General features: G+C 37.8%; 2 long non-coding RNA genes across 2 annotated transcripts; one reads left to right on the forward strand and one right to left on the reverse strand.

The window, feature by feature from the left end:
* The first annotated feature begins 29,049 nt into the window (after positions 1–29,049).
* LOC139177555 (uncharacterized) lies at positions 29,050–57,366 on the forward strand. The gene is made up of 4 exons (XR_011562025.1): positions 29,050–29,259; positions 31,319–31,411; positions 46,620–46,724; positions 55,835–57,366. It is a non-coding gene; the product is annotated as an uncharacterized lncRNA (long non-coding RNA).
* Positions 33,138–59,505, reverse strand: LOC109571346 (uncharacterized). The gene is made up of 4 exons (XR_011562024.1): positions 59,333–59,505; positions 51,786–51,866; positions 41,969–42,065; positions 33,138–37,065 (listed from the first exon to the last, which is right to left on the reverse strand). It is a non-coding gene; the product is annotated as an uncharacterized lncRNA (long non-coding RNA).
* Positions 59,506–72,089: the final 12,584 nt, after the last annotated feature.

A 72,089-nucleotide genomic window follows, 5' to 3' on the forward strand; every position in this document is an offset into this window, starting at 1 on the left:
AGAAATCACACTTCCTGGTTTCCAACTATACTACAAAGCTACAGTAATCAAAACAGTGTGAATCTACTTGAAAACAAACATACAGATCAATAGAACAGAAAAGATTGCCCAGAAATAAACCCACACCTTTGGGCAATTAATCTACAACAAAGGAGGCAAGAATATATAATGGAAAAGGGACAGTTTCTTCAATATGTTGTGCTATGAAAACCACACAGTTCCAAGTAAAAGAATCAAATTAGAACATTCTTTAATACAATATAAAAAAATAAATTCAAGATAGATTAAAGAACTAAATGTAAGTTTGGATACCATAAAACTTATAGAGGAAAACATAGGTGGAATACTCTTTCCCATAAATCATAGAAATATGTTTTTGTATCTGTCTTGTAAAGAAAAGAAAAGCAAAAATAAGCAGATGGGATCTAATTAAACTTAAAAACCTTTGCATAGCAAAAGAAACCATCTACATAATGAAAACACATGCTACTGAATGGGAGAAAAGATTTGCAAATGATATGACTGAGAAGGGATTAATATGTTTAAGATATATAAACAGCTCATGCAACTCAACATCAAAGAAACAAACTGATTTAAAAATGGGCAGAGAAATTTAATAGATTTTTTTTTTCTCTAAAGGACATGCAGATAACCAATAGGAACATGAAAAGATGCTCAACATCACTAATCATCAGAGAAATGATTCAAAAAGATAAATGCTATAATATTCATAGCAGTATAATTTACACTTGTCAAGATATGTATGCAACCTAACTGTCCATCAAAAGATGAAAGGATAAAGAAGGTATGGCATATACATGTAGAATAGGATACTACTCAGCAATAAAAAGAAAAAGATTTTGCTCTTTGCAACCATGTGGAAGGACTTGGAGGGCATTGTGCTAAGTGAAAAAAGTCAGACAGAGAAATCAAATACTGTATGATGTCACTTATCTGTGGAGTCTAAAAAATACAACAAACTAGTCAACATCACAAGAAAAGTAGACCCACAGACACAGAACAAACCAATGATTAACGGCTGAGGGGGTGGGGGACATAGGACTGGAGGAGTGAGAGCACAAACCATGGCGTATAAGACAGGCTCAAGGATGATGTATTGTGCACCATGGAAAGTACAGACAAGATTTTGTAATAACTGTAAATGGAAAGTAGCTTTTGAGAATTAAAGAAAAAAAAAAAAAAAACATTTTTGCTGAATTTTTTACCAGAAAAGCTATTCCCAATCATATCTGTATATACAGAACATAAATCTGAACATGTTATTTGCTTATATGTAAATATTCTAGGAGCCTGCTTTAAAGAGATCTCAGGTTTTATTTAAAACACGTAAAAAAAAAAAAAAAAAAAAAAACACGTAAAAAGTGGGAGGCAACAGAAAGATGTCTCAAGGGTCTTGTGTATTTTAGAGAGGAATGTCAAGAATGTGGGCTTCCCAGCTTGTAAAACAATAACTTCTTTGATTGGATATTCAGTTGTGCTTTGCCTGCATTTTCTGTTTTTAAATCCAAAGGTAAATTTAACCTAGGAAAAAGATATTTCTGTTTGTCGGTTTCAAAAGCTACTTTTTTTCATTTTGTTCTTTTTTTTAAAACCAGAGATCTTTTGAAATTTGAACTCTACCCTTGTTTACCATTGTGGTTTTTGCTTTAGAGGTTAAGTTTGTAACAGTTGCTTCTCTATCCCTGAAAAGCAAAAGATGGGAAAGATTATTAGGGAAATGCTGTTGGTAAAATTATTCCCAATGATCCTATTTAAGGCAGATTATGCTTAGTAACTAAAACAACAACATGCTTTTCAAAATTGTATTTTAGGGATGTTGTAATAAAAGTAGCTGTGGCCCGTAAAATATTCCCTTGCCATTTGATCAAACATCTACCCCCTAAAAAGTTCCATTTTTGAACTCACACAAGAAGTATTTCTGTGGTTTTGTGCCTTGCTCAGATGCTTAGCAACCAACACTAGTAATTAATATCCTCTTGACATTTCCCCTAGTTTTGCACATTTTTTTCAACACAACTTTCAATATTTGGGTTAATTCTCTTCTGAGTCATGGTTCTAAAGCAGTGAAAAACAACTAAGAATTCCTGATATCCATCATATAAGTTGATTCTAATGTTATATGTCTGACAATAACTAACATTCCTTCCAATTTATAAGGCTCAGTGATCTGTACTTCTCTCTTATTTTCTTGTGGTAAAATTAAAAATGAAAATTAAAAAGTCAACTTTGAGTCAGCAAAAATATAGACTTGTAAGCTAAATTTAAATTTTAATACTATAAATAAACTAGTTTCAAATGAGTCACTGATTAACAAAAAAATAAAAATCAGATATAAAAAAACAGTCATGACTTTTTGGTCTACTGGGAGACCAAGAACCATCTATACACTGGACATGCCTTTAAAGCCATGGGGTGGACAAACCATAACTCATGGGCCAAAGAGGCCCACCCTCCGTTTTTATATGTGAGCTAAGGATATTTTCTTCATTTTTAGAGTTTGAAAAAAATCAAAAGAATAATAGTATTTAATTAAACGTGGAAAATAAACTCTCAGGGGTCATAAACAGTTTTTCTGGAACACAGCCATGCTCATTTACATATCATCTATATTTACATATTGTCTATCCTCATTTATTTACACATTGTCATTTGCATATTGTCTGTGGCCACATTCATGCACAATTATCATAGGTTAAATCTTGAAATATCACCTGTTTATTCTTCTAGGAATGAATTTAATAGCTCTGGCACAATTGTTGGCATTTCTCTTAATTTTTTTATTTCATTTCCCTTTGACCAAGCACATATTTATTTTCAAAACAGATAGCTAGATTTAAATTGACCTCAGTTCAGTTCAGTTCAGTCCCTCAGTTATGTCCGACTCTGCGATCCCATGAATCACAGCACGCCAGGCCTCCCTGAACATCACCAACTCCAGGGGTTCACTCAAACTCATGTCCATCGAGTCGGTGATGCCAACAAGCCATCTCATCCTCTGTCATCCCCATCTCCTCTTTCCCCCAATCCCTCCCAGCATCAGAGTCTTTTCCAATGAGTCAACTCTTCGCATGAGGTGGCCAAAGTATTGGAGTTTTAGCTTCAGCATCAGTCCTTCCAGTGAACACCCAGGACTGATCTCCTTTAGAATGGACTGCCATTCTAAAGGAGATCTTAGCAGTTGGATCTCTTAGCAGTCCAAGGGACTCTGAAGAGCCTTCTCCAACACCACAGTTCAAAAGCATCAATTCTTCGGCGCTCAGCTTTCTTTAGAGTCCAACTCTCACATCCATACATGACCACTGGAAAAACCATAGCCTTGACTAGACGGACCTTTGTTGGCAAAGTAATGTCTCTGCTTTTCAATATGCTATCTAGGTTGGTCATAACTTTTCTTCCAATGAGGAAGCGTCTTTTAATTTCATGGCTGCAGTCACCATCTGCAGTGATTTTGGAGCCCAGAAAAATAAAGTCAGCCACAGTTTCCACTGTTTCCCCAACTATTTCCCATGAAGTGATGGGACCAGATGCCATGATCTTCATTTTCTGAATGTTGAGCTTTAAGCCAACTTTTTCACTCTCCACTTTCACTTTCATTAAAAGGTTTTTTAGTTCCTCTTCACTTTCTGCCATACGGGTGGTGTCATCTGCATATCTGAGGGTATTGATATTTCTCCTGGCAATCTTGATTCCAGCTTGTGATTCTTCCAGCCTAGCATTTCTCATGATGTACTGTGCATATAAGGTAAATAAGCAGGGTGATAATATACAGCCTTGACATACTCCTTTCCCGATTTGGAACCAGTCTGTTGTTCCATGTCCAATTCTAACTATTGCTTCCTGACCTGCATATAGGTTTCTCAAGAACCAGGTCAGGTGGTCTGGTATTCACATCTCTTTCAGAATTTTCTACAGTTTATTGTGATCCCCACAGTCAAAGGCTTTGGCATAGTCTATAAAGCAGAAATAGATGTTTTTCTGGAAATCTGCTTTTTTGATGATCCAGTGGATGTTGGCAATTTGATCTCTGGTTCCTCTGCCTTTTCTAAAACCAGCTTGAACATCTGGAAGTTCACAGTTCATGTATTGCTGAAGCCTGGCTTGGAGATTTGAGCATTACTTTACTAGCGTGTGAGATGAGTGCAATTGTGCGGTAGTTGAGCATTCTTTGGCATTCCCTTTCTTTGGGATTGGAATGAAAACTGACCCTTCCAGTCCTGTGGCCACTACTGAGTTTTCCAAATTTGCTGGCATATTGAGTGCAGCACTTTCACAGCATCATCTTCCAGGATTTGAAATAGCTCCACTGGAATTTCATCACCTCCACTAGCTTTGTTTGTGGCTAGTGAGAAAACAACAGAAAGGAAAGACTAGAGATCTCTTCAAGAAAATTAGAGATACCAAGGGAACATTTCATGCAAAGATGTGCTCGATAAAGGACAGAAATGGTATAGACCTAACAGAAGCAGAAGATATTAAGAAAAGGTGGAAAGAATACACAGAAGAGCTGTACAAAAAAAGAGCTTCATGACCCAGATAACCATGATGGTGTGATCACTCACCTAGAGCCAGACATCCTGGAATGTGGAGTCAAGTGGGCCTTAGAAAGCATATTAGCAATCATCTCTGGCTTTGAAATTACAGTAATACTTTCAAGAACAAAAATATCTTGTATTCTCTTGATGTTGACTGAAAGCTGTGAGTTGATGGTTAAGACCATCAGAAGTGTGACTTATCAGTAGCAGCTCCTGCTCTGAACTACAGTGGAGCTTGCAGGTCTCTAGCTGGCTGTAGTAATGACTGCTGGTACCTGAGCCAGTCACTTGATTCTCTAATAAATCATTTACAGTAATCAATTCTATCACACAGTGGGAATAGTAATGATTCTGTATCAGTTTTGTTTCTGAATAGATAGATACAACTTGAACCATTCAACTTCCATATATCTGCTGTCTCTACCTGTTCCTTGTACAGTATGAATTTGAAAGCATCAGATAGATGATAGATAGATAGAAAGACAGATAGGTAGATATAGATAGATAGATAAGGCAACTTATGTAGTGAAGTAAAAACTGGAGACTTAAGACAAAAATCCACACTTTACAAAAAATATTTTCAACTCCTTCTATTTGTTTGTTTGTTTGTTTTCTTTCCCCTGGGAAGAATTTGCCAGGATTAGAGATCATATAAGCAATGAAATTTTATAATATACCCAGTGTTACTATGTGGAATTGTGGAATGTGTATTGGTGTGGTTACCCTGCTCTTGTCTAACTAGTTTACTGTTAAAACATGCTAATCAAATATTTCTCAGTAAATACTGAGAGGCATATTCTATTGGTAAAATGATTATTCAAAATATTAAATGGTATCATCTATGATAGTGTAAGAATAAGTTTGGAACTTGAACTAAAAGCACTACAAAAGAAATTGATGTTTCAAATAATCTCTAGTTTTTTTGTATACATTGGTAGAATTCAACTTCAGAAAAATAACTACTCTGAACACTTGGAGATCAGGCTTGGTGCATAAAATTATCTGCTTGAAAAATGGTAACACAGCAATGTTCACAATAAAAGCACAAATTTTGCCAGCCATAACACGAGACTTGCAGAAGCCTACCTTGTTTTAGCAAAATGAATTGCTCAGTTTTTTTGTATTGTCTTATATTGGGTACTAAATTTAAAGATGTAGGTACAGCACATTTTATTTATCTTCTTAACTTACTTCTAATTTACTTTCTTAAAAATTATTAATTTCAAAACAATTTCTTTGGTACTCAATTTTAAAACTTCTTATAACATGTAACTTATGTTAAAAAAAAATGTACAAGGGAATGTGTAAAAGAAAAGTATAGTGCTTAAGATCACAGATGCACTTGCCAGATGACCTGGCAAAACCTCACTCTGAGTTGCCAGCTAAGCCGCAGCAGGCAGATTACTTTTCTGCACCTTAATTTCATAATATATAATATAAGAACAGTATTAGTAGTTACTCCTATCACCAGTAAGTGATAGGAGAATTAAAGGAAACCAACTATATAAAATACTGAGTATGATGCCTGGAAAGAAGTAAGTCCTTGATAAACACTAACATTTAATATTTTTTGTCAAATTATCATTCGAAAAAGCAAATCCAAAGATAATTCCAAAGTGATCCAGTGATGCTCAGTGTCTGATAAGGCATACTTAAACAAGTTCTTCATGGTAGACTCACACTAAAACCCTGTTCACATCCTTCTGATCTACTTATGGAATATTCTTCAGAAAAAAAAATGTGGAAGACATGAAATTCATGTCTTTTTGAGTTATCTTCCAAGTCCTGAATACTTACTAATGAGTCTATTTAAATATTCCAAAAGTAAGAGAAACACAAGGTTTTAGACAAAGTCCAAAATGATTGATACATTTTTGGTTTAAATTTTCCACATAGTCCTTTCAGTCTTTAACCCACTGAAATGTTTCCATATGGACCACAACTTTAAAAGATTGGTCAATAAGACACCAAGTGACAGCCAATGTGCTAAATGGACATTTCTAAACTCATATCTAATTTGATCCTTTTGGTCTTTCTATCCCACTTTACATCACCAAATCAACTGAACTTAATTAATACTTGTTGACCACAAACTCTGTCAGTTACACTGGGCCTTAAACTTCATCAACTCAATGGACATGAGTTTGAGTAAACTGTGGGGGATAGGTGAAGGACAGGGAAGCCTGGTGCACTGCAGTCCATGGGGTTGCAAAGAGTCAGACACAACTTAGCAATTGAACAACATTAAATTTAATAATACTTATCTTTCTTTGTACTTCTCTGATCATAGAATTCCAGTCTTCCTTATAAGTGCCTCTTCCTTTGACTATCTTCAAATAAATCTCTCATAAAAATCTAATATACGCTTCTCTTTTCAGTTTAGATGACTTTTCTAAGATACCATGAGTTATTCCAAGACCCTTTACCAAGGAATCTCTGACATCCATATCCTCCACTCCAGCTCTCTCTATTGATTTCCTTCCCTACACTTCCTTGAATAGTTACCTGAAAACTTCTTTTGAACCACAATTTTATCATATATCAACTTGAATTATTTTTCTTCCAATTTAGCTCTTTTGTTATTTCTTACTTTGATTAATGGTAGCATCAGAAACCCCATCACTCAAGTTGAAAGCATGGAAGTCCTCTAAGCATCTTCCTCCTTGTCACTTTCTATCTCCGATCCATCAAATGCTAATATTGATTTTTATTCTAAAATATTTGTTCACTTCAATCTTCACTCTTCTTAATACCATTGACCTAGTTCATTATTTTTCACTTATATCACTACAAAAGCCTTGCTGCTACTGCTGCTAAGTCACTTCAGTCGTGTCCGACTCTGTGCGACCCCACAGTCGACAGCCCACCAGGCTCCTCTGTCCCTGGGATTCTCCAGGCAAGAACACTGGAGTGGGTTGCCATTTCCTTCTCCAATGCATAAAAGTGAAAGTGGAGTCACTCAGTCGTGCCTGACTCCTAGCGACCCCATGGACTGCAGCCCACCAGGCTCCTCCGTCCATGGGGTTTTCCAGGCAAGAGTACTGGAGTGGGGTGCCATTGCCTTCTCCAAGGTGCCAAGCCTTAGAAAACTAATTAGAGCTGGGTTTTGCATTCTATTTGTGTTTAGCTAATCCAAGTGCCATGACACTCCATAGTGTTGGGTCAACTCTTTAAAGTTGTTCTCCAAGGCTTCTTCATTGATCATCAAGCATCATTCCTAGCCTACTGTTTTTCAAGTATGTTGGAAGCCCAGCACACTCAGTACCCCAACATGCAGCAGTAATATTATATTTGCAAAGCTAACTTAGGGGAGGGTGATATGTCTACTTTGAAATGTTCCCCCTGGTGATTTTAACATGTCATCCTTCTTTGGTCAGGGTTTTTACTCCTTAGGGGTGACTTTATGATTAGCATTTATTGAAGGCTCTCACATGTTTACCACCAGTACTTAACTACTTCCTCAGTTCCAACTCCATATATCTAACTGCTTCTTGTTGCCTCAAACTATAAATCCCACCAGCATTTTTAAATCAAATTCTTCAAGTTTAATTTATTATGTTATTCTTTCTAAACTGCTTATCATTCAATATTCATATGTCCATAATTATCCAAGCAAAATCCTGGGGTTCATTTTACCTTCTTTTTCCTCCATTATTCACCATGTCAAATAAAACCTTTAGATTCATCACTTCTCCTTACTCAGTCACTTTCACTGCTTCCCACTTCTTTCTCCTCTCGCAGATATTGGCATTGTTTAGCCTTCTGTCTAGGTTATTATCATCATCACCAAACTAGTTACCATGCCTCCAGCTTTGCTTTCTGCAATCTATCTTCTGTTTTGCTCCAGAGTGAATTTTTAAAATGCAGTTCTTATCATGTCACTCCCTGGATTATAACTCTTTTGAACTCCTACCATCCACAGGATAAAGTCCAAATTCCTCAGCCTGATGTCAGATCTCCACTGTCAGCTGAGTAGGAACAAAGTTCACTGACTTAGTTTCATTTATTTACTCAACAAATGTTTATTGTGTATCACCAGACAGTGTTCTACACACCAGGGATACTGAAAGGTAAAGACAGGAAAGCTTGTAATAGTGAAGGAGTTAGCATTCTAGGTCAAGGAGAAAACAAATCAACAAACACACACATTCACACCCTTAAGTGGTAAATTCTATGTGAAAATTAAAATAGAGTAATGAAATTGAGATTAACTAGATGGCTTTCTGTAAGAGAGTTGGAGTCAGGAAAGACATCAAATAGAAGGTTACTTTTAATTTGATTCCTGAGTAAATGGAGGGAGACAAGAGTCTTAGGAAGAGTGTCCTTGGGGGATGGCGGGGGGAATAGCATTGTGAAGATCCTAAAGCAGAGACAAACTTGGCATGCTTGAGGAACAGAGGGAAAGGCACCACAGGCGGAATGTGGAGATTGAATTAAACACTAACATGTCAGAGAGGAAAGCAGAGAAAAGACAGCTGTTGTTCAGTTGCTAAGTCTTTGCCACCCTGTGGACTGCAGCATGCTGGGTTTCCCTGTCCTTCACTATCTCCTGGATCTTATTCAAACTCATGTCCATTGAGTTAGTGATGCCATCCCACCATCTCCTCCTCTGTTACCCTCTTCTCCTCCTGCCCTCAAAGACCACAACTTTGAGACTTTACAAATTTCACTCAGGAATGTGAACAGTATCTTAAATTGAAGAGGAATTCACTGAGTTTTGAGTAGGAAATGACAGGACAATTTATATTCTGAAATGAACATTGTGGCAATTCTGATGCAAAATAGTGGCAAGAAGATGACTTGGATGGGTTAGTATGATAGTAATCATTGAGATGGAGAGAGATGTTCAGACTTGAAATGTATTTTTAAGATGGAATAGATAAATCTTGTTAATCACTAGATGTGGGTAACAAAAAAATGAGAAGAATCAAGCAAAACACTTAGATTTAGGAGATATTAAATGAATATATAAGTTTGAGCTTGTGGGAAATTGGAGTGGTATCTATTGATTACGGACTGGTGGTTTGGTTCAGTCGCTAAGTCATGTCCAACTGTAACCCACCAGGCTCCTCTGTCCATAGGATTTCCCAGGCAATAACAGTGGAGTGGGTTGCCGTATCCTTCTCCAGGAGACAGTCGTAACCCAGGGATTAAACTGACATCTCCTGCATTGCAGAGCAGATGCTTTACCACTGAGCCACCAGGGAAGCCCCGCATTACACACTAATAAGTATTTAGATGCCATTCAAAACAAAAGGAATAAATGAGATCACCTAGAATAAATAAATATAGTAAAGGATCCACCACTGAGACTAATAATAGATGGTACAATCTAAGTTGGCTTACTAAGGAAGTGAGAGAGGTGGTTGATAATGAGAAAAGGTAACACGGAACATAAGATTTTAATGAAGATGATGAATTGCTGAGGTCAAAGCATTTGAGTAAGTGAGCTGGAGGGATAGAAGGTGATGATCAGAAAGTCAATGGTTTGCTGCAGAGAATCTACAAATGGCACCTTGCTTGAGAGAAGTTTGACGTGAAAGTGAAAGTGAAGTTGCTAAGTCGTGTCCAACTCTTTGCGACCCCATGGACTGTAGCCTACCAGGCTCTTCAGTCCATGGAATTTTCCAGGCAGGAGTACTGGGATATGGAAATGTTTGGCTGAGATAACATGAAAGATAAGCTGATGAGAAATAAGAAAATCAAGGAACTAAGAGACCAAAATCTCCCTGCTGCTTCTACCACTATTTGCACTTTAATCTGTAGCCATACAAAGAGATTTTCCATCTCTGAAAAATGCCTTCACATTTCACATCTCCATCCTATACCTTTGTTCATATCCTCCCCTACATTTGGAAAGCTCCAAGTGCCAAATTTCCAAAAACACATGCACATTCTTCCCCACCTGAGTCGAATATTTCATATTCTCTGCAGCTTTCTCAGACCCCAACTCATGATGCTTTCTCAAGAAAGCTAATCAGTGTCTCATTCATTGCCTTGTATGTATCTTAATTATAGCACATAGAGTTAGTAGTTTATTTAAATATTTGTATTCTCAAAGTAGATTCTCAATGGCTCAAGGCAGAGAAGAGATCTTTTTAGTTTTGCACTCTCAGCACTTAGCAGTGCCAGCAACTTAGACAGCTTTCAGCAATGCTAGTTGGGTGTACTCACTTAGAAGCATTTGCACATGTCAGTGTTGCCTGGGTTTAGAATTGATAAGATATTAGCTGAGGTGGTGGAGAGAGAAAAGAGAGAAGAGAATGGGGCATTTCACTATGCAATTCCACTAAATATATCAGGACACAGTAGCAGATTTTCAACAACAAAGTGTACTTCCCTAATATTATCATTTAGGGAACAAATTAAAAAATGAAAAAATGATGTAGTGCATTTTTGCCAGGAGCATCTGTGTATCAGCAAAAAGTGAGCTTGATCTTTCAGGTGCTTCTTGGTCTTTCTAGCATTCTGCTTATCTTTGACTATGTGATTCTTATTTTATATACTTATTAGTGAAAGTATGTAAGATTAGAAATTTTAGTATCAGCTCAGCTCAGTTCAGTAGCTCAGTCGTGTCCGACTCTTTGCGACCCCATGAATCACAGCACACCAGGCCTCCTTGTCCATCACCAACTCCCGGAGTTTACTCAAGCTCATGTCCATCGAGTCAGTGATGCCATTCAGCCATCTCATCCTCTGTTGTCCCCTTCTCCTTCTTCCCTCAATCCCTCCATCAGAGTCTTTTCCAATGAGTCAACTCTTCGCATGAGGTGGCCAAAGTACTGGAGTTTCAGCTTTAGCATCAGTCCTTCCAATGAACACCCAGGACTGATCTCCTTTAGAATGAACTGGTTGGATCTCCTTGCAGTCCAAGGGACTCTCAAGAGTCTTCTCCAACACCACAGTTCAAAAACATCAATTCCTCGCCTCTCGGCTTTCTTCACAGTCCAACTCTCACATCCATACAAGACTACTGGAGAAACCATAGCCTTGACTATATGGACCTTTGTTGGCAAAGTAATATCTCTGCTTTTTAATATGATGTCCAGGTTTGTCATAGCTTTCTTTCCGAGGAGCAAGCATCTTTGAATTTCATAGCTGTAGCCACAATCCACAGTGATTTTGAAGCTCAAGAAAAGAAAATCTGTAACCACTCCCAAGTTTTCCCTTCTATTTGACATGAAATGATTGGACCAGATGCCATGATATTAGTTTTTTGCATGTTAAGTTTCAAGCCTGTCTTTTCACTCTCATCAAGAGGCTCTTTATTTCTTCTTCACTTTCTGCTTTTAGAGTTGTGTCATATGCATATCTGAGGTTATTGATATTTCTCCCTACAATCTTAATTCCAGCCTGTGATTCATCAATATATAGCCTTGTTGTTCCATGTCCACTTTTAACTGTTGCTTCTTGACCCATATACAGGTTTCTCAGGAGACAGGTAAGGTGATCTCGCATTTGCATCTGTTTAAGAATTTTACACAGTCTGTTGTGATCCACACAAAGTGTTTGGCGTAATCAATAAAGCAGAAGAGGCAAAAGCTTTTCAGACAAGCAAAAGCTGAGAGAATTCTGCACCACCAAACCAGCTCTCCAACAAATACTAAAGGATATTCTCTAGACAGGAAACACAAAACCCGTGTATAAACTCGAACCCAAAACAATAAAGTAAATGGCAACGGGATCATACTTATCAGTAATTACCTTAAAAGTAAATGGGTTGAATGCCCCAACCAAAAGACAAAGACTGGCTGAATGGATACAAAAACAAGACCCCTACATATGTTGTCTACCAGAGACCCACCTCAAAACAGGGGACACATACAGACTGAAAGTGAAGGGCTGGAAAAAGATTTTCCATGCAAATAGGGACCAAAAGAAAGCAGGAGTAGCAATACTCATATCAGATAAAATAGACTTTAAAACAAAGGCTGTGAAAAGAGACAAAGAAGGTCACTACATAATGATCAAAGGATCAATCCAAGAAGAAGATATAACAATTATAAATATATATGCACCCAACACGGGAGCACCACAGTACGTAAGACAAATGCTAACAAGTATGAAAGGAGAAATTAACAATAACACAATAATAGTGGGAGACTTTAATACCCCACTTACACCTATGGATAGATCAACTAAACAGAAAATTAACAAGGAAACACAAACTTTAAACGATGCAATAGACCAGTTAGACCTAACTGATATCTATAGGACATTTCATCCCAAAACAATGAATTTCACCTTTTTCTCAAGCGCACATGGAACCTTCTCCAGGATAGATCACATCCTGGGCCATAAAGCTAGCCTTGGTAAATTCAAAAAATAGAAATCATTCCAAGCATTTTTTCTGACCACAATGCAGTAAGATTAGATCTCAATTACAGGAGAAAAACTATTAAAAATTCCAACATTTGGAGGCTGAACAACACACTGCTGAATAACCAACAAATCACAGAAGAAATCAAAAAAGAAATCAAAATTTGCATAGAAATGAATGAAAATGAAAACACAACAACCCAAAACCTGTGGGACACGGTAAAAGCAGTCCTAAGGGGAAAGTTCATAGCAATACAGGCACACCTCAAGAAACAAGAAAAAAGTCAAATAAATAACCTAACTCTACACCTAAAGCAACTAGAAAAGGAAGAAATGAAGAACCCCAGGGTTAGTAGAAGGAAAGAAATCTTAAAAATTAGAGCAGAAATAAATGCAAAAGAAACAAAAGAGACCATAGCAAAAATCAACAAAGCCAAAAGCTGGTTCTTTGAAAGGATAAATAAAATTGACAAACCATTAGTCAGACTCATCAAGAAACAAAGGGAGAAAAATCAAATCAACAAAATTAGAAACGAAAATGGAGAGATCACAACAGACAACACAGAAATACAAAGGATCATAAGAGACTACTATCAACAATTATATGCCAATAAAATGGACAACGTGGAAGAAATGGACAAATTCTTAGAAAAGTACAACTTTCCAAAACTGGACCAGGAAGAAATAGAAAATCTTAACAGACCCGTCACAAGCATGGAAATTGAAACTGTAATCAAAAATCTTCCAGCAAACAAAAGCCCCGGTCCAGACGGCTTCACAGCTGAATTCTACCAAAAATTTAGACAAGAGCTAACACCTATCCTGCTCAAACTCTTCCAGAAAATTGCAGAGGAAGGTAAACTTCCAAACTCATTCTATGAGGCCACCATCACCCTAATACCAAAACCTGACAAAGATGCCACAAAAAAAGAAAACTACAGGCCAATATCACTGATGAACATAGATGCAAAAATTCTTAACAAAATTCTAGCAATCAGAATCCAACAACACATTAAAAAGATCATACACCATGATCAAGTGGGCTTTATCCCAGAGATGCAAGGATTCTTCAATATCCGCAAATCAATCAATGTAACACACCACATTAACAAATTGAAAAATAAAAACCATATGATTATCTCAATAGATGCAGAGAAAGCCTTTGACAAAATTCAACATCCATTTATGATAAAAACTCTCCAGAAAGCAGGAATAGAAGGAACATACCTCAACATAATAAAAGCTATATATGACAACCCCACAGCAAACATTATCCTCAATGGTGAAAAATTGAAAGCATTTCCTCTAAAGTCAGGAACAAGACAAGGGTGCCCACTTTCACCATTACTATTCAACATAGTTTTGGAAGTTTTGGCCACAGCAATCAGAGCAGAAAAAGAAATAAAAGGAATCCAAATTGGAAAAGAAGAAGTAAAACTCTCACTATTTGCAGATGACATGATCCTCTACATAGAAAACCCTAAAGATTCCACCAGAAAATTACTAGAAATAATCAATGACTGTAGTAAAGTTGCAGGATATAAAATCAACACACAGAAATCCCTTGCATTCCTATACACTAATAATGAGAAAACAGAAAGAGAAATTAAGGAAACAATTCCATTCACCATTGCAACGGAAAGAATAAAATACTTAGGAATATATCTACCTAAAGAAACTAAAGACCTATATATAGAAAACTATAAAACACTGGTGAAAGAAATCAAAGAGGACACTAACAGATGGAGAAATATACCATGTTCATGGATTGGAAGAATCAATATAGTGAAAATGAATATACCACCCAAAGCAATTTATAGATTCAACGCAATCCCTATCAAGCTACCAACAGTATTCTTCACAGAGCTAGAACAAATCATTTCACAATTTGTATGGAAATACAAAAAACCTCGAATAGCCAAAGCGATCTTGAGAAAGAAGAATGGAACTGGAGGAATCAACCTACCTGACTTCAGGCTCTACTACAAAGCCACAGTTATCAAGACAGTATGGTACTGGCACAAAGACAGAAATATTGATCAATGGAATAAAATAGAAAGCCCAGAGATAAATCCACGCACATATGGACACCTTATCTTTGACAAAGGAGGCAAGAATATACAATGGATTAAAGACAATCTCTTTAACAAGTGGTGCTGGGAAATCTGGTCAACCACTTGTAAAAGAATGAAACTGGACCACTTTCTAACACCATACACAAAAATAAACTCAAAATGGATTAAAGATCTAAACGTAAGACCAGAAACTATAAAAATCCTAGAGGAGAACATAGGCAAAACACTCTCCGACATACATCACAGCAGGATCCTCTATGACCCACCTCCCAGAATATTGGAAATAAAAGCAAAAATAAACAAATGGGACCTAATTAACCTTAAAAGCTTCTGCACATCAAAGGAAACTATTAGCAAGGTGAAAAGACAGCCTTCAGAATGGGAGAAAATAATAGCAAATGAAGCAACCGACAAACAACTAATCTCAAAAATATACAAGCAACTCCTACAGCTCAACTCCAGAAAAATAAACGACCCAATCAAAAAATGGGCCAAAGAACTAAATAGACATTTCTCCAAAGAAGACATACAGATAGCTAACAAACACATGAAAAGATGCTCAACATCACTCATTATCAGAGAAATGCAAATCAAAACCACTATGAGGTACCATTTCACACCAGTCAGAATGGCTGCGATCCAAAAGTCTACAAATAGTAAATGCTGGAGAGGGTGTGGAGAAAAGGGAACCCTCTTACACTGTTGGTGGGAATGCAAACTAGTACAGCCACTATGGAGAACAGTGTGGAGATTCCTTAAAAAACTGGAAATAGAACTGCCTTATGATCCAGCAATCCCACTGCTGGGCATACACACTGAGGAAACCAGAAGGGAAAGAGACACGTGTACCCCAATGTTCATCGCAGCACTGTTTATAATAGCCAAGACATGGAAGCAACCTAGATGTCCATCAGCAGATGAATGGATAAGAAAGCAGTGGTACATATACACAATGGAGTATTACTCAGCCATTAAAAAGAATACATTTGAATCAGTTCTAATGAGGTGGATGAAACTGGAGCCTATTATACAGAGTGAAGTAAGCCAGAAGGAAGAACATAAATACAGTATACTAATGCATATATATGGAATTTAGAAAGATGGTAACAATAACCCGGTGTACGAGACAGCAAAAGAGACACTGATGTATAGAACAGTCTTATGGACTCTGTGGGAGAGGGAGAGGGTGGGAAGATTTGGGAGAATGGCAATGAAACATGTAAAATATCATGTAGGAAACGAGTTGCCAGTCCAGGTTCAATGCACGATGCTGGATGCTTGGGGCTGGTGCACTGGGACGGCCCAGAGGGATGGTATGGGGAGGGAGGAGGGAGGAGGGTTCGGGATGGGGAACACATGTATACCTGTGGTGGATTCATTTTGATATTTGGCAAAACTAATACAATTATGTAAAGTTTAAAAATAAAATAAAATTAGAAAAAAAAATAAAGCAGAAGAGGATGTTTCTCTGGAATTACTTTGCTTTCTCCGTGATCCAGCATATTTTGACAATTTGATGTCTGGTTCCTCTTCCATTTCAAAACCCAACTTGCATGTCTGGAAGTTATTGGTTCAAAGTTCACATACTGCTGAATCCTAGTTTGAAGGATTTTGAGCATAAACTAAGAATTGAGAAGAAAGGAATGATAATTTCTTGCATATTAGCTACACATAAGGTGCCATTTAGCATCAAATGTTAAGGCACTCAATCCTGGGAGATTTATGAGATGGTGAATTAGTTTATCCATCCACTAGATCATGTGAATTATATCCATGAGGCTGATTTCCAGCACACTGATTATACCATGGTAAGACCTAGGACTGCTGAAACTGTATGATGAGCCCATGGAATTAGATTGGAAAGAAGTTCTTCCACATGACACTCATGTTGGGCCCAATCTCTGATCATGTAAGGAGAGAGGTGGGTGCTTAAAACTCGACAGCCCCAAATTTGACAGGCTACTTTTGAAAGAACCATCTGATTCTGTTTCTACCAGTTTCAAGATTGCAACAGAAGACCTACACTCATTATGCTCCTGTTTCTTTTACTTTATCCTAATGAACACTGAACACTGACCTGCTAAATGCCATCTAGGCTTTTGTCTTTGTTTACCCAACAGTGACATTCTCTTCCACAATATTTATGGTTAATTCTAAGACTACCGTCTAGTTTCTGGCTAAAGCTGCCTTTCTGTATGTCTCTGTCTAGATTTGCTCAACCTACACTTTTTTCTCAGAGTCAGGCTACAACCAGCTTCATACAGACCCTGTATGGTCTTACTAGAATATTAGATACTTACCCCACTGCACCTCATTCCTTTCCATCCAAAGAGACACCAAGGTTTCAAATTTAACTTGCGAGATTTTGCGTAAACCAGTCACCTAATTTAATGGGATTATCAATTCATGAATGTTAATAGTATATAATTTGTGATTATATTTTTCAAACTGAAAGACTTAAATGTCTGATAGTTGAAAATAATTTAAAAGAGGCACTGTATCATTGGCCCTGGAATGTATTAACTACATATCAGCATTATTAAAAATAAACTATGTCACATATTTGCTAGTTTGGCCATCTTCTCATTTATTTAGCAAATATTTATTGTGTATTTATAGTAAGTACACCAGGCACTGAGAAAGCATTCAGGATACAGACATAAATTGCAGAGAAAAATCTTTGGCCGAATAGATTCTCTAGTAGGAGAGTTAGAATCTAAATCTCTTTGTAAAGTTAAATTAGAAATATTATTAAGGAAAAGCCTTTGACTGTGTGGATCACAAAAACTAGAAAATTTTTAGAGATGAGAAAACCATACCACCTTACCTGTCTCCTTAGAAACTTGTATGTGAGTCAAGAAGCAACAGTTAGAACCAGACATGGAACAATGGATTGGTTCAAAATTGGAAAAGCAGTACACCAAGGCTGTAAATTTTCACACTGCTTATTTAAATTATACACAGAGTACATAAAGCAAAATACCAGACTGGATGAATCACAGTCTGGAATCAAGATTGTGGGGAGAAATATCAACAGTCTCAGATGAGCAGATAATACCACTCTGATGGCAGAAAGTGAAGAGGAGTTAAGAGCCTCTTGAGGGTGAAAGAGGATTGTGAAAAAATTAGCTTGAACATTCAAAATACTAAGGTCATGGGATCCCGTCCCATCACTTCATGACAAAAAGAAAGGGGAAACTTGGAAGCAGTGACAGATTTTTTTTTCTTTGTCTCCAAAATCACTGCAGATAATGACTGCACCCATGAAATTAAAAGATGCTTGTTTCTTGAAAGGAAAGCTATGACAAACCTAGAAAACATATTAAAAAGCATAGATATCAATTTCCAAAAGGTCTGCATAGTCAAAGCTATGTTTTTTCCCAGTAATCATGTATGGATGTGAGAACTGAACCATAAAGAAGGCTGAGGTCTGAAGAATTGATGCCTTCAAATTATGGTTCTGGAGAAGACCCTTGACAGTGCCTTGGACTGCAAGATCAAACCAGTCAATCTTAAAGGAAATCAACCCTGAATATTTATTGGAAGGACTGATACTAAAGCTAAGGCTCCAATACTTTGGCCACCTGATTGGAAGAGCCAACTCATTGGAAAAGACCCCAATGCTGGGAAAGATTGAAGGTAGGAGGAAAAGGGGACAGCTGAAGATGAGATGGTTGGATAATATCACTTATTCAATGGATATGAATTAGCAAACTCTGGGAGATAGTGAAGGACAGAGGAGCCTGGAGTGTTGCAGTCAATGGGGTTGCAGAACCAGACATGATTTAGCAACCAAACAGCAACAACATTAATGGAAAATTCAAGATATTTTGTAAGACAATGATGCAATATGACAGTTTAAATGGGTTGGCTAATGATCACCTACTTTTGTTGCATCACATAGATGTAGGAAATTTCTGTTTCCATTTTTATTATTTTGAGTTATTTTGAGAAATAACATAAATAACTTTATTTCTCCAAGCAAGAAAAGCTATGACCAACCTAGATAGCATATTAAAAAACAGAGACATTACTTTGACAACAAAGGTCCATCAGGTCAAAGCTATGGTTTTTCCAGTAGTCATGTATGGATGTGAGAATTGGACTATAAAGAAAGCTGAGTGCTAAAGAATTGATGCTTTTGAACTGTGGTATTGGAGAAGACTCTTGAGAGTCCCTTGGACTGCAAGGAGATTCAACCAGTCCATCCTAAAGAAAATCAATCCTGACTATTCATTGGAAGGACTGAGGTTGAAGCTGAAACTTCAATACTTTGGCTACCTGACATGAAGAGCCGACTCATTGGAAAAAACCCTGATTTCAGGCAAGATTGAAGGAGGAGGAGAAGGGACTGAACTGAACTGAACTAAGTTATTGTCTGTTATTTCCTCTTTTATTTCTTCATAGACTCATTAGTTTTTAATAGCATGCTGTTTCAGTTCAGTTCAGTTCAGTTCAGTCGCTTAGTCATGTCCGACTCTTTGTGACCCCATGAATCACAGCACGCCAGGCCTCCCTGTCCATCACTAACTCCTGGAGTTCATTCAAACTCATGTCCATCGAGTTGGTGATGCCACCCAGCCATCTCATCCTCTGTCCTCCCCTTCTCCTCCTGTCCCCAATCCCTCCCAGCATCAGGGTCTTTTCCAATGAGTCAACTCATTGCATGAAGTGACCAAAGTATTGGAGTTTCATCTTTAGCATCAGTCCTTCCAATGAACACCCAGGACTGATCTCCTTTAGGATGGACTGGTTGGATCTCCTTACAGTCCAAGGGACTCTCAAGAGTCTTCTCCAACAAAAGCATCAATTCTTCTGTGCTCAGCTTCTTTATAGTCCAACTATCACATCCATATATGACCACTGGAAAAACCATAGCCTTAACTAGACGGACATTTGTTTGCAAATTAGTTTTTACTTATTTGTGCTTTTCCCGTTTTTCTTTCTGTTACTGATTTCTACTGTTTCATACTGTTGTCACTGATGTGAAAGACACAATTAGAAATAAATGTAAACCATTGCCATGAAAATGATTTTATTAGACACATATATAAGTCTCTGTGGCCCTACATAGGTTGCAACATAATCACTTTTTACTATTGCTGTCCGTCTTATTTAGAATTGTTAATTTCTTTTATTTATAAGAATGTTTTATCAAGAAAACTAAAAAAAAAAACACCATTTCAAAAACTCTACAAATTAATATTGTTAAATCTGATAACAATGATACATACTGAATGGATCTCTCAGAATGGTTTGTTCTAAATGATTTCATGACATGAAAATGTCATGGTTGAGACTGTGAATGTTTGGTTCATTTCAGTTCAGTCGTTCAGTTGTGTCTGACTCTTTGCAACCCCATGGACTGCAGCATGCCAGGCTTTCCTGTCCATCACCAACACCTGGAGCTTGCTCAAACTCATGTCCATGAGTCAGTGATGCCATCCAACTATCTCATCCTCTGTCATCACCTTCTCTTCCCGTCTTCAATCTTTCCCCACATCAGGGTCTTTTCCAATGAGTCAGTTCTTCGCATCAGGTGGCCAAAGTATTGGAGTTTCAGCTTCAGCATCAGTTCTTCCAATGAATATTCAGGACTGATTTTATTTAAGATGGACTGGTTGGGTCTCCTTGTAGTCCAGGGGCTCTCAAGAGTCTTCTCCAACACCACAGTTCAAAAGCATCAGTTCTTCAGAGCTCAGCTTTCTTTACAGTCCCACTCTCACATCCATACATGACTACTGGAAAAACCATAGCCTTGACTAGATGGACTTTTGTTGACAAAGTAATGTCTCTGCTTTTTAATATGCTGTCTAGGTTGGTCATAGCTTTTCTTCCAAGAAGCCAGCGTCCTTTAATTTCATGGCTGCAGTCACCATCTATTGTGATTTTGGGCCCCCCCCCCCAAAAAATAAAATCTCTCACTGTTTCCATTGATTCCCCATCCATTTGTCATGAAGTGATGGGACTAGATGCCATGATCTTAGTTTTTTGAGTGTTGAATTTTAAGTCAACTTTTTCACTCTCCTCTTTTGCTTTCATCAAGAGACTCTTTAGTTTTTCTTAGCTTTCTGCCATAATGGTGGTGTCAGCTGCATATCTGAGGTTATTGATATTTCTCCCAGCACTCTTGATTCCAGCTTGTGCTTCATCCAGCCAGGCACTTCTCATGACATACTCTGCATGTAAGTTAAATAAGCAGGGTGACAATATACAGCCTTGACATACTCCTTTCCCAATTTGGAATCAGTTCTATAGGCTTGGAATTTGAACCTGTGTTTTCAGTGGCATTTTAAGGTAAAACCCTCCCTTGGCTGGAGGTCTACATATACTTTGAGAATTGCCTTGGTTGTATTTAGTGGTGGTTGGTCAAGGAAAAAATGCTTAGCTGAGTCTCATGGCTGCTGCATGGAGTCCTTTAAAGGATCCATCAGTCCATAGGATCAGAGGAGAATACTTACCCTGAGCATTTGCAGAATTTCTGGTGCATATTGTCTTATTGCCTTAGCTTAGTACAGGTGAATCCTAAACTCTTCCATTCCTAATATGTCCTATTCATTTTTTTTTTTAAGTATGTTGTTCCAAAGGCAGCTTTCCTTGCCAGCGTTTTACTTATACTCACTGAGTCTGGGTAAGGATCTGCTTATAATAGCTTGGGTTATCTCTTTCCTCTACTAGAATCTCTGACTCTCTTCAGCTCACCTTGTCCCCAGGTTTGAGCTTCAGACATGAATCCAGGAAAGTAGAAAAATAAAAAAAGTCTTTTCAAAAATCTCCTGAAGATGGAGCAGGCTAAAGAATTTCTGAGGTAACACTGTTGTTAAAGTTAAAAGAAGAAAGAAGTTTGGACTTGTGAGACCCCTCAGTTCCAAGAAGTGTCCTTTCAGGCCACTAACTGCTTCTAAAAGCTTTTAGTTCTATTACATCAAGCAATTCCTTACTCATACTGTCAGAACATTTATTTTCTGTTTCTCAGGGAGCTAGTTCAGAAGAGTATCTTGGCTGCCTGTTTTCTGAAAGTCCATGAAAGAGAGATGATATCAGTTTGAAGCGATTACCCTTTGTATAGTACTTTTATTTCTCATTCCCACAGCAAGAGCAAGCAGGGTGCCTTACGGGGTAGACAGGGAAAGCAAATGGGAGGAGCAATGCTATTATCTTTGAACACATGTGAGTTTTGTGTTCACAAGTTAGACACCAAGAAATCTGAGCTTAGTACTGGGGTAAAATAAGGAATCATACACAGTCTTTGTCTGTTGTTCTACAAGCACAAAGAATTTTGTAAGAGTGGTTTTCATCATCAGATTCACTAGCGTAAAACTGTATCTCCTTCTTATGATTTGTAGTGCTATTAGTCAAAATAGGTTGTTATAAAACTCTTCCATTCCAGAACTTTGTACGTTATATTTCCTTTGTAGATGGTAAATTCTTGAAGTGTGAGATTATCATTTTTCCATCTATTTCTTATATTTGTAAAACTCTACCTTTTTACTTACGCTTACTTGCTATTTTCTAATAATATCCACCTAAACTCCTTGCTTTGTAATCTACTCCATATATATCTGAGTCACTTTTTTATATAAGTGCTAATTTCTCACTATGGAATCACACAGTTAAGGAGTAAGTAATAGCAATGCCTTGGTCACGGTTGGTGGTGTTCTTGTTTGCTGTTGTTTAGTTGCTAAGTCGTGTCTGACTCTCTGCGGCCCCATGAACGGTAGCTTACCAGGCTCCTCTGTCCATGGGATTTCCCTGGCAATAATACTGGAGTGGGTTGCCATTTCCTTCTCCAGGGGATCTTCCAGACCCAGGGATCAAACCCAAGTCTCTTATGTTGGCAGGCAGATTCTTTATCTCTGAATCATCAAGGAAGCCCCAGTAGGTATATAGGTATGCATTAATTTCCTGAATTAGAACTGAACAGTGCCTTATTGATTATTAAGTGCAACACCTTCCTTTTGGCAAATTTGTTATCTTTTTCATCCATTAATATTTATTTTCAGCCAACTGTGTTCCAGATGTCATACAAATTTAAGTAAGACATATTTCTTGTTTTTTAGTGTCTCATACTCTAAAAGATGATTTTTCAACCTCAGCTTTATTGACACTTTGACTGGATAAGTGTTTAATGCTCAACATCACTAAACATTAGAGAAATGCAAATAAGAATCACAATATCACCTCACACTCATTCAGTTCTGTTCAGTTCAGTCACTCAGTCATGTCCAATTCTTTGTGACCCCATGAAATGCAGCACGCCAGGCCTCCCTGTCCATCATCAACTCCTGGAGTCTACCCAAACCCATGTCCATCAAGTCGGTGATGCCATCCAGTCATCTCGTCCTCTGTTGTCCCCTTCTCCTCCTGCCCTCAATCTTTCCCAGCATCAGGGTCTTTTCCAAAGAGTCAGCTCTTCGCATCAGGTGGCCAAAGTATTGGAGTTTCAGCTTCAACATCAGTCCTTCCAATGAACACCCAGGACTAATCTCCTTTAGAATGAACTGGTTGGATCTCCTTGCAGCCCAAGGGACTCTCAAGAGTCTTCTCCAACACCACAGTTCAAAAGCATCAATTCTTCAGTGCTCAGCTTTCTTTACAGTCCAACTTTCACATTCATACATGACCACTGGAAAAACCATAGCCTTGACTAGACGGACCTTTGTTGACAAAGTAATGTCTCTGCTTTTTAATATGCTGTTCAGGTTGGTCATAACTTTCTTTCCAAGGAGTAAGCATCTTTTAATTTCATGGCTGCAGTCACCATCTGCAGTGATTTTGGAGCCCAGAAAAATAAAGTCAGCCACTGTTTCCACTGTTTCCCCATCTGTTTGCCATGAAGTGATGGGACCGGGAGGGCTATGTTAGTGACAGGGAGGAGATATTGGAAGCTTGTGCGTTATTGGCAAAAATATAAAATGCTGCAGCCACCATGGAAACCAGTACAGAGGTTTCTCAAAAATTAAAAATTATCTACCATATGATCTAGAGATCCCACTTTTTGTGTATGTATCCAACAGAATTGGCAGAATTTTGAAGAGATATCTGCTCAGGCATATTCCTAGCAACAGTATTCACAATTGCCAAGAAGCGGATACAACACGAGGGTCTGTCAATGGATAATCTGATAAACAAAATGTGGTGTATACATACAATGAAATATTAGTTAGCTTCAAAAAGGAAGGAAATTCTGACACATATTACAACATGGATAGAACCTTGAGGACATTGTACTAAGTGAAATAAGCCAAACACAAAAAGTTAAATACAGTACTGTGTGATTCCACTCATATTTAATATAAAATATCTAGAGTATTTTTACTGAAAGACACAGAAATTGGTGGTTGGCAAGGACTTGACAAGAGGGAAATGAGGATTTGTTTTGAATGGGTATAAAGTTTTGGTTATATAAGATGAAAAAGTTGTAGAGACTGATTATATAACAATGTGAATGTAATTAATGCTGTTGAATAGTATATTTAAAAATATAGTTTTAATAGTAAATTTTATGTTGTGTTTTTTACTACAATTTTTAAAAGTCAAACATATTCAAAACTTTAAAAAACATTTAAATGGAAGATTATAGATGTAGTAAAACTAACTTTACTGAAAATAGAAATAGCCATGAAATTAAAAGACGCTTACTCCTGGGAAGGAAAGTTATGACCAACCTAGATAGTATATTCAAAAGCAGAGACATTACTTTGCCAACAAAGGTTTGTCTAGTCAAGGCTATGGTTTTTCCTGTGGTCATGTATGGATATGAGAGTTGGACTGTGAAGAAGGCTGAGTGCCGAAGAATTGATGCTTTTGAAGTGTGGTGTTGGAGAAGACTCTTGAGAGTCCCTTGGACTGCAAGGAGATCCAACCAGTCCTTTCTGAATGAGATCAGCCCTGGGATTTCTTTGGAAGGACTGATGCTAAAGCTGAAACTCCAGTACTTTGGCCACCTCATATGAAGAGTTAACTCATTGGAAAAGACTCTGATGCTGGGAGGGATTGGGAACAGAAGGAGAAGGGGATGACAGAGGATGAGATGGCTGGATGGCATCACCGACTCGATGGATGTGAGTCTGAGTGAACTCCGGGAGTTGGTGATGGATAGGGAGGCCTGGCGTGCTGCGATTGATGGGGTCACAAAAAGTCGGACACGACTGAGCGACTGATCTGATCTGATCTGGTAATAAAAGTTTAATTTACTTACTGAATAATATAATAATAAAAGATGAGCATGACAACATAAACGGATTTTCTTGTATCAACTTCACTTTTTAAAATTTTGTTGTTGTTTAGTTGCTAACTCATGTCTGACTCTTTTGCAACCCCATGGACTGTAGCCCACCAGGTTCCTCTATCCATGGGATTTCCCAGGCTGGAATGGTAGAGTAGGTTGCCGTTTCCTTCTAGAGGGAATCTTCCTGATCCAGGGATTGAATCTGCATCTCCTGCATTGGCAGGTGGATTCTTTACCATTGAGCCACCAGGGAAGCCCTCATTTTTTATATCCTCATCCTAGAAAACAATATTGCCTGTTCAAAAATATTACTTGAGGACATCAATGGATTCTGAATTCTCTATATGGTGGATCTCACTTCTGAGCATTATTATACTGTACATCAGATATTCAGGAAGAGTTTTCACCCAACCTGATGCTGAATTTACCATGTAACATTTTTTTTTTTATTGGAGCTTCAGTATCAGTCCTTCTAATGAATATCCAGGATTGATTTCCTTTTAGGATTGACTGGTTTGATCGCCTTCCTGTCCAAGGGACCCTCAAGACAACTGTAAGGTATGTAAAAATTTTTATTATTTTTTTTTATTACCATGTAACATTTTAATCTATCTTTTTTTTTTCACTTGAAACATAATTACATGCACAGTTTAGGAAATCCAGCTGGTGTTCAATGTAAAATATTAATTGGCCTGCTTAGCACCAGAAGCTAAGAAAGGCAAACTGAAAAGTCCTAAATTAGGATCAGAGATAGAAAACTACCCTCACTCTTTACTTTATCTAAAAATCATTCTCTTCCACAAAAGCCTGTCTCAAAAAAATTGCGCGCGCGCACACACACACACACACACACACACAGAAGTATTCATTGAAATGTTTTAAATTGCCCTTACAGCCATTCTTGCCACTTGCTTTCAGTTTCTTCTGCCCATTTTCTGATCACTAAATCTAGTTCAGAGGGATCCAGAGTTCTCATTCATTACAAAATGTGTATTGTTCCTTGAGCAAGACAAAGCATCATCATCTACAGACTCACCATGAAATTTCCACTGAGGGACACCCTTTGGCTCTGAAGGCATGTTTTGATGATTTTGATTGTTCATTTGCTTGTTTTTCACAGATCTAGATATAGATTGCAACAAACCAGGATCCAGAATTAAAACGAGGTGATTGACATAGTTGCTTCAGATGCAAGAGAAGGAGCCTTCAAAAAACTAAGGAATCAAGACAAATAATATTTCTTTATCCATCCCTCTGTTGATGGACATTATGTTGTTTCCATGTCTTGGCTGTTGTAAATTGTGCTGCTATGATACCAAGGAGAAAAGGGGGTGGTGGGAGGAATTAGGAGATTGAGATCTACCCCTATATACTGTTGATACTTTGTATAAAAAACTAAAGAGAAACTACTGAATAGCACAAGGAACTCTACTTAATTCACTGTGGTGACTTGAATGGGAAGTCCAAAAAGGAGGGGGTATATGCATATATATAGCTGATTCATTTTGCTGTACAGTAGAAACTAACACAATATTTTAAAGCAACTATACTCCAATAAAAATGAATTTTAAAAGATAAATAATACCATTGCAGTTATTGCAATGTTTTTCGATAAATTAATGTTGAATGAAATATCAGAATGTTAAATTAAGACAGGCTGCTGTTGTTTATTTTATGACCCTACATTATTGGGCAATGAAACAGTCGTTTCCAATCAGCTCTGGATGCTGGGTCTTTGGCCTTCACCACTGGGTTGGTTTACAAGGGCTGACAATGATGAACAAACAGATTGGGCAATGTGGAGCTTTATATAGAGTCATTGTTTTGATTGTGGAGCCTTTATTAACTTTTTCTGTTTGGCTCAAATCATGGTAGGATGTTTTGATAAGATAGATCAAGGTGTACATTATTCCTTTTGCTGCAGGCCCCAATATGGTTTGTTGAGGCACTGAAAATAAGAATCTACCTGACACCCTACATTTTAGCAATGTGGTGGGAAAGGAGGATAAGGAGAGGAGAGTTCATCTTGGGACTTTTTCTAGGGAGGGGCAGCATCTGAAGGCCTGAACCAGATGGAGTTTTATCAGTTCTTGGCCATTCTTGACCAATTGTTTCTCAGTTTTTAACATTTTTTGTTCCCAGTTCAGCAACACATCATGAGCTAATTTCTCAAGATACCAAATAGACTCAAGGCTAAAAAATCATGTCTTAAAAATTCAATGTCATATATTCAGGAAAGGATGCTTAAGTATTTGAATCCTCAGTACATGATCTCTATTGGCTAAAATACAGTGCTGCTTAAAGAGATGGTACAGCCAAAATCTGTCCTTCAAATAATCTCAGTTTTCACTTTTCCACAGATACTTTCTCTACTGTCAATGTCTCCAACGACCAACAATGAACTTTAATGGGGGTTCTAGGATTGTCTATTACTTGTAATCCTCTTATCAAAAAATCATCCTAGCTGACTTCAACATGGTTTCCCAAATGTGTGTCTAACCATGGCTTTTAGGTTTAAGGACATTTGAGATTTTTTACAAGTATAAGATGCAAATGTTATCCTGGAAGGTTAAGAAAAACTAATGTCAACCATTAACCTTAAAATCAACAATTAACAGCTCGATCCAAATGAGTTTATAATGTTTTCTTCAATAAAAATTGACCAGTGGTTGTCAAATTTTCAGAGTTACTAGTGCTGGAATTTAGAGTGATATTGGAAGGATTAAAAATGTCCATGCCAATTTTTTAAACGTGCCAATTTTTTAATATATACCATTATAACCCCATTTATTTGCTATAATATCACTACTAGCTGAGGGTTTGAAACAGTTATTTATGGAGACATTAATTACCTGGACTTTGTCTTGTGAAATAAAATACAAAGAGTTAGAGTTTCTCAAGTTTTTACAGTAAACAGGAACCCTTTCAGTGACATTGACTAGCCTCTGACATAAAGGGACATATTCTGCCCTATCCCACCCCACATACCCAAACTCAATCTTTAGACTCAGTTGTTATGGTCAGCATCACTATTGTTCAGCACTAAGTCATGTCTGACTCTTTGTTACCCCATGGACTACAGAATGCTAGGCTTCGTTGTCTCCATTATCTCCCAGAGTCTGCTCAAGTTCATGTCTATTGAGTCAGTGAAGCATGCATATCCCGCCGTTGTAAAAATGAATTTTCACATTTAATAACTAAATAATTAGATGCATAAAGTAAAACTGCATTTTGATCACATCATGAGCTGTGTTCAAATCAGTTCATCCCATGGAACTACTCTCTGGCTGGTGAAAATAATATTTAATATTATTACTCCATTCTCTTACCTTATTAGTAGAATGTATGCCCCTCCTACTTCTCAAAGTGAGTCAACACAGCCCTTTTTGGTGTGGTATTAGGGTTATTATTTTGGAAAAGCCAAGGAAGCTGTGGAGTTCTGATCTCAGGTATGAATATGAAAGATGAAGAGTTAAATAAATGCACAGTCCTGTCCATCTCCTTTCCCCTATATGCACCATGGCCTCCTTAAAGGTAGGACTCCCTTAATACAGCAAACCTGGAAAAGAATGCCATCTGATAAAGTATGAGCAATTTCATGAGCTTAGTCCCTCAGCAGCAGAGGATGCCAAGCCTCTGGATCCTGAAAGGTTTAATTACAATCTCCTTGTCAGAGAAGAAGTTGGATTTGCTGCAGTGGAGTTGGATTTTCTGCAATTGGAGGATGTACTTCTCCTATGAAACAATACCACTCTGGAATCCTAGAAACAGTTTACATTGGAATCTGTGGAGCTCACTCTCAGACCAAAGGCCGTTCAGTGTCCTTGTGTTTGCCTTCTCACCTTTCATAGCTGATCTTCAGAGAGGCTTTTATAAAAATGGAACAAAGTCCTCAGGGGAAAGCATTCAAGGTTCCTGCTGTCAACTCTGCTCTTAGACTCTGCTGTTGCCTGTTCTACAATATTCTGTAATTCCTGGATGACTGATGTAACAGTGGTGGTTTAGTTGCTAAGTCTTGTCTAACTCTTGCAACACCATGGACTGTAGCCTGTCGGGCTCTTCTGCCTATGGGATTCTCCAGGTAAGAATACTGGAGTGGGTTGCCATTTCCTTCTCCAGGGGATCTTCCCAAGCCAGGAATCCAACCTGGATCTCCTGCATCGCAGGCAGATTCTTTACCAACTGAGCTATGAGGGAAGCCCAACTGATGTAATGGATCCTGCCTTTTAGCTCAGCATCCAGCACAGAACAAAATGCCAAACTGACCTCCCTGCCCCATAGTGTTTGAGGTGCAAGGTTGATTCTCTGGATCACAGTCAAAGCCTCCTGTACCTTTTGCCCTCAGAAGTGAATATTTTATGGATAAGTAGTATGCTTGTGATGTTTTTAAACAGTATTCTATGTTCAGTATATTGTCTCTCAGACTATCTTAATGTTAAAGCATAAAGGAAGTCATTGGTCTCGGGAACTCACCGGATGGAAGTCAGAAAATGAATTGTAGGACTTGCTAGAAAACAAAAGAAAAAGAAGTGGGTGGTATAAAACCAGTCCTTACAGGATAACCATGTAAATGATTTCATGCTCAAGTATACTCTGTTTCTGTAGCACCTGGAAAATATTTGTCTTGAGTGTGAATGAATATTTGATGTCTCATCTTTGGGGACTTCAAAGATATCCTAAAACTGTAGAGATTCCAGACATGTGAGTATAGACCCAAACTATGAAAATACAGTTTTTAGAAAAGAGGAAGACACATTATACGATGAATAAGGTCTGAGGATCTAAAGAGACTTTAGATCTTTAGGTGACTAGAGAGACTACCCTGGTGGTCCAATGGTTAAGACTTTGCCTTCCAATACAGGTAAATGGGTTCAGTTCCTGCTTGGGGAACTAAGATCTCACATACCAAAAACCAGAATGTAAACAACAGAAGCAGTCTTTTAATAAATTCAATAAAGACATTAAAAATGGTTCACATCAAAAAAATCTTTAAAAAAGGAGTATACCATGGTGACTAAAATTGCTAACACTGTGTCGTATAATGGAAATTTGCTATTATATGAGAGTAAAATGTACTTGCTATCACACACACACACACAAGATAAATATGTGAAGTGATGGGTAGGTTAATTAGATGGAAGGAATCTTTTCATAATGTACACATATATCGTCATCATGATGTGCACTTTAAATATCTTACAATTTCAGTTATAGCTCAATAAAGCTGAAAAATAAAAAATAAAATAAAGATACATATTAAAAAGGAAAAAGAAATGAAAAAGGAGACACCAAACACTTCTACCCTCACCCCAGCCACTGTCTCAGTGGACACAGCAGCCTTCTCCTACCGTCTCTCCCTTATTCTGTATTTTGTCGCCTTCACTGCCTTTGAGTGATTGTTGACCAGGGCTGATTTTGCCCTTGAGAGACACTTGACAATGCCGGAACATGATTTTGGTGGTCACAACTGCGTGTGGAATGATATAGTTCCATAAGGCAGAGGCCAAGCATGCAGCTAAGTGCCCTGCAATGCACACACACACACACACACAAAAACCCTCCACAGCAAAGAAAGATCCAGCCTAAAGGTCAATTGTGCTGAGAAATGCTAGTATATTCCCACATCGCAGCAGGAATGATCCTTTCAAAATATACAACAGATAATGTTACTCCCGCTCAGAGGCTTCCAGTGGTTTCCAGTTTCCCTTGGAGTAAATGGCCAAGGGTTTCTCATGGCCCGTGAAGCCCAGGATGACCTGCTCCTGCTAATCCTCTGACCTTACCTCTTGTTTGGTCCCTCAATTATTACATCCCAGCCACAGCATCTCCTTATTTTTCTGCCTCCTCTCTCAGTCCATCCTTATCTCTGCCTTAACATCATTGCTTCAGAGAGGACTTCCCTGAAAATTCTATCCAAAAGCAAGCAAGCAAACTAAAAACAACTCCCCCATAACTCTGTCCAATCCCCGACCCCAGGAGCAGAAAATTAGATCAGAATCCTTGGTTCACAACATACACTCAATATTAGTTCACAAAAGGCTTTTCTTTTCTGTTTCCTCTCTCCATCTTTTTCTCCCTCCCTCCTTTCTTCCTTCCCTTCATCCATCTTTTCTTTTTTCCTTCATTTTCTCCTTCAAAAGAATGTAATTAAATCCATGATTTCAACATCCAACGTGAAAGCGAGAACATCTAGAGAAACCTACGTGATCACTCCAAGCTTCTCCTTATCGAAGGTAACTACTATTGCAAATTTTGTATTAACAATTTCTAAACCTTTATTTCATATTTATTTAACACTTCTATGTGTAGTCTTTTAAAATTATACATTTTCGTTGTATGTGTATTTTACTTTATAAAAAATACTGGTTTTTAAAATATCTATATGCTATTTTTTTCTCATATTCATATTGCTAAGATCCATCTACAATATTGCATGTAACTGCAGTCACTCATTTTTATTTCCCTGATTGAATGTGCCAGAATTTACCTCTCTAGTCCCCTCTATGTAGACATGTATTTATTTCTAGAAATGGGTCATTATGAACTGAGTTATTGCTGGAAACATGGTCCAGAGAGTCTTTGGGGTTTCTCTTAATAGAAGTTATCACCACTTGATATTTTATATTGCTTTACTTGTTGATTGTTTCCTCTTAGTAGAATGTAAATCCCATGAGAAATAGCCTCTATTTCCTTCCTGTTGTATCTAGAAAGCCTAGAGGAGTGCCGAGTATAGTCAGAACTCGCTTCATATTTACTATCTCTACTTTTCCCTCTTAGCCTCTTGTCCAGCTTATTATATTAATTTCCCAACTAGTTTCCACTTCCTCCCTTACTGCCCTTGGGTTGACTTTCAACATAACAGCCAGAGTGATCTTGTTAAAAGGTAAGTCAGATTCTGTCATTTTTCTGTTTAAAAATCTCTAATGGCTTCCCACATCTCAAAGTAAAAGCCAAAGTTCTTATAATAAACTGTGATTTTGCATGGTCTGGCTCCCTCTTACCTCTCTGACCTTATCTCCTAACGTTCATGCAGTCATTCGCATTAGTCCAGTCACACTGGCCTCCTTGTGCTTTGAACACATTAAATCCACACGTCCACTGGACCTTTGCACTTTGTATTCCCTTTGCCTAGATAGTTCTCCACTCAGAGGTCCATCTGGCTCATATCTCATTCCCTTCAAATATATGCTCAAAGGTCACCATTAGTAGGTCTTCTCTGCTTCCTCATGAAAAATTCTACCCTTGCAATCACTTAAAAAAAAATTCTTTACAGAGCTACTGCTTTGTTTTTTGTCCTCATCTCTTATTGCTTTTCAATATATATATTTTCTTACTGATTCATTTTATCTATCTTCTCTTACTAAACTCTAAACAGTAGCTTACATGAAATGGAGACTTTTATTTCTTTCGTTCACTCACTGTTAAATCTTTGGTCCTGGAAAATGCTGGGCACATACAAAATGTTCAAAGGAAACAATTAACAAAATGAAAGGCAACCTATAGAGCAGGAGAAAATATTTGCAAGCTATATATCTGGTAAGAGGTTAATATAAATATATGAGGAACTCACAAAATTCAGTAACAACAAAAAAACAGATAATCTGATTTTAAAATGGGCAAAGATCCTGCATAGCCATTTTTACAAAGATATACAAATGAACAATATACATGGAAATGTGCTCAGCATCACTATTAGGGAAATGCAAATCAATACCACAATGAGCTATCACCTCACACCTGTTCAAATGACTAGTATCAAGAAGACAAGAGGTAGCAAATGCTGGTGAGGATGTGGAAAAAGAGGAATTCTTGTGCACGGTCACTGTAAATATAAATTGGTACAATCACAAAGGAAAACAGGATTGAGATTCCACAAAAATTAAAAATAAACTACTGTATGACCTGACAATTCCAATTCTGGACATTCATCCAAAAGAAATGAGATCGGTATCTCAGAAATATCTGTACTCTCATGTTTATTGCAGTATAATTCACAATAGCCAAGATACAGAAACAACATAAGAGTCTATCAATGTATGAATGGATAAGGATGTGATGTATAAACAATGGAATACTATTCAGCCATAAAAAGAAGAAAATCCTGCCATTTGTGACAAGATTACGAATCCAGAGGATATTATGGTAAATAAAATAAGCTGGATAGAGGACAGACAAGTGCTGTATGATCTCTCATCATATGTGGAATCTAAAAGATAAATTAAAAAAATAAGTCATAGAAAAGAGTAAAATGATGGTTTCCAGGGCTGGGGGTAAGGGTGGGTGGTATGTGGAAGAAGTGAAGAGATATTGATCAAAGGGCACAGAGTTGCAGTTATAAAATGAGTAAGTTCTAGGATTCCAACATACAGCATGGAGACTATAGTCAGTAATACTGTGTTGTATGCTTGACATCTGTTGAAACAGATCTTAAGCATTCTTACCACACACACACACACACACACACACACACAATTTATTTTAAAATGAATGTGTTAATGAATTTCATGGTGGTAATCATTTTACAGTGCATACAAATATAAAATCATCATGTCACACAACTTAAATATATAGAAATTTGTCAGTTATTCCTCAACACAGCTGGAAAAGTAAAATTATATAAGCATTGGCTGATTGAATACACTTTAAACGTATAGCATTTTATTTGTTAATTATTCCTCAATACAGCTGGAAAAAATAAAGTATTTGCTGAATGAATGAGTATAATGAGGAGTGTGAGCAGTCGCTCATCATACATTTTGACATTCATCAGATCACATGTATAGCTTTGACAGTCTAACGTATATCAAAATGATCTAAAGCTTTTAAAACAATTTTTTTTGAAGATACTGATGCACATCAAAAGAAATAGATTATGAGGTAGGATAGACACCTAGATTAGAGTCGAGTCATGTTACAAATTCTGTAGACCCTTGTTCTTCGTTTGCTTAAATGTATTAAATTACATGTTTGCTTTTCATAAAGCAGACAGCAATGATTTCCTACAGGGTGCAGTCGAATCCAGATTCACATGCTGCATTCATAAGGAATGAGGAGCAGGTCTTTCTCATTGTTGTTTGTCACACATGGAGCTTCTAGCCAGACTTGAGAGGAACAAAAATGCTGTCATGCTGCTACTGTGGCTATTGTGGTCTTGAAGGAAAGCAACTGTTTTGCCAAAGTTAGTACAAATTAAGAAATTATATAGTTCTAAATTTCAATTTGAAAATGTCAAATTTCTTCACTTTTGTGTGCTTTCTGAAAAAAAAATCTCAAAGGAAAAAACAAAAGACTTTTGTAAGGAGTTGGTGGATGGGCTAGTTTAGAAGAATAGAGGAGAAGATAGCTGATTTCCAGCAATCATCTTGCTACTAATCATTATTAGCATAAAGCTGAAAGTGAAAGTCACTCAGTCATGTCCCACTCTTTGCAATTCCATGGACTATACAGTCAATTCTCCAGGCCAGAATACTGGGGTGGGTAGCCATTCCCTTCACCAGGGCATCTTCCAAACCCAAGGATCGAACCCAGGTCTCTCACAATGCAGGTGAATTCTTTACCAGCTGAGCCACCAAGGAAGCCCTATGCTATGCTAAGTCACTTCAGTCGTGTCCGACTCTGTGCAACCCCAGAGACGGCAGCCCACCAGGCTCCCTCGTCCCTGGGATTCTCCAGGCAAGAACACTGGAGTGGGTTGCCATTTCCTTCTCCAATGCGTGAAAGTGAAAAGTGAAGGTGAAGTCGCTCAGTTGTGTCCGACTCTTAGCGACCCCATGGATTGCAGCCTAACAGGCTACTCCGTCCATGGGATTTTCCAAACAAGAGTACTGGAGTGGGGTGCCATTGCCTTCTCCGAAGGAAGCCTTAGCATAAAGCTAATACTCAAGTAATAAAATTAGAGCCCTTTGGAAATATCAACACATTTTAGCACTAAAAGATTTGGGGCTCAGAATATATGTCTTATAATTTTTGATGTAACTAAATCTCAAATGATTCAAACCCTTAAAATGTCAAATGAGGCATCAATTTGCAATCATAGTCTGTGGTCCTCTCAGCTCAATCAAATTTTGAATTTGCATATAAAAGAAACTTTCATTTTGCTATCATCCTTCTGATTTGATCAGCTCTATCTGTAGTACAGAACTAGGATCTTTATCCACACACAGGATTTGACTTGGTGTTCTTTGCTACAACTGCTTCTTAATTAAGTTTTTAAAATGAAAGTCCCAAAACAAAACCTTCTAATGAGTAGAAAATTTATTGCTTTGAAAAAATTAATGGTTTTTGTGTGTGTACGATGATTCCCAGTGCCATTTAAGGAGACACGAGGGCAGAGATTCCAAGGCTGAATTATTTCATCCACAAATGACAGTGTGAGCAAACAGATGTTGATCTATGCCCGTGAACTTGGCATAGGTGGAAGGAAAGAAGCTCTCCTTGCTGTCATTTGAAGTCCCCACCCAATCCCAGACATAAAAGCAAAAAATTTGCAAGCTCTGAAAGATAGAACCAAGATAAGTGGAAAAACTCTTCAAATATTTGTTTTAAAAATCTTTTGAGAGCATATTGAATTTGGATCATGAAAGCAGAGCTCAATTTCTACTTTTGATTTTTCCCAGTTTCTCATTTTAAAAAAAATATTCTTTCATCACCTCCATGTGCAGAAGGCTATGAGTTTGCTTTGTTTCCCAACCGGCCTATTCATATCAAGTTAGTTACACTCACTTAAGTGCCCCCGCCTCAATTTCAGCTTGTCCCACTGAGCCCTCCTATGGAGCTGGAAAGTGATACAGAAACTTTTGTTTTTTGTAGAGAATTTAATCTCTCGATTCCAGAAGACCTCCTTTCTTATTAAAGAATAGAATGCGTGGACGTTGTTAAAAACAAATAATTTTCCATTAGAAAAAGTTACATGATTGGAAAAAGAGAAGAGCACATTGCTGTAATTACCGGTACATTAAGCAGGGAATGAACAGCTGCGTGAACTTGGAGCAGTAGAATAACAGCCACTGAGCCAGCTTCCCCATATGGTCCAAGGGAGGAGGAGGAGCTTGAAGCTGCTTAGGGGTTGGAGAGGTGAGGAGGGGGCACACTGGAATCCCATTCAAGTGAGAAACTCAGGCCAAGAAATGTCTGGCTTCCCAACCCAAACCAGCTTCCTCTGTGCCTCGCTGGGAAAATCCCCCTGGCCTCCTTAACAAAAGCCTCTAAAATCAATGTTGTTTTTTCCTAAAGAGAGCAAAATGTGAGTGTTTTCAGACTCTTGGCTCCCCTGCTACTAATAGGAAAGATGACCTCAGAAAGACTGAATCACTTCCTCAGCTTTCTTGGGGTGTGGCTATGACTTGGAATGATTGATATCCCTAGAAGCTAGCATCTGCCTTCTTCCCAATTAGAAGTAGGGTCCGGCCAACAGCGATAGGTCTTCACCACCAGATATTGGTCTCAATCTGTTGCAGCAAAAAAGTGTTCAGCCTTCCTATTGATATTCACTTCAGAATCTGGCAAATTTGGTTTTAAAAAAAATGTAGACCAGCACTATGGTAACCTGTAATTATCAATGCAAATCCTAACAGAAAAGCATTCCATTCTTCTTACATTGTATGTCATAAATTAAAAACAATAAATTTTATTGTGAAAACTTCTCAGAAGACATTCCTGAATAGATGAGGGAGAAAAATGCTTGCATTCTACTAAACAGAGCTAAAATTTGATAGTCAGTGGAAGGGTTGGCTATAAAGAATCTAGCTATTTACAGGATAAAATACCAAAAAGGATACATCATTTGCAAGGAGATGTTCTTATAAGTACCATGTCCAAAACCACTCCAGTTTTGACTGTACGAAGGTTATTATCACAGAGAATGGTGGCCAGCTGTTCTTCATTGCCACTGAAACAGAATGAGGGGGGGGGGGGGAAATGGCATTAAAATGGAATTGGAGGAATTTAAGCTTCCTGAAAATTTGAGTTAGTTTACAGGAGAGGGATCCACCCCTAGGGTGTTACATAATAGATGCTTTTCATTGCTATAGCTTTTCTCTATTTTCCTATGAAAAGAGATACTTTTAAGACAGTTCAAGTAAAATTCTATCCATTACCAAAATACTGAACTTGATAATCTTACCAAAAGATCTGAAAAATATTTAAGAGTTATGACTACAAGATATTAGGCTATGCATGGAGAGTAATTTATTCAGTTATATAATGGTGCTAAGAAATCTCATCAGTGAATGAATACTACTAAAGTAATCCTCTCATAAATGGGAACATTTCATGCCATAGATTTTGACAAGCTTATTTCAAAGGGGAGTATAATATTTTCCCTGTAAATTCATACTTTATCATCTTAGAAATGTGTAAATTTAAAAATAAAATAAAAACACAGTGTTTTACTCAAATTAGGCACAATACTATTTCTTAGGAAATGACTAGATAGATGCAAAACACTATTTGATGGATATTGGAGTGTCCATATGTAATTTGTGGGTTCTCTACCTAGGAATTTATAACTATATTCAAGTGAGTGCTGAAATATTAACAATGTAGGACTTTCTTAATAAACCAATTAATAAATCAGCAATGGGAAAGACACTCTAGTCTTCCTCACACAAAGTAAATCTTTTATTGCCAGATTCTGAGCTCCATGGAACACTCCCTTTTGGGTTTTCCACTCAACATGAATGGAAATTTCTGCTAGATCCTCCATGAAACAGAGCTACCTTTCAGAAATCATGGGCCACATTCAAGTTTGAACATCTCAGTAGACTTGCAATAAAAAATTCTGGATTATTGGCTTTCAACCTGATAGCTTTTCTTCTCAGATACCATTATAAAAGAACGTCACCTTCATTTGTGGCTTTTCTGACAGTTAATATTTATCTTTGTGACCTCTGACTCTAGGGAAAATGAACTTTATAAATAGCTTGAAATTTTAATTTTTTCCAAGCAAGAAGGAAAAAGTAAAACACCAATAACAAAAATAGTTTTACTATGTATCTTGACTTAAAACTCTCAGGCAGTTAGGCCATATACCATGGTCTTCTACATGGGTTAAGGAATCAGATTGCCACCAAGTTACAGAAACTGTTCTTTATCTCAGGAAATATTGAATTATTTAGTCTAAGGCAAAAACTGCACAAATAATCAAAAGTTTATCAAGAGTCTGGCACTATAAGTCATATTATTACTTTCCTGTTGTCTTTATTCTTTTCTGGGGTATTTGTAAGAGATTCTTCTAACTGTTCCATTTCCTTCCTTGAAATAGTTTTTCCTTCATACAGCAATAGAGTTGACTTCTGAAGAGGCAATAGTTTATCATGCTTTGATTCTGGACCCAGCCTGAGTGGGCTTGAATTCTACATTTGTCACTTACCAGCTGTGGGATTTTGGGGCAAGTTATTCAACCACTCTGAATCTTTTTTCTTCTGCTGTACTCCATTGTATGATTGCTTTGAGGATTTTTTTTTAAGTGCTCAGAGCCTCGTCTAGAACTATTTGCCTGTAACTCTATGAGATGATTTGAAATTTTAAAAAGAGAAAGATGGTCTATCCATTAGCACAAGAAGAAGATCATGGGATCAGAAATAACTACTTTTCACACAGTAAAAAAAAAAAGAAGAAAAGAAAAAGAATGTGCTCATTGATATTTATATATGGTGCACCAATATATTAATTCTGATTTTATTTTAGAGCAAAGATCAGTCTTTTTAAATACTTGTAAATAAGGAAACAGCAAAATAAAATGGACAATGATCACAGTTGTTTGGAGGGGTGGGTAGGGAAGGATGCACACTGAATTTCTCACATTGCCTTGCTTATCATGTGTCCCTCCTGAACAGAGAAACAGTAAATAGATGGAAAAGAAAAGAATTTGATGAAATGTATGACTTAGTTCATTTTAGCCAATTGGTACTAAGTCCCAGAACACAAGCAACTGAAGTTAGCAGTTTCCCTTTTTCAAGTACCTTTCCTAGTTTTAGAGGTTGCATTCATCCCCCCAAACTTCTCAAGATAAATTATAAGTTTAGCTATGTTTATGCATTCATTTCATCAATATTAACTGAGAACCTATTTTGCTCAAAATAAAAGCAAAAGCACCTGGAGTTTGCCAGGCAGTAGCATGGGCGATCAGAGGGAAGGGTGTAAAGAAAGACTTAGGTCCACAAAGATGAGTACGATACAGTCCATCAAGGAACTCAGAGCCCAGTTCAGGGTCACAAAAATCATGTGACACATGACCTAATGAGGTGTGGGAAAGAGAGCAAGAGAGAAGGAAGTGTCTAGCTCTGCTTAAGAAATGTCAGGAAGTTTTCTCAAATGAGAAGAGGCTTGATTTTAGGGCTACAGGAAAAGTGGGAATTCACCAAGTGAAAAAATGGAAAAGAGAGCATGAGGAAGAAGCCCACACGTGAGAAAGGACATGTGCAAAAGCACCGAGGCCTTGAGGAACTCGGCTTGCTCAGAACATGCCTGGCAATTTATGGCTGAAACACAGGGCATTTTGTAACAGCCTGTGGGGTTTGCAAGCACAGTAAAGACAAGTGTTTTCAAAAGGCCAAAAGCAACAGTATGGTGGGAATCCGTTTATGAAGTCTTGGCTTCATAAGCCTGGCTTATTTGATTCCCTGCCTGAAGAAAGGAAGGGAGAGTCCAAAGACGGCAACAATCTGAGGGCATTTAAATGAAGAATGTACCATTTTCTTTAAGGAGCAGCTTCCCAGAATTTTAGAAGATGGGGAAAGGGATATTCTCTTCTACGTGGCCCATATCCCATTGCAAACAACTTAAAAGAGAGACTTCTGAATGACAGGATGGAATTAAATGAACTCACAGTCAGCCTGGTAGTCTCATAGTTGCATAGCATTTACTATTAATATATTACTGACATAAAAAAATAATATGCTAATTGTTTATAATATTCATTTGTATTAAAAAATCTTTAATTCTGAAAAGTATTTTTATTTACCCTAAATCCTGCAATGGAGAGAAAAACTAGAGTGACTCAAACCTAGTTTTTGGGTCTTTGAGAAGACACAGAGAGTTATATGTGAGATGTGGCTTGTGAAAAAGTGCTAAGGCAATTCAAAGAGGGATTTTTTACAGCCAAATTTCAGATAAGGAAGAGAAACGAAATCCTGAAACTTCAATTTACCATTGAGTGAGGTAATAATGGGGCATGGTGATCTGTACTAGAAAGACCACATATCCACAGCTCACTCAACCTATAAGCTCATTCTCCAAAGAAAATCACAACAATCTCCAAGGACATATCTGAAGTAAATGTGGTCTGTAGTATTCACTGTGATATTTGACCCTCCCCGTCTATACAACAGAGTTATAAAAAAGTGATCTGGATTACCTGACCAACATTAAATGTAAGAGGACTAAACCAGTTCAGGCTTTCATGGCTCTGCTCTGCGTATTAAAAAAAAAAAAAAAAAGACAATAATCATAGCATTGACTTTACTTCTCCAGTTTCTCAGAAAGCAGCATGAACCAGCCTTCTCCAAAGAGCAGAGGTGGAATCTGAGTCTGTAAACACATGGTGCAGGGGCCTCCAAGGTGCCCAGTCCCCTCCTGCTCATTAGCAAGCAGCAAGCTAAACAACGGAATCATGGTGTGCTGCATCTGGTAGCATTGTTTACCGGCTCTGCTGCCAAGCAGGTGAAGTGTTTTAATCGCAGACTCTAACGCCTATACAATTTGTCCAATTCCTTCAGCATTTGTGAACAACCCGAGAAAGGGAATTCTTCAGACAAATAAATGGGGGCGGGTGTGAATGAAAGGAGAAAAACACCTGTTCCCGCAGCTGGCCAACAGACCTCCCTTTAATGTGCTGTCTGCAGGGAAATCGAGGCGTCTCGGGTTACCCGGAGGCCTTGGCCTGCAGCGGAGCCTGTAGAAAGGAATTCTATGACCAGAAGATGTGAGGCTTGGTCTGTGGCCAAAAACAATGGTGAAAGGTACAAAACGAGAAGCTCTGTCAGGACAAAGGCAGTCAATCACAAAGCAACGCACAGCTTGGCCGTTTGAAGAAAGGAACCCAAAACCAAAGTCACAACTGGATTAACAACTGGTTGATCCCCTTTTACCTTCTAATGCTCCCCTGGCTAGCGGCTTACTTGTTGAAATCAGATTGAAGTGAATACAGCCGCCGGCAGCATACACTGTCTTCGTCTAGGGCTAGTTCTGGCTGGTCTCTGAAAAGCAACTTGCAAGATTTATGCTCCTCTGTCTTCCATCCATGTTTTTTTCCATTAAATTGGGAATTTAGAGCAAAGTTACCAGCACAACTCCAACCCAGGGCTGGAGAAGTCCTCACTGACTTGCAAAATAACTGTGGCTTCAGCAGAATCGTGAGCCCAGTAGTCACAGAGGTGAAGCTCATAAAAATTCTGTGCACATATTTTTAAAAACAGGAGAAAAGACCCTGTAATTGGGTCCATGTTGGATCTAATGGTTGGTTTCGTCCCTTAAAACACAGCTAAGTGGGAATAATGGGAACAAATAGACTCAAAGGGAAGGTTCATTACAAGAAAAGCTTAGATCTTCCCCCCAAATATGTATGGATATAGCTATAAACAGAAAAGCATAGTTTTTTATATAATGTACAGACCACAGAGAAGCTATCAAAGTTAACTGAAGAAACATAGAAGGGCTAAAATTTAAAGCAGACAATAGCCACTGAGAATCCTGGGTCACACAGCCCTGAATGTTCATAGAAAGATTAAGAGGTAGGGCAGGCCTGTTCTATGCGATTTCTGAGGTCCAGGAAAGTACCATCACATTCTTACCTGAAGACACTGATGCCTGGAAATCCCATAATGGAAGGCAGGGCCATTCATGTTTCACTCAGAGCTTGGGTAAAATGCAAAGACATTGGAAAAGTACCTGTAAAATAAAATTCACAATGAGCCCTAAATGACTGAATACTACTAGCAACTTACCAAAGAAAGACAGAGGGAGATCAGGAATGCTTGAGCTCCTTGAAACGATGGAGCTTTAGAGGGGCACCATGGAGTGAGGTCAATGAAGCAGGAAGTGAAGCTGTGGACAATGATGCCAAGTTTTTTCTCTTCGAATTTGGCCATATTTGGGTTATGGCTATAACAGATGGAACTGATTGGGTCAACACTATGGGAAATGAGAAGGAAGCCTGAGCCCAAGGAGGAAGCAAGTGCCCCAGGTGTCCAGTCCCAAATATTTTGGCAGTGAATTTAAACACATGAAAAAAAAATTATTCTTGGAAAACTCTTAATGAACTGTTTTCAAAAAATGTCTAAAAAATTATCATTATTTTCAATTGTAAACCAATATAAGTAAAATTTCACTGTTAGTCTTAAAGAAATGTGTGTGTGTGTGTGTGTGTGTGTGTGTGTGTGCACTAAGTGGCTTTAGTCATGTGCGACCCCATGGACTATAGCCCGCCAGGCTCCTCTGTCCATGGAATTCTCCGGGCAAGAATACTGGACTGGTTGCCATGCCCTCCTCCCTAAAGAAATGATTCCACTTTATTAGATTTTTGCTTAATAGTCTGCTTAAAGTATCAATAACAGAGAACTTATTTATTAAAGGCATTATCGTAACCCTAACATAAAGCAGTGATGATTTTCTAATGACACTTCTTCCTTTGGGTAACACTTAGGGAACTTTGAACCATTTTTAATACCTAAAGATAGATTTTTCCCTAGAATCACTGCCCCCTCAGATGTACACACACACATTCTATTGGAGAGAACACAAATTTGATTCATGTCCTCTTTTCCATCTGTGACGATGCCCCCACCTCCATCACCATAAGAAATAATTGGACCTTAGCCCTTACCATGCTTCACTGAATATACTGAAGAAAATATTCCATTATATTATCACTGACTCTATTGAATGGGATGTTGAACTGTTTGGGCATTTTCATTGAGTTTGAAAATACACCATTATAAGTCCTTCTAGCTGTGATGAATTATGAATCTACACTGGCCATCCATCATATGATTTGCTCTATGCTCTGTCTGGTGGGAAGAGGAACAGGGTGAAATGGCATTTAAAGCATGGGCACATTTCAAGAGTTCTTAACACTTTCCAGTATTAGTTATTCTCACCAAGTCTTCAGCCAAGTATCAGTTTGCTCACAGATAGGCAACATTTTGGGTAGAAAGAAAAATAATCCTGAAATTCACAATTTCTTTAAGGCTATTGGCTACATTATTAAGTTATAAAATTTTATTTGCTATTCAAGCTTTATGATATTCATGAACACTGAGAAATCATTTGACACTTGAAAATGTATATCTATTTCAAATGTGAACTTACTGCAGAGATGAAACCATATTACAAATCTGACATTACATTGGAAATAATCAACTTAAAGTACTAAACATAACTTTTTTAGATCTCAGATTATAGTGATAAAAATATACTTTTAAAGACAGATTCACAGGAAACATAAAACCCATGTAAGCGCTAGATTAGAATTTCTTTGCTTAGGTGAAGATGATGAAATTAGACCATTGCTCCCAGTAGCAACTCTCTTATTTGTCATAAGATGTAATCTGCCTATTCAAAGTAAACCCAATTTATAGGTGGACCCAAAATTATTGTATATTTTTGGAATGCTGCTCTCAGATTATAGTCTCTAAGTATTGTGTATGGAGTCTGTGTCTCTCCTCTGAATCAAAAAAGTTTTAGCTAAGCCTAACTCAGACACCAGCTCAAGTAGAACTCTGCTTGATTCAGTACTATTCTTTCCCAGTGTGAGAAAGGGGCTTCCCAGGTGGTGCTATGGTAAAGAACCTGCCTGCCAATGCAAGAGACATAAGAGACATTGATTTGATCCCTGGGTTGGGAAGATCCCTGAAGGAGGCCATGGCAACCCTCTCCAGTATTCTTGCCTAGAGAATCCCATGGACAGAAGAGCCTGGTGGGCTAAAGTCCATAGGGTGGCAAAGAGACAGTGTGAGAAAGGAGTGAAGGCAATTTCAAGTATCTTATAATTTTGTTTTCTCTACAAAAATGGATTCATCATCATAAAAAAATGTCTGGACTTAAAATAATTCATTGTAATCAGACACACAATGTTATATATACATTTCAATTCAATTCCATAAACAAGAGTTAAATACCTTATTACTCTGTTATGAAGCAGAATGTTTTAAACACTTGGACTTTATATACAAAATCCTCTGGGAATACCGAAGAGCAATAATACCCTTATGAAATGAGGATGTCGTTAGGAGGAAGTGATATTTAATCTGTTTCTTGAAATTTAACGGAGTTTCAGCAGAGAAGAGATGGCACTTACATACGTGTGGGGTTGGGGACCACAAGCTATAATAGGAAGGCCAGGATAATCACACTTGAAAGGAGGCTTTGCTGTTGCCATCTTTCATAGTGTATTTGGGATTCCAATAGACAGAAATGTCAAAATTGACTTGCACCTGTGCTCCAAAAGAGAAATAATGTGTAGAAATAATAGCTTGTGATCTCTTCTCCACTCTATAACCACCACCCTGAGCAAGGTCAGAGCTGCAGCCAAGTTGGCCCACTCAAGAGATGGACATGTGGACAGGTTAAATAAAGAGAGCAATGTCACCTCCCTCAACACATCTATTGAAAGTGCTTTCATCAACTCACTAGTGATACGCTTCACACTCAATACTCCCTCCCCCTCAAAAAGTAACCTTAATTCTCCCATGGGCTGTGTTTGACATTTCTGACTTCTTTCTTAATGAATAAGTGTCTCTGTTGTTCCTAGGACCACCCTTCTCTTCTTTTTTCCCTTGCCTGAAAGGTTGGAATCCCCACAGGTCCTCTCAGGTTCTATACACATTTTAAGCAATTGCCCTGAGCAATTTCATCTACTTCCATAGTTTTGAAAGTGAAAGTGAAGTTGCTCAGTCGTACCCGACTCTTTGCTACCCCATGGATAGTAGCCTGCACCAAGCTCCTCCGTCCATGGGATGTTTAAGGCAAGAGTACTGGAGTGGGTTGCCATTTCTTTCTCCAGGGCTAAACCTATATGCTAGTGATGTCCGTCTAGTCAAGGCTATGGTTTTTCCTGTGGTCATGTATGGATGTGAGAGTTGGACTGTGAAGAAAGCTGAACACTGAAGAACTGATGCTTTTGAACTGTGGTGTTGGAGAGTCCCTTGGACTGCAAGGAGATCCAACTGGTCCATTCTAAAGGAGATCAGTCCTGGGTATTCTTTGGAAGGAATGATGCTGAAGCTGAAACTCCAATATTTTGGCCACCTCATGCGAAGAGTTGACACATTGGAAAATACTCTGATGCTGGGAGGGATTGAGGGCAGGAGGAGAAGGGGACAACAGAGGATGAAATGGCTGGATGGCATCACTGACCCAATGGACATGAGTTTGAGTGAACTCCGGGATTTGGTGATGGACAGGGAGGCCTGGCATGCTGCAGTTCATGGGGTCGCAAAGAGTTGGACACGACTGAGCGACTGAACTGAACTGAACTGATATGCCAGAGAATTTCAACTCTACAATACTTCTCAGGTCCTATTCCTTTTTTAGAGTTCCAGACATAAATCTGCTCCTCACTGATCATCATCCATACTACTTAATCATCGATCACCAACAATAAGTGAAAGTGAAAGTTGCTCAGTGGTGTCCGACTTATTGCAACCCCTTGGACCTTATCCTGCCAGGCTCCTCTGTCCTTGGAATTCTCCAGGCCAGAATACTGGAGTAGGTAATTGTTCCCTTTTCCAGGGAATCTTCCAAATGCAGGGATCAAACCCAGGTCTCCCACATTGCAGGCAGATTATTTACAGTTTGAGCCACCACCAACAATAATGAAGTCACTAAACCCTGATTTTCATTCCTCTTAACAATTTTTTTGGGCTTCCCTGATGACTCAGTGGTAAAGAACCCACCTGCCAATACAGGAGATGCAGGTTCAATCCCTGGGTTGGGAATATACCCTGGAGGAGAGCATGGCAACCCACTTCAGTATTTGGGCTTGGAAAATCCCAAGTACAGAGGAGCCTGGCAAGCTACAGTCCATAGGGTTTCACAGAGTCAAACACAACTGAAACGTCTTAGCATGATTGCATGTAACATTTTTTAAACCAATCCACCTTACTCCTTCCATATAACAAAGAATTAATGAAAACCAATGTAATTGCTCCCAAGAATTTCAGCAACAGCTACTAAATGCTCTCACTTTCTCTAATCTTTTCTTTCTAATTCTTCATACTGCATCCAGAATGATTTTTTCCAATATAAATATGATCCTGTCAGACTTCCAGCTGCTTACTGCATAAGGTCCAAAGCTCCTGTTCTGGTTTACAAGTAATTTTATTATCAGGTGTTTCTTACTCTACCAGCTCCATCATAGTCAGCATTCTCCTCCTTATATTCTGGGTGATACTGTACTGAACATTTTTAATTTTTATATTGCATGTGGCCATTTTCTCTTGCCAGGAATCAGCCCACTCATCTATGCTCCCACCCAGTTTAAAGAGTGCCTACTTTTGCAACCAACTTTCCTGCCCAGCATAGACCCACTATTACCACCAAGAGTATGAGGTAAGGTGTCTTACTATGTACACTTCAGAATCTTACGCTTCCTCTAGCATAACATGTAGCACACTTTCATTTTACTTACTCAATAGTGTATAATATTTTAATTTTTCTGCACCAGGACTAAGATCTCTATGAATAGTATGGAATGTTTTTGTCTCAATCATTTTGTTTCTTTGGGACACAGCATAATATCCAATATATATCAAGTGTCTCATTATTATTTACAGAGAAATAAAATGGAAGTGTGCTGATCAAGTTCTGAAACAACTGCTTTTCTAGGAGTTTTGAGATATAGTTGGAAAACTTAAGGCTGGAAAACAATTGATTCAGATTATGACAATTGTTACACCTCAATGGGTTTTTCTATTAAATTGTATCTTAAACTTATTTTGTTAGCAAGAAGAAAGCAAAGCACATTTGCAGGTGATGTGGACAGATCTTGGCTTTTAGAAAGGTTTGGGGAATGGACTGTACATTCCATGTACTGAATGGACTGGCAAGAAAGGATACCAATGAGGCATCTTTTAAGGGACTTAAAAGAGAGATGTTAACCAATGTCATGGCAACAAGAATGAAAGGGATAAAAATTATTCAGGAGCCACTGTGGGATAGAATTGACATCTCTAGTGGATCATCTAGATGTGGAGGGCAAAGAGAAAGTAACTAATACAATATTGTAAAGTTTAAAAATAAAATAAAATTAAAATTGATCTTAATACAAACAAACAAAAAAGATAAACTTAAGGCTCCAGAACATAGTTGCTGTGGGGGACACAGGAGCACAAGATCATTCCAGGAAAGAACAAGATGAGAATTGATTAGGTTCTTTTTATACTTATTGAATTTGGGAGAGTCTCAAAAAGTAATTAGAGACATAGAATTGAAATGCAGTAGAGTAAGAACAAGGAAAGTGAACCAATATGTTTTGGGGTTTTATTTGTAGAGAAGTGAAGTTTGTAGCTACATTGTAAGAAAAGAACAAGAAAAGGAGAGGGACGGTTACTTTGTGGGAAGGGTTCCTGTACATGGGACAAGTAGGAGAAAAACAGGTGAAAAAGTAAGAGAGGGAATAATAGTATACACAGGAGTAGACACCGAATGGTGAACTGTCATTGAACCACATTAAAGAGAGTTTCAGAGATATGCATTAGACTTGATTATTTCAAGGGGACTGGATAGGATAAGGACACAAATGTAATCTTTGGTTTTAAAACCAGCAGATAATTGGTGACTTTGCAACCACAGTTTTAATTGTATTTGCCATTTGAAATGACTACAAAGGGCTGAGGAATAAGTAGGAGGTGAGAGGATTGAAGCAGAAATTACTGCTTACCCTTCCAAAATTTGTAGTGATAAAACAGAGAAAGAAGATGCAAGTGAGGCAAAGGAAAGACTTTTAAAATTTTTGAAAGAGGAGATCACATTTGGAGGCCAGAAGGAAATGCCCAATGGAGTTGGCCATCATGTTGATGCATAAAGTAAGAAATAATTTCAGAGACCAGATCACAGTGAAGAGCGGGATAGACCTGGGCCACAGGTAGAAGTAATGAGTCTTCCATGGAGAAGAAGAACACGGAGCAAGGAAGAAAATCATTAAATCTGTAGGTAAATGCTATAGGACTTGAGGTAAAAGTGAGAAGCAGGAAGTTTCCTGAGTCTTTAAGGACAAGTAGAACTTAAGATGGTTGGATGACATCATTGATTCAATGGACATAAACTTGGGCAAACTCCAGGAGGTGGTGAGAGACAGGGAAGCCTGGCATGCTGCAGTCCCTGGGGTCATGAAGAGTCAGACATGGCGACTGAACAACAGCAAGAACTTTTATACAGGTGATAATGGAGCATTCCAAGGAGAGCAATTAATGTCAGGTGAAGCATTGATGCAAAAAGCATCATGTGGGGCATGACAATTAGAAATAGTTTAGCATGGATGCTGATTATGTGAAAGAGGATGCAAGAGATAACAGAGAAAAGGAAGGTGGGGATCAAATTATAATGGAGATATTGAAAAACATGTACATCAGTCTCTTGTAGGTCAAAGGCAACTTTTGAAGAGGTTTAGGCAAGGGGTGACAGGGGAAATTACATCCTAAGCCTGCCCACCAGGACTATCTAGCCTCCGAGCCACAACGAAATATCCCACATGACACAATGAAGGTCCTGCTGTGTGCAGCAGCTAAGACCTGACCCACAACTAAGACAAATAAATAGATATTTCCAAAAATAGAAAAGGAAAATGAGGAGTCAAAGAAAATCTTAAGATTTTATTTTGCGTGATTTGTTAGAATTTGATTTCACATACTAAAGGAATGGGAAATAAAGCAGATCTTAGAGAGAAAAGTGAGTTTGGTTTTGAGAATATTGTACTGAAGAATTTTGTCTGATATTTGCATTGGGGTGGGATTGAATGAGATCAGCTATTGGTTGAGTAACTCAAAGACTGGGAATTAAGTGGGATCAGAAGGATCTTTAACCTCTTTCTTGGTATGCTCCCTGTGGCTCATCATAACAGGATGTAGGGACTGAATTGGTGAACCTGAACCCAGAGGTTGCAGGAACTCCACAGAAACAGGGGGTTAGGCAATGTGTTGAGGAGGGAGACAGTGGTTTGGGAAGGTGGCCAGTAGAAAAGAAGTTTTCATTTTCACTGTATATTGCCAAATTGGGCTAATACTAAAATCTACCTGTCATGATAAGATCCTGGCAAAACAGGATGTTCTGTCTCTTGACTTCCATATGGCCTCCTTATGCTACTCTGTGATCCTGGTATTCATATTAACCTGATTGCAACTGCACACTCATTTCAGGAATGGATAACTAATGTCATAAATTGGCTTTTATGACGTATTTCTCTGCCTACCCCCCCCCCACCCCCAGCCTTGATCCCTATAGATTGAATTGCTTCCAGGTCAACGAGAACCCTACAATGAATCTTCAGACAGAGGACATGATTTACCTTGAACATTGCTATTGTGGAGGAAAATAAACTCTTTTCCATTTTAAACATAGGTATTATTTTGCTCCAGAACAATTCAAGGGGACTTTTTTTGTGAATTTTTTTCCAGGCACCCCTCTCTCTACAACTCAAGTAACATTTCCAATGGGAATTTTGGAGATCCTAAATTGCAACCAGAGAGTAACTTTTCATTAGGATAGGAATCCCTGAAGGGTCATGGTTTATGGAGGACTAAAGAACAAGCAAGGATCATGTGGCTGAAATAGGAATTTCCCAAGAAAATGTTTCAGGTCGTTAAACAGAATGGAATTTATTCCAGGTTTAAGCTCTTTGTCTCAAGCTTTTCTTATCTTCGTAATGAAAATAATAATGAAAAAAACCTCAATGAAGATTTTGTCAGAATTTGTTAGCAAGTTAATGAAGACAAGTTTATCTATGTTTCTACTTGCTTTAATATGAAATTTAACATATGTATTCAAAGAATGGGCCACCCTCTGCCTGCAATGCACACAGGAGATGCGGGTTCAATTCCTGGATTTGGAAGATTTCCTGGAGAAGGAAATGGCAACTGACTCCAATATTTTACCTGGAGAATTCTCCAGAATTGGAGAATTCTATGGACAGAGGAGCCTGACGGGCTACAGTCCTCGGGGTTGCACTTAGCGGCTAAACAGCAAAACAAAATTCAAATATCATTATATTTTATGTTAAGCATGAAAGTATGAAATTTCACAAACTTAGAGCCCAATAATTGTAATTCTGGCAAGGGCTAAATTTTATCATTGCCAAATACTTTCCACTCTAACCTCATTTCTTTTTGCTTAAAATTAGTACAAATGCTTTCCCTCTAAAGGACATGGGTTTCTCTGCTCAGAGGTGAGACAAGTTTCTAAAAAGATAATTTGAAGTCTTCTGAAACAGTTTTCATCATAAGCACAAAACAAAATAATCCATTTAAAACGTGAAAATTCTTGAGCTTTAAGCACAAAAATTTCATGGAATGAGAACTAACTTATTTTTCAGGTAAAATTTTTAAAGTTTTAAGAATGGCTTAAAATGATTATAGAATATTAGATATAGTCATTATAACTGAGTAATTTTAAGCAGTTAATCATGGTTATATCTAATATTCTAATATCATTGACATATACACATATTTAGAACAAACTTTGTAAAAGAGATCTTTTAGTAGATCAAAATTTTTATACAGTTAAGAATAAAAATACTAAATTAGGAGAGTATCTTTCATCAAATTATTTTACATATGTATAGAGCTTCACAGTCAAATCATTTTACAAACCTTATCCTGAAATCAGAAGTCTCCTACTCCACTTCTATTCTGCATGCTGCTCTCCAGAAGTAACTACTGACAATTCTTATAGCAGTTCACTCTTTCATCCAACTCCAGAATTCTAAATAATAACTTTTCCTGTTGGCTTTTGATTTATAATTCTTAGATATTATCTAATAACTTTCTATTGGAAAACAAGAAACATTCTTACATCCCTTATGCCCTGCATCCCTTTCTTTACATCCTCCAATGCAATTATATCATACTTTTATTAGGATCATTTTAAGCATGACTGACTTTTGTTTTTCCTGCTGCTAATAATTGTGTCTTTTTAATTTGCTTTCATGATTTTCTGTCATTACCATTAATGCTTCCCAGGCTCTCCAAGTGCATTAAAAAGATGCTTGAATACTCTCTGTCACATAGTCAAAAGTTTCAGTAAGCCAGCAATACAACTGTTTCTCTTTTTTCCCTTTCAACTTCTTCCCTGAGTCCTCTGTCCCTGTCCAATTTGGAAGTCCGATTTATGCCTGCTTCTCAGCTGTTTGCTGTAACTTCATTTATTCCAGATCTTCGTGTGTCTGGTGTCTTTGTTTTTTGTGCTGTTATTCCCTGTTGCAGCATACATCCTCTAAAGCTCAGTGAAGTCCACAAACCACTTCTAATTCACAGATTATCATCCATAGTTTGTGATAAGAACAAATATCACTAGGGAGCATTTGAAAGCTTTTATAATAATTTGAAATTCATACTCCATTCACACTTTTAACCCAGCTATAGTCATGTTCAGATACCACTGAACAAAATGGCAACTCACCTAAGATACAGATGCAGTAAGACTGTGTCACATGGGATGATATCTTAAGTTATCAATGGTAAGCCGAAAGTACAAACCAATCTGAAAAAAAGTGAGCATTAATTTTAAGTTGTTACTTTGCAATAATTTTAATTGAAACAAGCCTTTTCTAAATCTACAGCTTATCACTTAAGTAACGGTGGTAAACTTTTTATTGTTTTCGGTGATGAAATACTGATGGCAAAATAAGTTTCATTAGATATCTTGTTGAGAATAGCCACAGCTTTTCTGAACATGGCAGTGGAAGTCATCCAAGAGATAAGAGGGAAGAAATTCCTAAGAAATGAAGACTAGTTCAGTCATAAGTATGTGTTGAGTTTGCTCTTTTTAAGTAATGACTAGACGGAGATGTGCAAGAGCACACTGTGCAAGGTGCACAGATATACTAACTAGTGAAGTAATAACATTCTCAACAATGAAGCTTTGTTTGCATACAATGGTGTAAAGAAATATATTTGAAAGTAAATATTATGTGAAGAAGGTAGATCGAGGATCACTTTACAATTTCACAACAGTGCGCCATATTTAGGAACTGGGACATCCATAGTGTAAAAATCCAACATTAGAACAAATCAAGTTAGCAATTAGTTTAGTTTTGTTTTTTAAATTTATTTTTTATTGAAGGATAATTGCTTTACAGAATTTTGTTGTTTTCTGTCAAACCTCAACATGGATCACCCAGGTATACATATATCCCCGCCTTTTTTTTTTTCTTTTTTCTTTTATTTTTTAACTTTACAATATTGTATTGGTTTTGCCATATATCAACATGAATCTGCCACAGGTATACACATGTTCCCCATCCTGAACCCTCCTCCCTCTGAGTCGTCCCAGTGCACCAGCCCCAAGCATCCAGTATCGTGCATCAGTATACATATATCCCCTCCCTTTTGAACCTCACTCCCATCTCCTTCCCCTTCCCACCACTCTAGGTTGATAGACAGCCCCTGTTTGATTTTCCTGAGCCATACAGCAAATTCCTGTTGGCTATCTATTTTACCTAGGGTAATGTAAGTTTCCATGTTACTCAGACATAAAGAATAGACTTTTGGAGATGGGGAGAGGGGAGGAGAGGGTGAGATATATGGAAAGAGTAACATAGCAAGTAGTTTTTACTTCAAGTTGATGCATGCTGTTGTTGTTCAGTCATTTAGTCGTGTCTGACTCTTTGCAACTCCATGGACTGCAGCATACCAGGCGTCTTTGTCCTTCACTATGTCTCTGAGTTTACTCAAACTCATATTCATTGAGTCAGTGATACCATCCAACTATCTCTTCCTCTGTTGCCACCTTCTCATCCTGCCCAGCATCAGGGTCTTTTCCAATGAGTCAGCTCTTTATCAGTTGGCCAAAGTATTGGAGCATTAGCTTTAGCATAAGTCCTTCTAATGAGTTTTCAGGATCGATTTCCTTTAGGATTGACTGGTTTGATCACCTTGCAGTCCAAGGGATTCTTAAGAGTCTTCTATTTTATAATTTAACACAATTGTCAATGAAGTAGGAGATAATCTTGATCATGCACATTTGGAAATAGTTATCACTGAACATTTTTGTTCATAAATTTGTCAAAATATTTTTACCATATATGTGTGTGTGTGTGTGTGTGCACACGTGCACACATGCACATGTGCTAAGTCACTTCAGTTATGTCCAACTCTTTGTGATCCTGGGTACTGTAGCTCTCCAGGTTCCTCTGTCCATGAGATTCTTCAGGCAAGAAAAGAATACTGGAGTGGGTTGCCCTGCCCTCTTCCAGGGGATCTTCCTGACCCAGGGATCGAATCCACATGTTTTCTGTCTCCTGCATTGGCAGGCAGGTTCTTTACCACTATATATATATATATATATATATATATATATATATATATATATATACACACACACACACACATACATGTATGTATCTCTCCAAAAATAGACTAGTTAACTAATTAAGGATGTAGAATCTTTCTTTCATTGACAGACAACTTAAGTTTAATTAAAATTTTATAGGACAGATTTTTGGTACTAGCAATTGCTAAAAATTAAAGATGAATGTTTAAAATATAGCATCATATACTTCTTTTTAAATAAATGATATAAGTGAATATCCTTAGCATGTCAAAATTGCTTTGAAATCTCTTCTTTTCTTTCACATATTTCTGAAAGCTATCTTTACTCCAACAAATGTAATTAACACAAAATATAGAAATATTTTAGCTATACATTATACCCTAGGATACTGTTGTCATTAATCCAACCTAGAATGGATAAATCAGCAAGCATAAGTAAGTACATTTGTGACATTAAGAACAGTAAGTATTGATAAAAACTTTGTTTCTTAAACTATTATATATGTATATAAGTCTCTAAAAGGGAATCACTGTTTTACTATTAACATTTTTTAAGTTACAAAAGTGAAACAACTAAAATTTTCAAGTGTAATGAAGGCAAAGAGATTCAGCCAGTCCATCCTAAAGGAAATCAGTCCTGAATATTCATTGGAAGGACTGATGTTGAAGCTGAAACTCCAATACTTTGGCCACCCAATGCAAAGAGCTGACTCATTTGAAAAGACCTTGATGCTGGGAAAGATTGAAGGCAGGAGGAGAAGGGGATGACAGAGGATGAGATGGTTGGATGGCATCACCGTCCATCACAATGGACATGAGTTTGAGTAAACTCCAGGAGTTGGTGATGGACAGGGAGGCCTGGCGTGCTGAAGTCTACGCAAAGAGTCAGACACGGCTGAGTGACTGAACTGAACACCTATTTTTAATGGTGAACATATACAGATTTTAAAATTCCTTTTTCCTTATGTTAGGTTTGTTCAGACCATTTTTATTGAAATATGATTTAATGTCTGTTAAATCAAATAAAATTTGGGCTTTTGTATTGTTTCTAGAAAGACATCTTTAATTGTATTGCATATAGGAATGCTGAAATGCATTGAAATGCTAAAATGCATTGAAATGCTGAAATGCTATGAAAGACTACTGTAATAATTTTGGAGGAAGGGAAGAAGGATGATAGCTATAGTGGCAGGATGGAGGAATGACAAGGGAAAAGTCCATGGGATTGAATGAATTCTTGGAGTTTTGAATGTCTAACAATAGCTCTATTCTACCTTCAAGTTTTCTTGGTAGTTTGTCTAGGCATAGGATTCAAAGAAAAAAACAGTTCTTTTTCAGGATTTTGAAGTGATAGCTCTATTTATTTATTCATTCTTTTTATTTCCACTATTGGGCTTAAGGAATCTAAAGACTCTGATTCTGAGCTTATATATGCCTCTGGCTCATCTTTTCTTTCTTTCTTCTTTCCTTCCTCCCCTCCTTCCTTTACCCCTCCCTCCCTCCCTCCCTCCAACCCTCCCTCCCCCTAAATTTTTAGAATCTTCCTTGTCACTGGCACTCTGAAATTTCACAATAATGTGAATTAGTATGGGTTCCTTTTCACTCACTTTGCAAGTCAGTGGGTGGATATTTTCAGTCTGGAAATGCATTTATGGTTTTTATCTGCCTGTCTATTTCTTTTACATTGCAAACTCTCCCCATATATATACCTGATGTTCTTTGGCTATTGGGTTATTTAAGATTTATGAGACTTTTTAAAAAGATGAGTAGGTATTTTTTTTTTTAATCTCAGCACACTAGGAACACAGTGGAACTTCCTAAATCTGATAAATGATATATATCAAAAACCTAAGAAAATACAATATTCATTAATCAAATATTACAACATCACCCTTGATACCAAGAAGGAAGCAAGGACATCCCCTGTCACTACTTCTGTTCAGAATAAACTATCTGTTTTAGGCAGTGCAGAAAGGCATGAACAAGAAACAAAAAGTCAAAAGAATTAAAAATGCAGAAACTAAAATTATTAATACAGGATATAAATATGCACATAAAATCCAAAGACTCTTCAAACAAAGTGCTAGAATTAGTGAATTTACCCAGGTCCTGGGTTCAAGGTTAATACAAAAAAACAAACAAAACTCTTTAATCTATCTCTATATTGTTGTTTTTCAGTTGTTAAGTTGTGTCTGACTCTTTGTGACTCCGTGGACTGTTTCACGCCAGGCAATGGGGCTTGTGTCACTCAGTGAAGCTATGAGCCATGCTGTGCAGAGCCACCCAAGACAAATGGTCATAGTGAAGAGTTCTGACAAAATGTGGTCCACTGCAGAATGAAATGGCAACCTACTCAAGTATTCTTGCCTGGAGAACCCCATGGACAGTATCTCTATAGACCAGAAACAAAAGAAAAGTAAAGTTTTAAATAAAAATAATATTTGTCAAAACATTTTTTTAAAATATGTGGGAATAAATCTAAAAAAAAAATATGCAAGATTTTCTCTCTGGAAATTGTGAAACATCATCGTGAGTAATTAAAGAAGATATATAAATGGAGTGAAACCCCATATTTTGGGGGTTGATAAACTGAATATTGTGAAGATATTTTAAGGCAGTCCAAAAAATGAACAAATCTAGTAGACTAACAGTACCAGGTGTCAACGATTATTTTAAAGGTTTAGTAATTAAGGCTATGTGGCATCAATACATGTATAGACAAATCAGTGGAATGAAACAGAATCCCAAGACATACTGGTAGACACATATCACCTGACTTAACACAAAGGCAGCATTGTGTAACAGTGGGATGGGGATTGGCATTGATAAAAATGGTGATGGGTTAATTGAGTATCCCTATGGAAAAGAAATGCAAAAAAGCAAAATGGCTGTCTGGGGAGGCCTTACAAATAGCTGTGAAAATAAGAGAAGCGAAAAGCAAAGGAGAAAAGGAAAGATATAAGCATCTGAATGCAGAGTTCCAAAGAATAGCAAGCAGAGATAAGAAAGCCTTCCTCAGCGATCAATGCACAGAAATAGAGGAAAACAACAGAATGGGAAAGACTAGAGATCTTGTCAAGAAAATTAGAGATACCAAGGGAATATTTCATGAAAAGATGGGCTCGATAAAGGACAGAAATGGTATGGACCTAACAGAAGCAGAAGATATTAAGAAGAGGTGGCAAGAATACACAGAAGAACTGTGCAAAAAAGATCTTCACGACCCAGATAATCACGATGGTGTGATCACTCACCTAGAGCCAGACATCCTGGAATGTGAAGTCAAGAGGGCCTTAGAAAGCATCACTACGAACAAAGCTAGTGGAGGTGATGGAATTTCAGTTGAGCTATTTCAAATCCTGAAAGATGATTCTGTGAAAGTGCTGCACTCAATATGCCAGCAAATTTGGAAAACTCAGCAGTGGCCACAGGACTGGAAAAGGTCAGTTTTCATTCCAATCCCAAAGAAAGGGAATGCCAAAGAATGCTCAAACTACCACACAATTGCACTCATCTCACATGCTAGTAAAGTAATGCTCAAAATTCTCCAAGCCAGGTTTCAGCAGTATGTGAACCGTGAACTTCCTGATGTTCAAGCTGGTTTTAGAAAAGGCAGAGGAACCAGAGATCAAATTGCCAACATCCGCTGGATCATCGAAAAAGCAAGAGAGTTCCAGAAAAACATCTATTTCTGCTTTATTAACTGTGCCAAAGCCCTTGACTGTGTGGATCACAATAAACTGTGGAAAATTCTGAAAGAGATGGGCATACCAGAGCACCTGACCTGCCTCTTGAGAAACTTGTATGCAGGTCAGAAAGCAACAGTTAGAACTGGACATGGAACAACAGACTGGTTCCAAATAGGAAAAGGAGTTCGTCAAGGCTGAATATTGTCACCCTGCTTATTAACTTATATGCAGAGTATATCATGAGAAACGCTGGACTGGAAGAAACACAAGCTGGAATCAAGATTGCTGGGGGAAATATCAATACCCTCAGATATGCAGATGACACCACCCTTATGGCAGAAAGTGAAGAGGAACAAAAAAGCCTCCTGATGAAAGTGAAAGAGGAGAGTGAAAAAGTTGGCTTAAAGCTCAACATTCAGAAAATGAAGATCATGGCATCTGGTCCCATCACTTCATGGGAAATAGATGGGGAAACAGTGGAAACAGTGTCAGACTTTATTTTTCTGGGCTCCAAAATCACTGCAGATGGTGACTGCAGCCGTGAAATTAAAAGACGCTTACTCCTTGGAAGGAAAGTTATGACCAACCTAGATAGCATATTCAAAAGCAGAGACATTCCTTTGCCAACAAAGGTTCGTCTAGTCAAGGCTATGGTTTTTCCTGTGGTCATGTATGGATGTGAGAGTTGGACTGCGAAGAAGGCTGAGCGCCGAAGAATTGATGCTTTTGAACTGTGGTGTTGGAGAAGACTCTTGAGAGTCCCTTGGACTACAAGGAGATCCAACCAGTCCATTCTGAAGGAGACCAGCCCTGGGATTTCTTTGGAAGGAATGATGCTAAAGCTGAAACTCCAGTATTTTGGCCACCTCATGCGAAGAGTTGACTCATTGGAAAAGACTCTGATGCTGGGAGGGATTAGGGGCAGGAGGAGAAGGGGACGACAGAGGATGAGATGGCTGGATGGCATTACTGTCTCAATGGACGTGAGTCTGGGTGAACTCCGGGAGTTGGTGATGGACAGGGAGGCCTGGCGTGCTGCGATTCATGGGGTCGCAAAGAGTCAGACACGACTGAGCGACTGAACTGAACTGAACTGACTGGGAAAAAAATGAATAAAATTTTCCCTATACCTCATGCCCCAAGCAAAATGGAATTACAGAAGTTTAGTGAAAACACAATAAGAGCATAAATTGAAAGTCTTAAAATTAACTTAATTTTATATATAGTTGATAGCACGAAAAGCACTTTCATCTACAATTATTTTACTAGCTTTATGAGAAACCTGTAAACTAAATATAGTGTGTGCACGTGTATATGTGTGTGTGCACGCTCAGTTGTGTCCCACTCTCTGGGGCCCCATGGACTGTAGTCCATCAGGCTCCTCTGTCCATGGAATTTTCCAGGCAAGAATACTGAGCTGGGCTGCCATTTCTTACTCCAGGGGATAGTCCAGATCCAGGAATTGAACCCGCGTCTCTTGCATCTCCTGCATTGGCAGACAGATTCTTTACCACTGTGCCACTTGGGAAGTTCAAAGTACATTTAGTGGATGTAATTATCTCTATTCCACAAATGAAAAACTCTAAATTTTAACAAAATTCAGTCTTTTGCTGACAATTATACAGTCATTAAATGAATAAAAAAGGGATTCACCCAGTAATGCCTATAAGATTTGAGAAAAATGGAAAAAAATCAGCAGGTTGACATAATTCACTAAACTTATACCCTGTGCTTCAGTTTTCTCTTTTGCAATAGTTCAGCAGGGTTATGTGGAGAAGGAAATGGCAACCCACTCCAGTATTCTTGCCTGGAAAATCCCATGAACAGAGGAGCCTGGTGGGTTACAGTCCATAGGGTCTCACAGAGTCAGACACAACTGAGCATCTGAGCAGAGCAGAGCAGGGTTATGACAAAAGATAAACAAATGATATGATTAGTGTGAAAATGGTAGGCACTCAGTAAATATCAACCTCTCTTTTTGACCTACCTTGAAGTCCTTTAGCCAGTGAGGAATGTAGACACGACTGGAATTAATGTCTCTAGCGCAGTGCATGCAGCATTCTCTGCTGTTTCTGATAAATGATACTGATAGGGCTCAAGGAACTGGTGAAATTGGCCACCTGTGCAATGTGAAACTTGTCACTTATCAAACAGCACAACAACGGAAAATTGTTAGAAGGTGACAGCGTATTTTATAGAACAAAATGTTCCAATTTTGAAGACATTTCGCAAGTGTTTTCTTTGTGTGTCTCCATTTCCTTTTATGCGAGTGTGATTTTTTTGTTTGTTTTCCCTTGTGTCCTCTGTCATTCTTGCTCTGGCTTAGAATTCAGAGCCTCTCAGCTTCCCCTTCTGACCTCCTAGTGACAGCGTCATCATTGTTCCTAAAAGTGTGATTAGGACTCGTGATGGCTGCATGACAAACCTTCCCAGGGGAGGGACACTCACTTGTTCCAGAGCATTTGTTTTACCTCAGTGAACACGACCAAGAATGACTTCAGAGCAGAGCTGACTATTACCTGGAAGCCTTGGGATTTTTTTAAGCAGGAAGAAAAGAAAGCTTTTTCCCTTAAATAATTGAGTTAATTTAAATCCAACATATGAAAATCTCCTGTATACAGCAGATAAATCAAAAGCATTTACTGAAAATGTATAAATCATAAAATTTCTTTTTTATTAAGGTGTAGTTGATTTACAATTTACAATGTTATGTTCAGGTATACAGCAAAGTGATTTAGTTACCTATATTATATATATTCAATTGCATAGATCCTTTTTTAGATTTCTTTCCCTGATAGATTATTATAAAATATTGAGTATGGTTCCCTGTGCTATACAGTAACTCCTTGTTGGTTATCTACACAAAATCATTTAAAGACTGGAAATATCTCAAGTTTGGGCTTCCCTGGTGGCTTAGACAGTAAAGAATCCACCTGCAATGAGGGAGACCTGGGTTCAATCCCTGGGTTGGGAAGATCCCCTGGAGAAGGGAATGGTTACCCATTCCAGTATTCTTGCCTAGAGAATTCCATAGACAGAGGAGCATAGACGGCTACAGTCCATGGGGTCGCAAAGAGTCGGAGGCAAATGAGTGACTAACACTTCCCCTTTCTTTTTATCTCTAGTTCAAATGCAAATAGAAGCCAAACAAGTGGTAAGAGGGAAGCTGACTTTGTGACAATCACAGCCTCCCAGGGTTGGTGGGACTGCCTGCTACTGGTACACGTTATACCCAGGGTAGCCTTATTCCTTTATAACAGAAATCCTATTTTGTTCAGAATGGCTGTTTGCCCAGTTAAAATATTCAACTTCATAGAATCTCCTGCAGTCCATGGTGGTCAGGTGACACTTTTATAGCAATGAGATACAAGTAGAAATCTACAAGGTAAAACCACTCAGAAAACTGTTGTCTCTCTGAACAGAAAAGACAGCCCCAGCAGGCACAAGACTTCTATCATTTGCCTTTCTTTCTGTCTAAAACATACTTGGTCATAATGCCTGGGAAGAAATCAACCGTCTTGTGGCCATGGAAACAAAAGTCACTCACTAAAGATAGTGATGCAGGAACAAACTCAGTTATCAAAGATGTTTTGAGTATTTGCCCTGTGGCAAGCACTGAGGAGGCTTCCCTTGTGGCTGAGAATTTAAGCAGGAAAAGATTTCTGGTAAAGATTCCGACTGCAATGCAGGAGACTTGGGTTCAATCCCTGGGTAGGGGAGATCCCCTGGAAAAGGAAAAGGCTACCCACTCCAGTATTCTGGCCTGGAGAATTCCATGGACTGTATAGTTCATGGGGTCACAAAGAGTTGGACATGACTGAGCGACTTTCACTCACTCACTCAAGCACTGAGGAGAAACAGGACTTTATTCTCATGGGCTTTAAATTCTTAAGGGGAAATGAGAAGCAGTCAGTAAGGATGATGGGTTCTAGTAAGTTCTTAGAAGAACACAGTGAGAACAAAGTAAGAGCATAGAAATTGGTACAAATCTGATATTAATGTAGATAAGGAGGTGGGCAAAATCTCTCTGATAGAGTGACATTTGAGTCATAGATTTTTTAAGATTAATCTTGATTTCTTGGCATGATATTATACTATAGTGTTTTTTAATTAATTTTTATTGAAGTACAGTTGCTTTACAATATTGTGATAGAGTTTGCTCATCGTAGAGCAAAATGCATCAGCCACACACGTGTATAATCATAGACTCTTATAAGAGGTAATTGGAAGAACTACATCCACCATACATGTGTGCTCAGGGGTGTCCAACTCTCTGATGCCATGGAGTGTAGCCCGCCAGACTCCTCCGTCCATGGAGTTCTCCAGGCAAGTATTACTGGAGTGGGTTCCCATTTCCTTCTCCAGACGATCTTCCTGATTCAGGGATCAAACCTGCATCTCCTGCGGCTCCTGCATTGGCAGGTGGATTCTTTACAAAGGGCTGTATTATTGTCAACTCTAAGGGAAAAAGGGGTCATCATCCCTATGTTTGAGGAACCCTGAAACAAATGCCCTCTTCTTGGTGAGTCATATTGTGTACTAATACATAAAATGTTCTAAATAGTTCTGAGGTAAAGAAACGTATATAACATCACTTAATCCAGAGTTCCCAAATGCATTTGACTTGGAGCCCTTTGTTGGAGTTTGTCCTATGAACCACCTCTGGAAAATCTCCAAGTCCTAGTCTTTGGTAATGCTGGCTGTGATTGCTCTGGGATGGAAACAATTAACTATTGCTGAATCCTCTAGAGAATTAACTGAACCTGACCCATTTGCTTTTTAAGTGCTCATAAATAAAAATTTTTATTCAAATAAAGTGGAGTCTCAGATCATGGTGTTCTGTTATTTACCAAGCAAAAATAATCCAAGAAGCAAAAATTATAAACAAAGAACTAGTGATACTGCTGTAAAAGTAAGAAGTAAGGAATTTACACTGATATAAAAAAAGAAAGAATCACAAAAATCTAACTTTTCAGGGAGAATAATGCTCTTCTCTATTTGTTACCAAATATCTTATTTCTTTTTCCCACCCTGCATTTCTCTGTGTCCCATGTTTTAGTTTCAAAGTATTTATTTTGCCTCATGTTTTTACTATGCTGTGCGGTCCATGAAGGCAAAGACCAAATCTTGTTCCATTTTCACTTGTAAAAGTATAGTGTACAACATGGCTTATGTTGGGTGCTGAATTAACAGACAAGGTCATTCAGAATGAATATTACATCACTGTGCTCAGTTATTTCACATTGGAGATTATTGTTTAAAGCCAGTCCAGGAGATAAACTCATTGAAAACATTGCTTTTTCTTTCCTTTATTCTCAGTATTGTCTCCTTTCTGCCATCAAAAAAGCTTCAAACTTCCCACACAGTCTGAGTACACTATATCCTAACAGTCGTTTGAACAGTACAATAAGATGGATAAACAGGTCAATTCTTTAGGAGACCTTTGCCAGTTAATCCATCCAATGTCCATCTCTGATTTTATTTTAGAGCTCTGGGAAGATGTAAAAATAAATAAATAACAATAACTGGATTCCTTCCCAAACCAATTAATTCCCCCACAACTTCATTTTTTGTTGTTGTTGTTAAATCATCTGTGGGCTTTTTTAAAAAACTCCCCAACTGACTTAAATATATCACAAGTGTTAGGAACTTTTTTGTATTGGTCAAAGTAACTGAAAGCTTAGTAACTCTCTAAGTGCAAGCGGTGAAATGAAGAGGGTGGGAGAACATTCAGCATGGTGTGCAAATGATCATACACCTCGTGGGAGGATGTGTTAGTCTGGCCTCAATAAATTCATATCAAACAATAGCACCAGGGACTTCCCTGTACAGTGCTGCTCTGATAGTCACCTAAAACACTTTGAAGTCTTACAGACAAGAAAAGGAATAATGAGAATCTGTACTTGTTTTATTTCAATGTGCAAGTGGAGTGTTGGATTTTGCTGACTCTAAATCCACAGGCTTCTATTCAGAGCCCAACTGCTACAATTAGTAGCTCAGTTGACAATTTTTGGGCAATCACCTATTGTTACCTACCCAATATCACCACTGTATTTTTCCCCTTGCTTAACCACAGTTCACTGATGCAGGTAAGAGAGGTTGCCTGCCAGTTCTTAAAGAATGTTTTATACAAAATATCCCACAAAGCCACTCTCTTTGATTTCTACACACAACAGTCAATCTCTGAAAGTCTATTGAACATATAGAGTAAGAGTCCATTAGCCCTAAATGATTCTATTTAATAGATAATATACTTAAGTAAACTAAATTCTTCCAGAGTACCAAAAGTGAAAGTAAAAGTCACACAGTCATGTAGGACTTTTTGTCACCCCACAGACTACACGGTCCATGGAATTCTCCAGGCCAGAATACTGGAGTGGGTAACCGTTCTCTTCCCCATGGGATCCGGCTTTTCCAACCCAGGGATTGAACCCAGGTCTCCTGCATTGCAGGTAGATTTCTTACCAGCTGAGCCACTGCAGATCAGATCAGATCAGATCAGTCACTCAGTCGTGTCCGACTCTTTGCGACCCCATGAATCGCAGCACGCCAGGCCTCCCTGTCCATCACCAACTCCCAGAGTTCACTCAGATTCACGTCCAATGAGTCAGTGATGCCATCGAGCCATCTCATCCTCTGTCGTTCCCTTCTCCTCTTGCCCCCAATCCCTCCCAGCATCAGAGTCTTTTCCAATGAGTCAACTCTTCACATGAGGCAGCCAAAGTACTGGAGTTTCAGCTTTAGCATCATTCCTTCCAAAGAAATCCCAGGGCTGATCTCCTTCAGAATGGACTGGTTGGATCTCCTTGCAGTCTAAGGGACTCTCAAGAGTCTTCTCCAACACCACAGTTCAAAAGCATCAATTCTTCGGCACTCAGCCTTCTTCACAGTCCAACTCTCACATCCATACATGACCACAGGAAAAACCATAGCCTTGACTAGACGAACCTTTGTTGGTAAAGTAATGTCTCTGCTTTTGAATATGCTATCTAGGTTGGTCATAACTTTCCTTCCAAGGAGTAAGCGTCTTTTAATTTCATGGCTGCAGTCACCATCTGCAGTGATTTTGGAGCCCAGAAAAATAAAGTCTGACACTGTTTCCACTGTTTCCCCATCTATTTCCCATGAAGTGATGGGAGCGGATGCCATGATCTTTGTTTTCTGAATGTTGAACTTTAAGCCAACTTTTTCACTCTCCACTTTCACCTTCATCAAGAGGCTTTTTAGTTCCTCTTCACTTTCTGCCACAAGAGTGGTGTCATTTGCATATCTGAGGTTATTGATATTTCTCCCAGCAATCTTGATTCCAGCTTGTGTTTCTTCCAGTCCAGTGTTTCTCATGATGTACTCTGCATATAAGTTAAATAAGCAGGGTGACAATATACAGCCTTGACGAACTCCTTTTCCTATTTGGAACCAGTCTGTTGTTCCATGTCCAGTTCTAACTGTTGCTTCCTGACCTGCATACAAATTTCTCAAGAGGCAGGTCAGGTGGTCTGGTATTCCCATCTCTTTCAGAATTTTCCAGTTTATTGTGATCCACACAGTCAAAGGCTTTGGCATAGTCAATAAAGGAAGCATATCTTAAATAATGCTCATCCATCACTGAGAAGTCATAGCAGAATGCTGGCATAATTGTAGAAAATCAATAAGTACATCTTAACAATATGCCTAACTATCAAAGAACCTGCTTAGTTCTTTCTTTTTAAATTTTATTTTAAACCAATTGAAATAATCCCAAATATACACAGAAGTTACAAGTATTAAAGAAAGAACTTGTTTTGTCTAAACCACTGGAAAGTAAATTTCACCCTGTGTCTGTGCGCTCAGTCACTTCATTCATGTCCTACTCTTCATGACCCCATGGACAGTAGCCCACCTGGGTTCAATACCTGGTTGGGGATCTAGATCCCATATGTCACAACTAAGAATTCACGTGCTGCAAATACAACCCTGTGCAGGAAGAATAAACAAAGAAAATCACCAAGCAAATATGTTTATGCCCTCATAAAGTACTTTAATTTAGAGAATACTTTAATGAAAAATAATATCAACATTTTGCATAGTAATGCAAAATAGTAATGAAGGACACTGTTTAGCGTACATTAATTCCTTAGTGACACCTGAGATTTCCTCATGGAACAGTGGAAAGACATAACTGCCAATGGTGGTGATGGTCACGATCATGGTAGTGATAAAGCAGGCAGAGATATTGGGATAGAATACGTGGAAATAGACATCATATAGGTCCACTCTCCATGTTTCTACTTGAAGTTCCACAACTTCAATTTGAAATGATGGCTTTAAGAAACATGATCTATCAAGCATGTGCTTTGGTCACAAGAGGTATCAGATGTCACTAATGGTAACTTGCACAAGGCTTGGCAGTTAAACATTAAGCTAAATGTCTTCCTCTGAATTGTCTCTTCATACTTCTTTCTAGGTTGTGACAATAATGTATGCCTCATATAAAGGCAAATTACAGTTTACTTATGCATTTATAGGAAATATTACTAAACAACTCTACACCTGATTTACTTAGAAAGCCTAATTATGCTCTCATAGACCATTCAAAATTCTGGCTGCTTGCTTTTGAAATGCAGCAGGTCTATGTCATCCTGGGCCTCCATGGTGCTGCTTTCTCTCAACTAACATCAACAATACAATTCTGCCTGCTATAGCACTTTGCCAACAAAGATCCATCTAGTTAAAGCTATGGTTTTTCCAATAGTCAAGTATGGATGTGAGAGTTGGACTATAAAGAAAGCTGAGCACTGAAGAATTGATGCTTTTGAACTGTGGTGCAGGAGAAGACTCTTGACATTACCTTGTACTGCAAGGAGATCCAACCAGTCAATCCTAAAGGAAATCAATCCTGAATATTTATTGGAAAGACTAATATTGAAGCTGAACCTCCAATATTTTGGCCACCTGATGTGAAGAACTCACTCATTTGAAAAGACCCTGATGCTGGGAAAGATTGAAGGAAGGAGGAGAAGGGGATGACAAAGGATAAGATGGTTGGATGGTATCACTGACTCAATGGACATGAGTTTGAGAAAGCTCCAGGAGTTGGTGATGGACAGAGAAGCCTGGCATGCTGCAGTCCATGGGGTCAAAAAGAGTCGGACATGACTGACTGAACTGAACTGATAGCACTAAGAGGGAAGGAAGAAAGGAAGATATTACAGAAATTAACTTGTGTGTGTATATATTATTACATATCACCTTATTGTTGATTAATATATCATGTTATATTGAATACATAATTATATGTGTGTGCTGTGCTTAGTCGCTCAGTAGTGTCTAACTCTTTGTGACCCCATGGACTGTAGCCTGCCAGGCTCCTCTGTCCATGGGGATTCTCTAGGCAAGAATACTGGAGTGGGTTGCCATGCCCTCCTCCAGGGGATCTTCCTATCCCAGGGATTGATCCCAGGTCTCCCACATTGCAGATAGATTCTTTTCTGTCTGAGCCACTTAACAAAGTATATTGATTTATATCAAGTAATGCTCATATTTCATGATAGAAGGAAAACAAACTAATAAAGTTATACTTACTTCTATTTTACACCGGAATAAATCCAAATGGATTAAAGATTTACAAATGAAAATGAAACCACTAGTTTACAAAGAGAAGTATAAGTGAATATAAGAAATGGAAGGTCCTATTGGTCATGACAGGCAGAGATCAATAAATCTGACTACAGTGAAGTTAAAATGTACATGAGTTTGAGCAAACTCTGGGAGATAGTGAAGGACAGAGAAGCCTGGTGTGCTATAATCCTTGGGGTAGCAAAGGGTTGGGCATGACTTAGCCACTGAACAACAACAACACCATGAAGAAATGTATTATAAAGTCAAAGGGATAAATGGGAAAACATTTGCCATGTGTTTGAAAAGCAAAGGTCCAGGAGTCTTTGTATGTAGATATATTGTTAGAAGTTAACTTACAAAATAGTAAACTTGGATTGGAAAGTATTGCCTAAAATATAAACATATAATTCACACAGGAAAACACAAGCAAACTTTTAGCCCATCAGACTGTCAATGATGAGAAAAGGATAATATTCTATGATGTGTATGATGTATAATTTCTATTTTGTCTCTAAACATGTTATATTCAAAAATTTGATATTTGGCAAAACTAATACAATTATGTAAAGTTTAAAAATAAAATAAAATTAAAAAAAAATAATAATTATTTGTGAAATATATAGGTTTTCATAGGAAAAAGATTACAAATTAATACTTTGACTTTGAAAAGGAGCATCCTGTCCAATTGTATTAAGAAAAATAATTTGTTGGATACAATGTCAAGAGCTGGGTATTTTCCAGTAAACACCGGTTTGTGTATGTAGCCACAAGATAATGGGAATGAAGTGAATAATAATCATACCTAGGAAATGATATTTCTTTTCAGTAATTACTCAGGGAATATCATGGAGGCACAGAGTTGGATTTTATTTTCCTTACTCCTTTACATTTATTCTAGTACCAAAATCTTCTGATTACTATGGCTTTTCAATGCATTTTAAGATCCTATTGAATACTAAACTTCTTTAGATGTTTGTCTATAATCAGATATTTACTCTTCTAGATCAACCTTAGAATGATTTTATCATATTCTAGAAAGGAAGAAGAGTTTTATTAGCATTGAATTACATTTATATATTAATTCAAAGAAAAATGATATCTTTGGAAAAATAACTCTCAACTCTCCATATTTCAATTCTTATTTTATGCCCTTCAATAAAATGTCTATAGTTTTATTCATGAAGCTATCACATTTTCCATGTAAATATTAAGCTTTTTACTTTTTGTTTCTACCATATGCAGTTCATGGGGTCTCAAAGAGTCGGACACGACCAAGCAACTGAACGACAACAGCAAGTATATGTAACTGATTGTTATCCAAATAGAATAAAAAAGAACTTTGTAAATTAATTTTTAAGTGACTTTCTTGCTGAACTCAGTTCTAACACCCCTCCCTCCAGGCAATTGATTATCTTGTGATCTTATATACACAATCAAGAAGTCGAATATTGACAATTTTGCCTCCTTTCTTCTCAAGACTATGCCTCTTTTGTTGTTGTTTCCTAAGAGACAAATAGATCCTTGAAAAATAATACTAAATTGTAAAGGTAAAAGTGATATTCATGTCATACTTCTTATTTTAAACAAAATCCTTCTAGTGTGCTGACAATCATTCATTGAATTTGATTATTTCTATCCTATCAAGAAAATACACATGGACATTTCAAAAAATATTGATGTATGGCAAAACCAATACAATATTGTAAAGTAATTAGCCTCCAATTAAAATATATAAATTTAAACTTAAAAAAAAACTGTTTTCAACATGAAACATTCTAACAATGTCATGAAATTTTATCAAATGTGTTTAATAGTCATTGAGTTGCCTGCTTTTTTTCTTTAACCTTTTAATGTGACAAATTATGTAGATAGATAAGCAGATTTCTTAATATTAAAACTTTTCACATTCTTGAATGACCTTTCCACATTCATGTTTTATGCTTTTTAATGTGACACTATAATTGTTATAGATCTTGCTCATAGAATATATGTATTTTGCATTTCTTCTTTTCTACAGGACTATTTAAATGCTGCAGAGAATATTGTTCAGAATTCTTACTTTTTTGTTTGTTTGTTTTGATGACACTGGTACTGAAACTACTGAGGCATTGAAAATTTATCCCAATAAGGCTCTAAATTGGCAGTAACATCTTGATCTATCAGCAAGTTCCTATAAGTCATGATTCATTCCTTTACTCTCTGACCGTACATTGTGTTTTATATTTTTATACGTTCATTAATTATTTTATTAACATCACATATATTTTTTATGTTCTAAAACCTGAAATTTATGGCTAACATCATTTGCTTAAAAGAACATTTCATTGATCAACAACAGAAATTGTTATTGAGTCAACATTTGAGTTTGAGGATAATGATGTCTAATTTAGGGCCACTTCCAGGGAAGAACGCCTAACATGGTGAAAAGTGCACAATATTTCCATTTTTACAAGACATACATTTTAGATGGAGTCTCCATGATACAAATTAGTGAGCTCTCGAAGATAATGAGGGGTTTCCCACACAGCTCAGTTGGTAAAGAATCTGCCTGCCAATGCAGGAGACACAAGCAGGGGATGCCGGTTCAAACCCTGGGTCTGGAAGATCCCCTAGAGCAGGAAATGGCAACCCACTTCAATATTCTTTCCTAGAAAATCCCATGGACAGAGGGGCCTGGCGGACTACAGGCCATGGGATCACAAATAGTTGAACATGGTTGAGGGACTGAGCACACATACACACACATGCACACACACACACACACACACACACACACTAAGATAATGAGAGGTCTCCTGGATTGAGATACACCGTTCAGTTGACACTGATTTGTCCCTTCCTAATTATCTTGGTAGCTGCCAGTAATAAATTTAGAGAAGTTCACATTAGTGCCAGTATTCAATACTGGCACAAAAAAAACATTTTTATAAACCCACTCTGAATAATGAAAAAAAGAAAATTGGCAAACCACCAAAGCATTGTGTTCCAGAGCCAGGAATGTGATTCTAGAATATTTCCACTGTGGTTTTAACTTCAGAGTAATTTGTATAATTTGGAAAGCAGGTCATAAAACTCTGTGTGGGGATAGGTTATCCAAGGTAACTCTTCTGTCAAATGAGAAACAATATTAACAATCTTAGACTCATAAGAGATCATGTGTTACCAGTTACTAAAGTTAAGAAGGAAAATAGAAGACTGTTTCACATTTACATGGATAAATATTACATGTATATGTGTATGTAGGTATGTGTGTATGTCTATATAATATTATGATTTATTATTCAGTGGATACAAAGAGACTTATTTACTTATGCTTAAAATACCCAACCATTAATGTGCTAATAGTGTGGGTGAAGAATAAATAACAACTCAGTCTCACCTAAAAAGCTTGTATTAATAGGAGCATTAACTATTCATATTTTGATGGTGCTGTGAAAAAGCCTTGCCTACTGACAGAACCAACAGAGTTAAAATGAGAGATGAGGTTTTAAATAAAGAAATTCACAACTGTATCAATTCAGGACTGTCATTTGTCATCCTAGCTTCTTGACCCCAAACTGTTTGTTGTTAGATATTCTGATTTATATAATTATGTCTCAGATACAACCTGAAAGTTGAGGTGAGGTTAAAATGTGGGTTGAAGACTGTAAACATGTTTGGTGAAAATAAGTGAGGGTTTCTGCCAAAGCTGCTTGAAGCAAAATTGGAAAGCAAGGTGAGTGTGTCTGGGTTCAGTGTTTCTCTCCTCCTTTAGTGGCTCCTAAGCTTCCCAGGTGGCTCTGTTAGTAAAGAATCCATCTACCAATGCAGGAGATAAAGGAGACGTGGGTTCAGTCCCTGGATTGAGAAGACCTCCGGAGAAGGAAATAACAGCCCACTCCAGTATTCTTGCCTGGAAAATCCCGACTGGCTATGGTCCATGGGGTCACAAAGAGTCAGACACGACTGAGCACGCCACATACCTCTTCACTGGCATTGCTACCCAGACTTCAGGTAGTTACATCCACCCCGAACCTCTTATTATCTTATCAAAAGCTTCCCCCAGATCCTTCATTAGGAAAATAAAGTGGGATTCCATTTTAATGAGGCTACATCCTACGCAAGCAAATCTGGGTCAGATAACACATTAAGGTGTTATTAATCATGTCCACACACTGCAGCAACCAAGAGTGCTACCTCTGCAAAGTAAATGCATCATTTTCTTGCCAAAAAAACACCACAAAAGGGGGTGGGGGGAAGGTGCCCTTTCATTTTAATAGGGCTTAAACTGTAAATTAGAAAGATGTAATTCACTTGGAGGAAATAGTTAACCCAGCATATCAACATATTTGAGTAGAGAGTGGTGGCAAGAGTTTGAGAAAGGGGATCAAGAACCAGATCCTTCTAGAATTTGAATTTCTAGACTTCAAATGAACCTATTTTCAAGAGCTTGAATCTGCTGCTTTGTGTATTTTCTTTAATTTTTACAAGTGTGATAAAAAATAGTTCTCTCAAGAGCAAAGTGGCAATCATAAATCAATCTAAACCTTCAAAACTGATAGGAATTTTCTCCATCTTGTGGGCAGAAGCACTGTGGCAAGTGGCTAACAATTCCAAATATTCTAGAAACAAATGACTTATTCAGAGCTAGAATAAAAAGACGAATACATTTTTGTTGCTTTATTTCACCAGGAAAGAGGACCAAATATTCCATATCAGTCCTTTTTTGTATGTGTTTTCATAAAGCAACAATTACATTTTTCTATTATCTTTAAAATGTTATCACTTTGGGGATAACTGAAAGATGTAACAGAAAAAGTAATGCCTTGAAATTGTATATTAAGATGCTCCAACTCAAAAAAAAAAAAGCAATACTCAATCATTTCTTCTCATTAAAAGGTGAAACAGATGTTCCTGCAACTAGAAAGTATCAAAAAGTATTAGCACATGTAAAATGTGGAATGAGATGGGGAGCCCTTGCAATGAGGATTCAAACTAGTATGGTGGGAAAGCATTTTAAGAGGTTTAAGCCACTTAAATAGTAACCCTGAGAATAGTTTGCAAAGGGTCTTTAAAATCAGCTTTAGAAAAATTTTATTTTCAGCCCAGTTGAATAACTAAGGCAGAGTCAACTAAGATTAAAATGAAAAGATTATAAAGTGTAGAAA

The sequence above is a fragment of the Bos indicus genome, chromosome 2, assembly GCF_029378745.1.
Source record: "Bos indicus isolate NIAB-ARS_2022 breed Sahiwal x Tharparkar chromosome 2, NIAB-ARS_B.indTharparkar_mat_pri_1.0, whole genome shotgun sequence".
Lineage (NCBI taxonomy): Eukaryota > Metazoa > Chordata > Mammalia > Artiodactyla > Bovidae > Bos > Bos indicus.